The sequence below is a fragment of the Mytilus edulis genome, chromosome 11 (assembly GCF_963676685.1).
Source record: "Mytilus edulis chromosome 11, xbMytEdul2.2, whole genome shotgun sequence".
NCBI lineage: Eukaryota > Metazoa > Mollusca > Bivalvia > Mytilida > Mytilidae > Mytilus > Mytilus edulis.
The window spans coordinates 26,781,248-26,853,336 of record NC_092354.1 but is presented as its reverse complement, the minus strand read 5'-3'; the positions used below and the strand labels follow the sequence as shown (position 1 = coordinate 26,853,336).

At 32.3% G+C, this 72,089-nt stretch overlaps 2 protein-coding genes and 2 long non-coding RNA genes across 4 annotated transcripts; all 4 read right to left on the bottom strand.

Moving 5' to 3' along the window:
• Window positions 1-9,886: 9,886 nt before the first annotated feature.
• On the bottom strand, window positions 9,887-11,687 carry LOC139494789 (uncharacterized). Its single transcript, XR_011657150.1, has 3 exons — window positions 11,577-11,687; window positions 10,709-10,738; window positions 9,887-10,124 (listed from the first exon to the last, which is right to left on the bottom strand). It is a non-coding gene; the product is annotated as an uncharacterized lncRNA (long non-coding RNA).
• A 16,576-nt stretch (window positions 11,688-28,263) lies between these two features.
• Window positions 28,264-45,087, bottom strand: LOC139495431 (uncharacterized). Its single transcript, XM_071283719.1, has 9 exons — window positions 43,237-45,087; window positions 42,543-42,616; window positions 39,871-41,316; window positions 37,897-38,020; window positions 37,318-37,441; window positions 35,937-36,055; window positions 31,237-31,432; window positions 29,085-29,249; window positions 28,264-28,562 (listed from the first exon to the last, which is right to left on the bottom strand). The coding sequence occupies exons 1-9, from the start codon at window positions 43,471-43,473 to the stop codon at window positions 28,318-28,320; spliced, it is 2,730 nt and encodes a 909-aa protein (XP_071139820.1). The 5' UTR covers window positions 43,474-45,087; the 3' UTR covers window positions 28,264-28,317.
• LOC139494121 (repetin-like) lies at window positions 43,517-46,008 on the bottom strand. Its single transcript, XM_071282296.1, has 3 exons — window positions 45,286-46,008; window positions 43,630-45,192; window positions 43,517-43,552 (listed from the first exon to the last, which is right to left on the bottom strand). Exons 1-3 carry the CDS (start codon window positions 46,006-46,008, stop codon window positions 43,517-43,519), a joined length of 2,322 nt encoding a protein of 773 aa, XP_071138397.1.
• A 1,100-nt stretch (window positions 46,009-47,108) lies between these two features.
• LOC139495432 (uncharacterized) lies at window positions 47,109-64,529 on the bottom strand. The gene is made up of 3 exons (XR_011657339.1): window positions 64,131-64,529; window positions 50,643-50,812; window positions 47,109-49,083 (listed from the first exon to the last, which is right to left on the bottom strand). It is a non-coding gene; the product is annotated as an uncharacterized lncRNA (long non-coding RNA).
• Window positions 64,530-72,089: the final 7,560 nt, after the last annotated feature.

Below are 72,089 nucleotides of genomic sequence, written 5' to 3'. Positions count from 1 at the left end.
TTGGACCAAGAAATACCAAGTGCTCTTTTTCATCGTCCGCCACTTCTGTATCTTCTATATCAAGTACAACTGCTTGCAACATAGACCTTTCCAATGACAGCTTTGAACCACCTTTATAAAATACGAAAATGTATATATATTCATTTGAATTTTTTCTGCAAAAATTCAGAAGATTACTATGTAAACTATACACATTAATTATGTAAATATAATTCCTGTAATATTATGCTAAATTTATGAACAAAGCTGAAAAGATCAATCATGGTTTTGTTTTATAAATCAGGCATGTCCTACCATTGGGTTTCTTCATGTTTTTAATTGTTTAACATTCGTCATTTAATAAGTGACTATGATGCACGAGGTTTGCTAATTGATGATGGCCATACGACAGGGTTGACAAAAACCTTAGTTTTCTGAGTATTGGCAAGCCCTGAGTGGGATTTACTGGAAACACCTGGGTTGTATCTGTTCATATGAAATACTGACCTGATTGATTGATTGTTGGTTGCTTCCAGTGGGAAATATTTCGTGCATATTCAGGACGAGAACAAGTTCACATGGTAGACGATAGGCAGGTCTTAAAAAAAATAGAGGCCATCTGGGATGATGGTCGGGGAAATTTGGACTGCCACTGGAAAGAGGGTATATTGAATTTTATGGTGAACATATCTCTATTGACTTTTCAATTACCTCAGTGGTCTTGTATCCATTGTTGATCCTTAAATGTACTTGAAAAGTAGAAAGGTAAAATTTAAATGCATCAAATATAATTCATTCATCTGTAAATTCAGTTTTGCCAAATGGATAAATTGAAAATGTGGTCAAGGGTCGTTTGGAGAAAGTTAGATCCAGTTGAACATTAGGAGGAATTCGTTATTCCATCTATATGGATAAACAGAGAAGTTAGAAATGTGACATGGCCTAGGGGAACAAATGCTATCAGAGCCATGAATGGACTCCGAAGACCGGAGGAAAAATGGAACCCATTTGAACTAGTGAAAGTGAAGGTTACGTCTGGTAGGTATATTTGTATACTAAACATAAAAAATTTCTCAAGATCATTTATTTGTATGCCCCATTTATGGCATAATGTTTTCTGGTCTGTGTGTCCGTCGTCCGTCCAATCGTCCAGTTTCTGGTCATTTCAGTAACACTTTTGTTTCATTTTCAGAAATCAACACCTGGAAATGTGATTTTGACCGGGTGTCCTCCGTCATCAGACGAGGAGCAGCCACCCCTCAACCACCAGCACCAACACCATTCCCATTTGCACTACCCAATAACATATTCTCGGACGACCACCGGATATACCGATTGTTTGACGTGATGATTTCCGGCCAATCCAGACTATTTACCATGAAAGCAAACTTTGAGAAACGTCTAAAAGCCATGGAAACCGAACAACACACACTGCACGCCAAGCAGAATAGTTTAGAACGGTATTTAACAACACAGAGGCAGGCAACACCAGGATTTCTGACGATGACACAGATGAAGAAAACACTATCCCGGAATAAATAATTATTTCAGGTGATAGACTTACCATTTTGAAAGACAGAACCCATTCCACCCATAACTGTGCGTCTATATTATTGAAAGAACTAATGCCACACCTTTTCGGGCAAGAAAATTAAGATATTGAAACGAGGGCGGGATAAATGCAAACTGGGAAATGTGCCCACGGGCTGAGTTAGACGTAAGGAAATATGTTAACCACTGTTACCCAGAGTACCGAAAAGAAGAGATATTCAGAAACGTTGTGGTTCACAGAGTGAACGAGGCTTTGAGGCGGCCAAGTGTGAAGGCTTGTCGCCGTTGTCTTTTGGACACTCCAAATGCAAACTAATTAATGTGGTGATGAGAATAGTGTTACCAGTTGACGTATCTGTCAGTCTCATGCAACCGTATGTGTGTATATATGATCTGTAGTCATTTGTTTTGTTTGTTTATATATATATGTAGTCGTCAATTAGGTAATGTTTTAATTTAAATGTACAAAATAATGTGAAATTCGGTAACATTTGGATAATTATGTTTTATGTCTGTATATAATATTTTATCTGTATTCAATTTTCAAAAGCCTCGTCTTGATCAATAAACTATCAGTTATATATATTTTTTTCTGTCTTGAATGGTCCAGAATAAATATGTTGGGAAACAGTTTTTAAGTACATAGAAATAGGAAGATGTGGTGCGAGTGCCAATGAGACATCTCTCCATCCAAATTACAAACAGGCTTTTCTTAAGGTTTATGTACCCTTCTGTAGCCATTTTTGTACAAATTTTTCAAACCTCAATTGTATCAAAACAATAGATATAATGAATAATAGAGATAGGCCATTTTGTACATATTCCAAGGGGAAACTTGATGCAAAGCATTATTTTTTACTGTTCCATTGCATTTAATAGAAAAAGAGGCCTTTGTGGCAATTAAATCAAGATTTTTATAGAAAATCCACAGCCTTAAACCTTGTACTCTCATATTTGGCAATTTGATGACTGATAGATATAGGATTAGTGCATGCAGTGCTAGCATTGATTTCCTTAAAACAAGTTTATAAGTGTAGTTATTGGTTAAATCAAATATAAATATGGTCAAAATCAAGTACACCTTTTAGGGTGCGCTCGACTTTAGTGACTCAGCACGAGGTGTTTTGGAATTTACAGGTTACTTAGAACTTTTTGTAAAAAATAAACACTAGCACATCATAGAAAATCTCGATTTAATTGCCACAAAGTCCTCTTTTTCTATCAAATGCAATGAAACAGTAAAAAATAATGCTTTGCATCAAGTTTCCCCTTGGAACATGTACTAAATGGCCTATCTCTATTATTTATTAAATCTTTAGTTTTGATACAATTGAGGTTTGAAAAATTCGTACAAAAATGGCTACAGAAGGGTACATAAACCTTAATATAAAGAGATGATATCCACTACCATACCTTTTTTTTCACAAAGTCAAAGAACCGGTTTTAGAAATTTTAATCTTGAAAACTATACATTTTATATTAGACACACCTTTATTTTCTGTTCTAACGTTTCATACATATAAACGTCTTGTCTAGAAGATCCTGAAAGTTTACAAGCATACAACAGTTAAATATTTTTGCAAAAGTCATCTATCCAATTGATACCAACTTTTATTGGGATTAAGAATAATGTACCCTTGTGTTGATTAAGGATAAACTTGTGGAAATTTTATCGAAATCTACAACCTTTATCCTTGTGATATCATATTTGGCAAATTGCTGAATGATAGATAAAGAACTATTGCATAAAGTGCTAGCATTAATTTTCCTAAACAAATGTTTATTAATGTAGTTATTGGTTAAAATTAATACAAATATGGACCATATAAAGTACACCTTTTAGGGTGTGCTCGTCTTTAGTGACTCGGCACGTTTATACTCGTAATAGAGGCTGTGGATTTTCTATAAAAAAATCTTGGTTTGTTTGCCACAAAGTCCTCTATTCTATCAAATGCAATGAGACAGTAAATAATAATGCTTTACATAAAGTTTCCCCTTGGTATATGTACATAATGGTCTATCTCTATTATTCATTACATCTGTAGTTTTGATACAATTGAAGTTTGAAAAGTTCGTACAATAATGGCTACAGAAGCACAGGCACTTGTTTCTATCCATTGGAAGACCCACTATAAACGTATATTTACGAGAAGGTACCCAACTACTTGTTTCACCTCTCCGCTTAAAACCCTTATTTCTCTGTCAATTCAGTCTCAATTTTTTTGTTTCATACACCATTCGATTCATGAAAAGTTTATCTTTCAGATGATATGCATTGTATTTACTCTGACAGTACCCCTTACCCCCAGTACACCAGATTCGTCAATGAATTTTCATGTGATCGTTTTTAGTCCTACAAAATACAACTACTTCCGTTTTAGATAATTTGCATAAAACAGTGAAGGATAAGTCTAGAGAGTTACAAATGATTAATGTAAAATCTAGAGAGTGAATGACCCTATGAACTATGAACCGACCAATCACAAGCGGTTTTGAATTTTTCTGCTTTAAACCGGTTGTTGTTGTATTTTGTAGGAGGACTAAAATGATAACATGAAAATTTATTGACAAATATTGTGGACTGGGGGTAAGGGGTATTCTAAGGGTAAATACATTGCATGTCATCTGAAAGATAAACTTTTCATGAATCGAATGGTGTATGGAACAAAAAATTGAGACTGAATTGACAGAAATAAGGGTTTTAAGCGGAGAGGTGAAAAAAGTAGTTGGGTACCTTCTCGTAAATACACGTTGATAGTGGGTCTTCCAATGGATAGAAACAAGTGCCTGTGTACACAGAAGGGGTCATGAACCTTAATTATTTCTGAAAGCTTGTCTTTACCATCATATACATGGAACAACAAGCCAGTGAGAAATACTAAATTCGCATTTGATATCTCAATTTGTTGTTTTAAATTGCTGAAAAGCTTGTCAAAATATTGAGCTGCTGATTTAATTTCGAATTTTGCTAAAATGTAGTTTCACGATTCTTTCATTTTACGGCTTTGTTCACTCTTCCACATGGCCCTCTTCCAATAATGTTTATACATCTGAAATGTCCTTTGTACTGAATGGAGGTAAAGACATTTCTACCAAAGATTCTGTCACAAGCAATATAATTGGTCTATTCCCAACAAAGTAGTAGAACTATAAGAAAAAATCATAGGTTATATGTTTCAGGGATGGATGACTGTTTAATAGAAAGTGGCAAGACAAACGCAAAATGAGGAAAAAAACATATATGACACACAAACTTGCAACAATGTACAAATTCTATGCATTGAAAGGAATGAGACAAAGCACTCAGCGTATCCTGTAAGAATTGTTGACTTCACATAAGCACTTAGGAACTGCTCTGCGATACTTTTAATATGCGTTAGTTAAATATAAAAACAAGAATGTGTCCAAAGTACACGGATGCCCCACTTGCACTCTCCTTTTCCATGTTCCATGGACTGTAAAAATTGGGTAATAATCTAATTTGGCATTAAAATTAGAAAGATTATACTATAGGGAACATCTGTACTAAGTTTCAAGTTGATTGGACTTCAGCTTCATCATAAACTACCTTGACCAAAAACTTTAACCTGAAACTCCCCCTTTCATTTTCTATGTTAAGTGGACCGTGAAATTGGGGTCAAAAGTCTAATTTGGCTTTAAAATTAGAAAGATCATATAATAAGCAACAAGTGTACTAAGTTTCAAGTTGATTGGACTTCAGCTTCATCAAAAACTACCTTGACCAAAAACTTTAACCTGAAACTCCCCTTTCATTTTCTATGTTCAGTGGACCGTGAAATTGGGGTCAAAAGTCTAAGTTGGCTTTAAAATTAGAAAGATCATATCATAAGCAACAAGTGTACTAAGTTTCAAGTTGATTGGACTTCAGCTTCATCAAAAACTACCTTGACCAAAACTTTTAACCTGAACGGACGCACAGACCAGAAAACATAATGCCCCTCTACTATCGTAGGTGGGGCATAAAAAAGAAGAACAATATGAGATTAAAATCTTTTTCCAGCGTTCTTAATTATTCGCAAGTTCATGATTATAAACCAGAGAATAGAGTGAGTGGTGTACTGAAATTTGGAAGTCTCTAAACTGTTAATTCCAATGGGTTTTAGCGCTCTGAGTTGGAGAATCCAATAATCATCTCTTTTACTCCTAAGGACGTCTGACGTGTGGTCATAAGGATCGTTCCAGAGGACTTCGATGATTTCGAAAGACATATGGTGGATATGGTTTGCGTCAATATCATTTACTTATGACGTTACAATCCTTCAAAAGTCACCAACGCCAGAATGTCAACTAACGACGTCCTTAACTACCATACAGTTTCTGTTCCAGGAACACGATGTCCAACAGCTCATATATTTGTGATGTGTGTCAAGCAAACTACACAAGCAAGAGCAGTTTAAAAAGGCATTTAAACCTTCACAATCAACAAACATATGATTGCGATAAATGTAACGCAAAATTCACAAGATCAGATAGCCTGCTCAATCATGACAGGCGGATTCATCTTAAAAAGAAAAGGAAGTCGGAGCAACCTAACAATTTCGGTGGCAAGTATGTACAAGACGGACAAATCCCATCGGGTTCTGGACAATACACCACTCCAAACCTTTCAAAAGAGGAAATCAACATAACTCCTAGTAGTACTGATTCTTCTCTGGACTTCATATTAGATGTAAATGTTGATTCCAGTACGTTCAAAATAGCCGATCTAGATGACATTAATTTATTGACCAGTTCCTCGAGACATAGAAAGAAACTATAACAATTGTGCCGGGAAATCGGAATTGGTCATTAACTATGGCGACAATGGAATGCCCAACTTACCTAAAGAGGTTAGTTGGAAAGGACACACACCACCGTGTGAACCTTACACACATAAGAGAAAGGAGGATACAATGGGCCATATAACGGCATCAATCTACGTATGTAGATAATACATCAGCAAGCAACAGCATTGCTCTGAACCTGTGTATTCATAACTCTTACATTTCACTTTTTATATTTTGTATTTTTGCTATGTTATTTATATAATAATAAAATTTATTATTATTATTTGTATCTGTGATTTTGGTTGTTACTAATACACACACTCACGTTTAGTACAGTGCAGGCTTACAACGTCATCCACGTCTGATGTGTGAAACGTTATTTGTTCAAAAATTAGAGTTGGCTAGACACGCGAAGAGCTGTGAGCATTTTATATAGAATTGTAACTTGTTAAGCAATGAATATTTCCCCAAACTTTTCTAGTGTAGTTATAATACTTTTATAATTGAAATTATCTTTCCAATGACTCACTTAAGTTGTAAGTTGCAAATTGTGGTCTAACATTATTTTGAAGAGTCAATAATCACAGAACTCTATAACATCCAACATTGTCACCAAACATGTGATTTTTTTTTAAATCAGGTACTTAAGTCTTCAGGTCCTCTGTATGACATCAGTCAGCTTTACGAGGGAGACTGAAACATGCCAATTGATCCCTCGTTTAGTAAACCAGTCGAATTGATCTTCCCGAGTATGTTAATTTTACAATAACTGTTTTGGCTAAATTCTTTTCCACAAATTTTACATTTGGAAGATGTGTTTCAATTTTGTCTGCTATGTTCTTTCTTGCCAGTTCTTAATTTTTGCCAATTCAATTGATAGATCATACCAATCTTTTCTTTTTTTAAAGTACACAAGAAACAACATAGAAAACTAAAGACTGAGCAACACAAACCCCACCAAAAACTGGGGGTGACCTCAAGTACTCCGGAATGGTTAGTAGATTCTGCTCCACATGGTACCTGTCACCCTTTGAAATCACAAGAAGGTACTGAAATAGCTGAAAATATAGCTTTATATAGAAAAAATATGTAGATATGGATGTCTTGCATCTTTTGTTTCGTACCGTGGCAGAAACTTTCTTTCGAATGTTGTAGCAGAACAATGTAAACGTATGGACATCAAACATTATAACACAAGTTCAAATCATCCAAAAGGTACAATCGAACTTTAGCTCAGTCGTTGTGTACTTACATTGATGAGACACAAGAAAATTGGAGTAGCATGTTACCTGGCATACTTATGGCATACAGGAAAACAGATTACATCAAGTCAACAGGATCTTGTGTGGATAAAATGCACTTCTGACGTATTAAAATTTTCAACTTGTTGCCTTTTGTTGGCTGTTGTTCGTGTGTTTCTTTGTCAATTGTATTCTCCAATTATTTATATTGTAGTCCTGTGGTGTTGAGTTGTCCTTTTAATGTTATATTTCACATGGCTATAAAAGGGAAGGTTTGGCATGCCACAAAACCAGGTTCAACCCGCCATTTTGTTCTTTAAAAATGTCCTGTACCAAGTCAGGAATATGGCCATTGTTATATTATAGTTCGTTTCTGTATGTGTTACATTTTAACGTTGCGTCGTTTGTTTATTCTTAATTTTGAGTGTAAATTCACATTGCGATAAGACGTGTCACGGTACTTGTCTATCCCAAATTCATGTATTTGGTTTTGATGTTATATTTGTTTTTCTCGTGGGATTGTGTGTGTGTTACATTGTAGTGTTGTGTCGTTGTTCTCTTACATTTAATGCGTTTCCCTCAGTTTTAGTTTGTTACCCCGATTGTGTTTTTTGTCCATGGATTTATGAACCTTTATTTTCCAGCTTTTCAGATGTTGTTTGAACAAAACATGCGTTCTACTTTCAATGTGACTTTAGATGTTGACCCTATTTCCAAGAGACATAGTCCGAGTGCAAAGGCATACATTCAGAAACTTAAGACACGCATTGCACTGACTTTGCTAATAGCAAAATATTGTGTAGAGACAGCACAGGGCAAATATAAAATGCAACATGAAAAAGAAGTAAAGACCCTGATTTTCGTTTAGGTCCACGTGTGTAGGTTTATAATCATTCATAATTAGTTTAAAATTATCCAATAGTATATATTTAGAATAAATTATATAAAAGCAACTAAAATTACCTGTATCTTTTTTTTGTCATCATTAAATTATAATTAAATTATGTGATAAGTTAGTTGAGGGTTAAACAGAGTTGTCAGCATGTCATGTCATTGATGTTATGTCAAGTTCACATACAATGGTGGATCCAGAAGCATCACCATATTAACAATACATGTATATTAAAATTATTCAAAATGATTAAATTGTGAAGAAAAATTTTACATGTTCAAATTGTAACACTTGTAGTGAGTTAATTTTCAGCATCCAGTAGGAAATAAGTAGTTTGCAGTAGCTTAAAGTGTCTTTATTACTATTTGTACTAAATGATTCTTACTGTTGACGTAAGAGGTATTTTGTCATCTGCATGGTTTCTTATTTTAGGAATAGTTCTAAAATGCTTGCACATTTATTTCAGCTGGTCAGAAGATGGCAACTATTGAGGATGGATACAAATTGATTGAGTCTCTTCAGGAATTTTGTCAGGTCTATGATTAGAACTTTCTTGTTGAATCAAAAGCAGTTGACGGTCAACACATATGAAGAACTTCAAACGCCTTCAAAGCATTAATTATTTCCAAAGTGGAAACGTAGGTGTTACAACACATTATATCAAAGAAAAAATCTTTAAATAAAAAAAAAATGACCAGCTAGAGTAGATCTGCAAAAAATATTTGCATGACCAAAACCATCAGTCAACTTATTAAAAGAGTGATTGCTCTTAAACGATGATTTTTTACCATATTTTTGTCAATTATCTTCAAAATTATATAAAATAAATAACGACTTATAAAGCAAACATGACTCTTTATGAAGATATTGCCCTTTAATAATTATTTAAACCCAAATGGCCATTGTTGAAGATATGCAGGAGAGCGACATAGGCTCTTTAAAGCTTCCCGTTATTTTTTTATATAAATTCCAGAATAGTTATCTCATTTGTAAACTCACCAAATATGTCTAGACTGTTTTGAGACAAATTGCTAAAGAATAACTTTTTAAGGCAAGCAATGCATTGATAACAGAAGGTGCTTACCATTCAACGCACCGGTTATTGCTCGCTTGGAGTAATCTGGACTGTTTTATACTAAATGAATTTAAGAAATTTAAACATCATGTAAATACCAGTGGCTTTGGAAACCCTTTTTTGTTTACCCACCCTTTACAACTCAGTAGTCAATACATCGGTACCGACATGAATAGTACCATTTGTTTGCACTTTTATTTGTTTCATTTCTAGATTTCAGCAAAAAAAATGCTATTGCCATAGATGCGCACCGTACATAAAATAAAATAGAAATTGGTATCCTTATTTATTGACGATAAATCAAGGTTAAAATTAACATGACAGTCAAGAAATAATATACAATTCCACAATATAGATTTTTTTTAAACAATTGTACTTAACAATATTGATACATGAAACATAAGAGATAGTTTTTAAAAGTTGATGATACATAAACAAAAATATAAAATCCCTCTTAATATATATGAGTAACTAAAGTTAGAAAAACTATGTCCTTGCTTTTGCCCACAGTTGCATGAGAACAAATCCACGTTAGTTGTTGTATTTCAGCTGTCTACGTTGGTATCTACTCCTTTTTCTTCCTTTTGCTTTCTTCCTTCCTATACGTTAAAAAAGATGAAAAAGGTAAATAATATAATTTACAATCATTTTACGTTATTTTCATTTTTCATTTCATTTTTGTTTTACTTTGATACATTTGTAAAGTAGTGATTTAGTTCTACAGTATGATGTCGTAATAGATTATAATCTTCATTTGTTCTCGTCCTAAACATGCCTGAAATATTTGTCACTGCACGTTAAGCCAACAACAGTCATGTTCATGTTTCATATCGATTTTTTTTTACGAAATGTATTATAGTAGGAAAAAATTATAGTTATTTAAATATAACAAGAATTATGTAAAATAAAACAAATTTATAATATTACTCAGTCATTCGTGGTTTTGTGTAAAAGGATTACGTAACTATAAAACAAGGTTTAATACATCATTTTCTACATGTGGAAATGTCTGTTCCAACCAGGAATATGACAGTTTTTTCCATTCGTTTGATGTGATCGAGCTTTTTATTTTGACATTTCATGAAAGAAATGAGTTTGGTATTTTATTCTATTTTACTTTTTCTCTTATATTCATATAGGTTCGTTTTCAAGGTAATACTAACAATGATTGCAATATGCTTACCTGATTTGTTATCCGATTCTTTGCATTGTTCTGTAAATATAATAGGCATTGAATTAAGTAATAAACTAAACAATTATTCATTTGATAGTTAAAAAAAACTTTTACGTTTTTATTACTCTAGTGATCAGAATATAATATTCATATCCTTCAAAAATAACTAGTTTCTCTTTTGTTTTCTTTGTCAAAATAATTATTTTAAGGGTAAGTTGTTTCGGTTAGGTTTTTTGTCGTACATTTGCTATAGATGTAACATGTCTATGACAGATTAAAAATTAAGGATGTTCGCTCCTCTTTTGTTTTTGAATTTTTTCCAGATATTCGGAATCCTCTGGTTTTATCCATGTTGTGCCATTAGAAATTTTTGCCCACTAACCCCTACTTTTCATTTTATAATTTGATAACATATAGTTTGAACATCTTATAAAACCCTTGTTATTTTTTCATCGATTTTGAAAGAAAAAAAGTGACAATGTTAAATCTATGAAAAGTCTAGACAAATTATTTTCACGCCAAATTTTCAATGGCTTATATCTCGGAAACAAGCACAAGGACCCTTCATTTTTTCTGCTTTTTTAGTGTTTTTTTTATATGCTATCAATTTATAAGTGTTTTAAAAATCTTGTTATTTTGAAACAGGGTAGCAAACAAGTTGTTGTGTATGTATTCCTTTTTGATTTTAAATTTTAGTTTATTAAAAGTTAAGATAAGTATAAACCATATAATATGAACTCTTATTAACCCAATAAAATACAGTAAATGCAGTAAAATACTTTTTGGATATATATAATTCGATATAAAAACAACTAAATGTCCAAATAATAAAGTGACCAACATTTTAGGATTAACATATACTAGTAACAATACTAACCTATTTCACACGTATCTCCCGTATAACCATCATGACATGAACAGGTAAACCCATTAACCATGTCTGTGCAAGTTCCTCCGTTCTTGCAAGGTGAATTCGCACATTCATTAATGTCTGAAATTGTTTTGAGAAACTGATTAATATCCTGGAATTTTTATGGCAATGTTTTTGAAGACATCGTGTAACCTGTTTCAATACTTTGTGTCACGTTTACTTATACTTCACACAAAACATTACTAACCATTTTCATATACATTTTGTCACCTGTGGAACATTTAACATAAGCCTAAAGGTAACACATTTAGAACAAAAATAGAATATGCTGAAATATAAATATATTGTTATATGTTTTTTATCACTTAGTCTTAGTGTCTGATTTTGAAAGTTGCATGTTCCTCCGTTCTTGCAAGGAGAATTCTCACATTCACCAATGTCTGAAATTTATTTGAGAACCTGATTATTATTATTGAATTGTTTGGGATTATTTGTTCTTAAGTTTATTAAAAGCATTGTTTTACCTGTTTCAGTACTTTGTGTCACGTTTACTTAACCTTTACCCAAAACTGTATTTACCGGATTCATAGTCATTGTGTCACCCGTGGAACACTTAACATAAACTAACACATAATACATTTATAAGACATTGCAATATATTCTAAAATATAAATATATTGTTTCAGTTTAAAAGATTTTTAATATTTAACTTTATCACTTAGTCTTAGTGTTGAATTTTATTTGTAAATAAGTAATTTTGCCATACACCTATGTTTAATATATTACAGGACTTTTTGTTTGATTTTAAAAACTACCCTTGTTAAAATATTTGAACTAGCTCTTGCTGTGATATAGCCTTTTTGTTCTGAGGTGGCGTAAAACAAGCATCTATCATTCCATATTTGCAATATATTCTAAAATATAAATATATTGTTTCAGTTTAAAAGATTTTTAATATTTAACTTTATCACTTAGTCTTAGTGTTGAATTTTATTTGTAAATAAGTAATTTTGCAATACACCTATGTTTAATATATTACAGGACTTTTTGTTTGATTTTAAAAACTACCCTTGTTAAAATATTTGAACTAGCTCTTGCTGTGATATAGCCTTTTTGTTCTGAGGTGGCGTAAAACAAGCATCTATCATTCCATATTTCGTATGCATTGTATCATCCATTTAACACAACACTGATTGACACCTAATCAAATTACTGTACTAACCTGTTCCACACAGATTTCCTGTATATCCAACCTGACAAGAACATTGGAACCCACCAAATGTGTTTGAACATATTCCTTCGTTCATGCAAGGCATATTTGTTGTACATTCATCTATATCTGAAATTGGCATTTATAACGGTAACAGATTAATATTTTTTTTTCAATCAAGATTGCATGTTCCGAAAAGAATAATTCTTGAAATGATGTTTTATTCTCATCTAGTTATTTGTTTGTTTTAACTGCATTGTACTTTGATATTCTTCTCTGTTCGTAGGATACCAATCCAACCTTCGTGGATCTTGTTAGTGAAAGTTAACCACGAATTCAAAAGTTCGACAAAGTATAAATTTTCTATGAAATTGCAAAATATCTCCAACCCACGAAAATAAACGAATTTCACAATAAACTAAAAGTGAATCAGAAGAAATATAACCATATTCTGACTGTCATCGACATAACATAAATATAAACCACCCTTATCCATCTCACGTTCGGTTGCACGATGGCTGTTTTTAACTTAGAGGCAACTTTTACAACTATTGGTCGATGTTTAATGTAGTCCCTTTTGTATTGTTATGCTCTCAAACTGTTGATATAATTTGACTATGAACGCATTTGGCCTCTCGCCGCGATATAGCCTGTGTGTTCTGAGGCGGCGTAAAACAAGCATCAATCAATCCATATTTCGAATGCATTGTATCATCTATTGAACACAACACTGATTGACACCTAATCAAATTACTGTACTAACCTGTTCCACACAGATTTACTGTATATCCATCCTGACAAGAACATTGGAACCCACCAAATGTGTTTGAGCATATTCCTTCGTTCATGCAAGGCATATTTGTTGTACATTCATCTATATCTGAAATTGTCATTTATAACGGTAAGATTTATATAGAAATTTATTGGGACCGATATTTTTTTTCAATCAAGATTGCATATTCAGAAAAGAATAATTCTTGAAATGATGTTTTTTTTCTCATTTAGTTATTTGTTTGTTTTAACTGCCTTGTACTTCGGTATACTTCTTTATTCGAAGAATATCAATCCAATCTTCGTGGATCTTGTTAATAAAAGTTAACCACGAATTCAAAAGTTTGACAGAGTACAAATTTTCTACGAAATTGCAGATTATCATCAACCCACGAAATTTCACAATAAACTAAAAGTCAGAAAAAAGTATTACCATATTCTGACTAAATATAAACCACCCTTAACCATCTCGCGTTCGGTTGCACGATGGCTGTTTTTAACTTTAAGAGTAAACTTTTACAACTATTGGTCGATGTTTAATGGAGTCCCTTTTGCATTGTTATGCTTTCAAACTTATGTTATAATTCGACTATGAAAGTATAGACCATTTTCATAATACCGACTTTTGACTCCGGAAGTTATATTTGTCGACGGGTAACCTATTCTGTGTTAAGACATCCTGGTACTCGGTCAAGTACGAGCAACGTAAAGAAGTAAAATCAAACTTTCAATCGTAACAATTTTGGAGGGAAATTAACTGATTTATGTTTTCTATACACGACAAAATCATCCGAAAACAGTAAATAGTAAACTTTCCCCCCAAATTTTACCGATTATATATTTAATTTTACTTCTTTTGGTCGCTCTTACTTGACTAAGTACTAGTATGTCCAACCGCAGAGTAGGTAACCTGTCGAAAAATTATATAATCCGGAGTCGGTAATATGAAAAAATTCTATACGTACCGGTTTTATATACATAACTTGCTGGACGTTCAACATAAACTAGCATACGATACATTTCTGAACTTACCTATGTCACACAACTTTCCCGTATAACCATCATAACATGCACAAGTAAACCCATTAACCATGTCTGTGCATGTTCCTCCGTTCTGGCAAGGGGAATTCATACATTCACTAATTTCTGAAGTTGCTTGAGCTTGAAAGAGGCTTACGAATAAAATTACTATTAATATATATAACATGATTTCAGGCGTCTTTTGTTCTTCCCGTGCTGTAGAAATATATAATAAAACTGTATTATATGAAATGTTCGAACTATAAGAATTTGTATGAGATATAGAAGCAGATATTATGTGTCATTTTCAATTAATATCAACCCTATAACCATTCAATGTTAATTATAAGTCATAACATGAACGAGATATCAGAAATTTAACATTTAATTCAAACCAATATTACACACACTCACATATATATAGTATTTGCATATGGTAGTTGCGTTGAAAAAAATAACAATACATAGGAAAGTCCTGTAATAGGGGCCGATTATGAACGTTTGCAATTGATTAACTGATTCGATTGCCTCAACAACCCGATTTGCGGTAATAATGAATTTTCGGAACATCCGTTAAAATTGATTGTAAGTTAACAATATAATGATCTTGTAAATTATAAAACAATCAAATAAGAATATGACAACACTATTTGATTGACTGTGTAATTCTAAAAAAAACACATTACAACTGGATTCCATGCATAGCTTGGTAAATACTATTGATTGATTGATTATTGTTTGTCTTTCGTCCAGTGGAAAAAATTACACTTCCCCTCGAAAATTAGGATATATTAAACAGGTACAGACATTTTGTCTTGTAACTGACCACTTGCGAACCCCTCAAAGAGTTGTTGCAATGATTCTTATATCCAAAGAGCTTTACACGAGGCATCGGATAAAACGCCATGATTCTGACCGGACGCCCAAATTTGGCAGTTGTTTTACTGCGGTCGATAGAAGACTAAGATTGTATATGATTACCTTGCAGACTTGATACACAATTGACTCATAATCAAACTTAAATTTTATAACAAATCGGTCTAAATTCAATATAAAAATATCACGGTCAGCACCCAAATCCTACTTTTCAGATTTCTAACACCCAAATCCCACTTTTAATATGTCTAGTGCTTTACGACATATAGTCTTCAGATTTTTAATATAATATTAAATTGCTTTATTTTTCAGTATTATGAATAAATCTTCTTATTAGTGGAGTGACAAATCGGGAAAAGTCGCTTATTTAAAGAGTTTAATGGACCGGAATACCTCACGGCTGAAAATTCACATGAAGATAGATTAAACTTCATACTTTCATTTTAGCCCTGTCGTAGAGTTTTCCCACGGTGCAGTTGTTTGTGAAATCACGTTAAAGTGTGATTTTCGGATTTTTTTCTTTTTCATTTTCAAATACGGGAACGCTTATAATAAATTCACGAATGAAGATATCATCCAAAAATTAGCATCAGATGAAATAGTCATGTATCAGCTTTTATTTGACATCAAACTTTAATATCATATGAACATATAAATTGAGTAAATTGGACGATTTCCAAATGTATGTAAAAAAAAATTCAATCTTACCGTCTGTCAAAGTATATCACATTTCTTATATATATCACCAATAGTAAATGCTCAGAAACAATAAGTGGAACAACCAATTCTTAAGGAGTTTTGATTGATAAAATTTTCATAGAACATACAAATCAACTTTTATGAGTATTTTCACAAAACTCATCACATAGCAGTATTACTACTCAATTTTCACCTCAATAAGTCATGTAACGTTCCCTTTCTTATTTTCCCCTGTCAAATGAAATGCAATGAATTTAATATGCATTTTCTTAAATTTTATAAAAAAAAGAATATATATTTGTATTAATAGTTGTGTCTGTGTGGTTGAATAAGTAAAGATGCTAAGGTTTAATAATTTTTGAGGTGCTTTTATTCTTGTTTTTCGAAAATACTAATTTTAACCCACATTGAAACACATCCGAAAAATTACGGAAAATTATTGTCAGTGCTAATTCCATTAAATAGGAAAGTAGCTTAGATCGTGTTATTATTAAGCCTTCACATGCCCAGAAGAAAACATTTTCAAGCATTTGAATTAGTGAAAAAAACATGCGTTTAACGATGAACCAACTTTCTTTAAAACAAGCTTCATAACATTAACATGACTGGTAAAAATGTCTATTCTGAAGACAAAAGTCATACAACAAGCTAAGCAATTAAGACATGTCGAGTCATTTGAGCGTGCCGATATTGTTTTAAATGACGCAAATTATCAGGCAGGCCATCCTGCGGTGGTTTTCTTTCCATAAATAACTTCGTTGTCGTATAGTTAGCCAGTTACATTTGTTAACAGATATTGCAATTTGCGAGAAAAAAAATGTGAAAAGCTCTTTACGATCGTTCGAAATTTCAAATTATTTTTATCTTTACAATGTATTCCAATCTCTCTGATAAAAGAGGGACGAAAGATACCAAAGGGACAGTCAAACTCATAAATCTAAAACAAACTGACAACGCCATGGCTAAAAATGAAAAAGACAAACAGAAAAACAATAGTACACATGACACAACATAGAAAACTAAAGAATAAACAACACGAACCCCACCAAAAACTAGGGGTGATCTCAGGTGCTCCGGAAGGGTAAGCAGATCCTGCTCCACATGCGGCACCCGTCGTGTTGTAAGGATAATTGTTTTTGCCTGGTTAGAAGATGACAATTATTTTCAAATAGATAATGATTACAATGCACTCTCATTTGATAGTCAATGAAACTGTATACTTTAGCTGAGTGTGTGATATTCCTTTATGAAAAACCAGTATACCCCTGATCAGATAGATGGTATTGGTATTGACCAAAGTCTTTATGTAAAACCATTATCCAAAAAATATGTGGTATGATTGACAATTAGACAAATCTCCACAAAAAGACCACAAATAACTCATACATTTACAACAATAAGCAAAGCCCTTACCGCATATTCAGCAATAAAGGGCCCGAATTGACAACTGAAAACAATTCAAACGAGAAAAACAACGGCATAATTAATGTAAAAAATAATAAAGGAACAACAAAAATATTTTCTTCCTCATTACCTAATACAACTGTGTTAGTCGGAGACTATCTTAGCCTTGTATGCAATGCTACAGGTGATCCAGATCCAGCAATTTCCCGGTTCTTTAACGAAAACTTCTCCAAAATGACACGAATCCAGAGCTTAGATATGACAAAGCATCTGCAGTGCTGAGTGGACTTTTCAAGTGCACAACTGGAAACTTGGTCATGAATACAACAAAAATGTAACAGCAACAAATGAAAACCACTGAATAACAGGCTCCTGACTGAGGTCAGCCACATACAGAATGTGGCGGGGTTAAACATGTCAGCGGGCGCCTAACCTTCCCTTACATCGAACATTGGTGTATATAAAAAGAAGAGGTGGTATGATTGCCAATGGAACAACTCTTTGAAAGAGACCAAATGACACAGATATTTACAACTATCGGTTACCACACGACCTTTAACAATGAGCAAATCCTATACCACATAGTCAGCTACAATGATCTTGATTTGCAAGAACATGACGAAATATTTCTAGCGGTATCTTTCAAAATCTATTGACTGTGAAGCAATTTTGTGTAATATCTGTAAGTGACTGAAGAGGCAGATACAAGAACTATTCTGCCGCCTCTTTTTGCCAATGAACAGATATTGAAAAGTCATTCCAGAGGGTTCATCATATCAAAATCATGACAGTTATGTTTTATTTATAATAAGGTTTCTCCTCAGATGTCAAACATGATGAATTGTGATTTTAGACTTGAGGCGTTTCTTCAACCTTAGCCACAAGACAGTTTTTACCTATTCACGACATAAGCAACTTTTTAATAGTTAATGGACCCCTGATGTCTAGCACACCACCAGCAGCTCGCGCTCTTACAGGATGCGACACGTCTTTTCTAATCAAAATTGGCAAAGGAAGACAATTACAAGGGGTCGGGACATACATGCATGTATCAAAACTTGTCATTCTAGCTGGTTCTTATATTGACACATATGTTGCAGTGAAAATCAATTCACCGCAGATCAAAATGACCCCAGAAACATTGGTCAATCAGTACAAGGTGATCTAAATGAACTCATGAGTATTGTCCTAGCCATACAATGACATCCACTTTTTTCTAGTATTCCGTTGCTTTTTCAAATTGATGTGCATATTGATGTCTAGTGTTAGTGTATTATAATTAGACAGCACATTTTGAAGCCAAATATGACCAGTGTACAGTAAAACCATCGCAACGGTCTTATCTATATAAATCTAGAAACGAGAAACATTTATTAACAAATCAACAAGCGACAAGAGCCATATTTCTTGCACGAAAAAGGGGGACACATCTTCTCAATGTGATATTGGTCTAGACCTGATTTATTTATTAACAAACAAAAAACTCATATACTATAGTTTAACATCCTTTTGAGTTTAAATAATCAGCCAAGAATTTAATCATTGTTTTTTTTCATAACATCATTGACCGTGTGTTAACTTTACAGTTCCTATTTCTCCTCTATTCTTTATGGCATTTTAACAAAACTTTCCCAAAAATATCTTTATATGTGGCCATATATTATTGTAAAGCTAAATCTTAATTTTTAATATTTTTTGTCGATAATTTCCATAGATAAAGATATTTGTTTCATTTTCTTACATGTTGCAAGCGAGGGTATGTATCACCAATATCTGGTAAACAAACATAACTATGACTAGCTGTATTTGTTGAGCATTCCTAGCGCAGGCTTCCATCAAAAAAAAATTCTTAGTTAACACGAGAGACTACCGAGAAATTGTCCAAAATGTCTAAAATTTGAGATTTTTAAAATCCCCCCTTTTGACCTTTGACCGCAGTTTTCAAAAATCTGTACCACTTTTGCACTCTACGACATGCCTTAATCAGAGGATATTATATTTATCTACAAAATAAGACCAAATTTAGCCGTGAGGTATTTCGGTCCATTAAATTTTCAAATTTACCTTATTTGTCACCGTACTATATCTTGTACATTTTCTTTATCTTGACAAACGAATTAAACTGTATACAATATCAACAGTGATTTTAAAAAGAATCTGTGCTTCAGACATTGTCGTTGGTTCATGTCTGTCATTTTTCTTTTCCGTAAATTGTTTTGTTATAAATTAGGCCATTAGTTTTTTTTCCAATTAAATTGTTTTATATTGTTTATGTCGGGGCCTTTCATAGCCGACTATACGGTATGGGTTTTTCTCATTATTGAAGGCCGTACGGTCGCCTATAATTGCTTACATCCACATTTGAACTCTGGTTAATACTTTTCTCATTAGCAATCATACCACATTTTATATAAATGATTTTTTCCGTAATTTCAGTATTTAAAACATGTGTCGCGTATTTCCCTTTTGTAACTACGAGGTTACCTACCAATTCCTCTGATCAACATGCAGCTGAATAAGTAAGTCCATATACGATTAAAATAAAACAAACCTCTGTCAATTAAGGATGTTCGCTGATCTAGTTGTTGATTTTTAATTAGCTATTCAGAATCCTCTAGTTTATTAATAATTTTGCCCGCTAACCCCTTCTTTTCATATTATAATGCAGTTTAAAAATCCATTTTTGAAAATCTTAAAATTCCTTGTAAATTTTTCAGTTTTGGAAATAAAAAGGAGCCAATGATAGATGTTTGAAAAATCAATAGAGAATCATTTCTCGCCGAATTTTCAATGGCCTTTATCTCATTGAGAAGCACACGGACCTTTCATGATTTCTGCTTTTTAGTTTCGTTATTTATATATTATCAATTTATAACAATCTTTAAACAAGAATGTGTCCATAGTACACAGATGCCCCACTCCCGTTATCATTTTCTATGTTCAGTGGACCGTGAAATTGGGATAAAAAATATAATTAGAAAGATCATAACCTAAGGAACATGTGTACAAAGTTTCAAGTTGATTGGACTTCAACTAAATCAAAAACTACCTTGACCAAAAACTTTAACCTGAAACTTGCAGTATCATTTTCTTTGTTCAGTGGACCGTGAAATTGGGGTCAAAAGTATAATTTGGCAATTAAATTAGAAAGATCATATCATAGGGAACATGTGTACTAAGTTTGAAGTTGATTGGACTTCAACTAAATCAAAAACTACCTTGACCAAAAACTTTAACCTGAAACTTGCACTATCAAACTTGCACTATCATTTTCTATGTTCAGTGGACCGTGAAATTGGGGTCAAAAGTCTAATTTGGCAATTAAATTAGAAAGATCATATCATAGTGAACATGTGTACTAAGTTTGAAGTTGATTGGACTTCTTCAACTTCATCATAAACTACCTTGACCAAAAACTTTAACCTGAACGAACGAACGGACGTACAGAGGACAGCTACAGTGTGCAAAAAAATAAGTTGTGGGGTTATGGAATGAAAAATCAGACATACTGGGGTTTGCATATTTTTTCTTATGAAAGGTCATTATGGGGTTGTTGCCATACCATATGGGGTTGTTGCCAGGCAACCATATGGGGTTGTTGCCATGCAACCATATGGGGTTGTTGCCATACCATATGGGGTTTGGTGTTGACTGATAATGGCAAAGCTTTTAATGTGTAAACCGTTCTAAATCAATGGACAATAACCGATTTTTACCTTTATTTTATTAACACTTAACTATATTAACAAGGTAAATAATTTTTAAAATAAACGCATATACTTTTAATGCTGTGACCCTGCAAATAAGATAGATATCCAATGGAAGAAGATTGGCCAAATAACTATCATGAAAGATATTGATGTTATGCTAACACAACTGCATACCAAATATTTGGTTACTAAAGTGGTTCTCCCTCAATTGATCTAATCGAGAACTAATTAAGTTTCAATAAACAAAGTACAGACAGAACCAACTTAGCTCCATAGAAAAGAATCATGTCTATACAACTGCAAGCCAAATAACGTTGACTTACTTCTATTTTGAGTATCAGAGGGCATCCGGAAAGATTTCTATTGTACAAAATGATTCTACCCTCTTTAAATACAGTATTTTATATATTATTATTATAGTCGTCAGATAAGTGGTTCCACTTAAGCTGGTGTAATCGAAAACTTTGACATGTCAAGTACTATAAGAGCAAACATTATAGCAATGGTTTTATTTTTGTGACTCGCATGTTAAAATTTCAATTCACCATTTCCTGAAATCATAATTTAATTTGATAATAAAGAAGAGGTATGATTGCCAATGAAACAAATATCCATCAGTTGAAATGAGATGCATATTAGAAATTAGTGGTCACTGTACGACCTTCAACAATGAGAAAAACCAATACCATATAGTAAGCTATAAAAGGCCTCAACATGAGCAATGCAAGACGATTCAAACAAAAAACAAGAGTGGACACACTGAAATGTCTCGTCTGTTCTAGTGTTGATAATATAATTTATGTTGAAAGTATAAAAAGCATTGTATACCACAAGCATTACATTAAATTAACTGTACTTGAAATGAAGGTGAGATAAACCCTTTCAGACATAAATGTAGTTCATACACTCATTCAATACAACAAATCTAGTTTATCTATTGCTAAAAGTATCTCTGAATAAACCTCATAAAAAAATAACCTTGACCATTAATGAACCATGAAAATTAGGTAAAGATCAACTAACATCAACTAAACAGACATACACATCTTACAATTATTCCCTACACCAAATATAGTTCTACTATCCCTATAGTATCTGAAAAAAGACCAAATCATTGATGATTTAACATTGACCAATGAACCATGAAAATGAGGTCAAGGTCAGATGATTATTGCAAGACAGACTTGTACACCTTACAAACATTCTATACACAAAATATAATTGACTATATGCTTATAGTATCTGAGAAATAGGCCAAATCCCAAAATTTAACTTTGACTAATGAACCATAAAAATGAGGTCAAGGTCAAGGTCAGATGATTATTGCCAGACAGACATGTACACCTTACAAACATTCCATACACCAAATATAATTAACTGGATGCAATAGTATCTGAGAAATAGACCAAAACACAAAAATTTAACTTTGACCACTGAACCATGAAAATGAGGTCAAGGTCAGATGACACTTGTCAGTTGGACATGTACACTTTACAATCATTCCATACACCAAATATAATTGACTGAATGCTAATAGTATCTGCAAAATAGACCAAAACACAAAAATTTAACTTTGACCACTGAACCATGAAAATGAGGTCAAGGTCAGATGACACCTGCCAGTTGGACATGTACACCTTACAATCATTCCACCCACCAAATATAGAAGACCTATTGCTTATAGCTTCTGAGATATGGACTTAACCCTGTAAACTTGACCTTGTTTACTGATCCATGAAATGAGGTCGAGGTCAAGTGAAAACTGACTGACAGACATGAGGACCTTACAAGGTACGCACATACCAAATATAGTTATCCTATTACTTATAATAAGTGAGAAATTAACATTGCAAAAAATTTGAACTTTTTTTTCAAGTAGTCACTGAACCATGAAAATGAGGTCAAGGCCAATGGTCATATGACAGACGGACAGTTCGTAACATAAGGCATCTATATACAAAGTATGAAGTATCCAGGTCTTCTACCTTCTGAAATATTAAGCTTTTAAGTCAAGAGCTAACGTCGCCGCCCCCGGATCACTATCCCTAAGTCTCTCTTTTTGCAACAAAAGTCGCAGGCGAGACAAAAATCATGCAATAGACCATAAATGAGGGGTAGGGCCCAGTCAACTCCATGGAAATGATATACATGCCTATGCTAATACAACTAAATATCATTGACTAAAACTAGTGATTCTCCTTTGACTGACATAAACAGCTTTCCCGAAGTCTCCCTTCCACAATTTTGTTCCATGCAAGACAAAATAGCTGTCTCACTATGTAATGGCAAAATTTATAAAAAAAATCCAAGAAAGATTAATAATAAATTCATGTTACTAATATCTGCAAAACTGAAAAAAAATCAAAAAAAAAATCAATTCAAGACCTTCAAAACTATTGCTATGGCATCTGCCCATCTAATATCATTTACTATTTTATTGTTCCATAAAAATTAACCTAATCAGGAACAAAGATGCAAAATGATCTGTGGGATAATTCAATCTCCATAGGAATAAAACAAACTGGTGTTAATGCGATTATATACCACATATCAATGAACCACGACTGAGTGGAAGGAGCTACAATGTAAATGACACCCATGTAATTGTAATGCAACTGCATACCAAATATCTATGACTTATCATACATACATGGTTCCTGTTAAATTGAGCTTAGCAGAAAAATTGTTGATTACGAAAGAAAAGAAACACTATGTTTCTACTAGGAAAATAAGAACCCTTTAGGTCTGAAATTGGCTGAAAATATCAAATTAAAATGTTCACTGAAATTTGTCTGGCTCTAAAGCTTTTTATTCCATCAAATTTGTGAATAGGACACCTTTATTAACCGAAAATCTGTCTTGTCAGGTCACCCTCATTTTAATCATTTATTGTTATACCTAATGTAATGTATTTTGAACCTAATTCAAAGGTCTTCTTTCTGATATGGTCAGGTTTCTTTGTTCCCCTATTGGGCCAGTACAGGGACAGTATTTAGACATGTATATATACCCATTAAGTATGCATATAAGAAAAAATTGCAGAAATTACTTAATAAATCATGCATAAACTTTCTCAACTTTATTAACAACAGACATTATCACATGATACACATTATACAATACACAAACAAGAGTCTCCTAGGAGCCCGAAATTGCTCACCCTGCCTTCATCACTAATTTATCAAAAATTACCATTTCAAATCATTTTCCTTAAGAGCTTCTATGTAAACTTGCAACCATTTTGAATTTCTGATGGAAACAAAATCTAAATACTTATACCAATGAAGACAATAGGGGAACCTAACTTGTAACCTTATAAGATTAGATGTAATAACCTTGGAATTTAAGAACAAGAGCCTCTCAAGAGCCTGAATCGCTCACCTTAAATTTTTCACTTAAATCTTTCATCAACGATTATTTGGCGTTAAAATTTAAATAAATGTTCTTGGAATCTGTCATATCTTCTTTAACAAAAAAAATGCATTTTCCCCTATGCTCTATTTTAGCCATAGGGGCCATGTTTCTTGACATACAAGGAAATAAAATATAAAATGTATGCTAGATACATGTACTCTGAAACTCATTATGCCTAAGTTTGGCTGAAATGGATTAAGCAGTTTCAAAGGAGAAGATTTTTGAAGTAAGCCACCATGATTAATAAATTGTGAAAAATGTCTTTAAAGGGCAATAACTCCTTCAGGGGTCAATTGACAATTTTGTTCAATTGGACTTATTTGTAGATCTTACTTAGCTGAACATTTTTGCTGTCTACAGTTTATCGTTATCTATAAAAATATTCAAGATAATAACTAAAAACTGCAAAATTTCATTAAAATCATCAAATCAGGGGCAATAACTGAAAAACCGGTTAACCCATTCGGCTGAAAATTTCAGGGCATGTAGACCTTGACCTAATTATAACTTTAACTTCTTGTCTGATTTGCTCTAAATGCTGGAGTTTTTGAGATATAAGCCAAAAACTGCATTTTACCCTGTGTTCTATTTTTAGCCATGACAGCCATGTTTTTTTTACCAAATAGAAAATAAAACACAAACTTTATTCTAGACACCTTAATGATCATTAAGTGTAAGTTTGATTGAATTTGGTTCAGTAGTTTCAGAGATGAAGATTTTTTAAAGTTAGCAAATATGATGAACAAATTGTGTAAATTTGTCATTAAAGGACAATAACTCCTTAAGGGGTCAATTGACAATTTTGATTTGTAGATCTTACTTTGATGATCATTTTTGCTGTTTACAGTTTATCTTTATCTATAATCATATTCAAGATACTGACCAAAAACTGCAAAATTTCCTTAAAATTACCAATTAAGTGGCAGCAACCCAACAATGGGTTGTTCGATTTATCTGAAAATTTTGAGGCTGATAGATCTTGACCTAATGAACAATTTTACCCCTTGTCAGATTTGCTCTAAATGCTTTAGTTTTTGAGATATAAGCCAAAAACTGCATTTTACCCCTATGTTCTATTTTTAGCCATGGCGGCCATGTTTTTTGACGAAATGGAAAATAAAACACAAACTTTAATCTAGATACCCTAAGGATCATTCAGCTAGAGTTTGGTTGGAATTGGTTCAGTAGTTTCAGAGGAGAAGATCTTTGAAATAGTTTACGACGACGACGGACGCCAAGTGATGGCAAAAGCTCACATTTCCTTTTAGGAAAATTAAATACGGTCTTGTACACAGAACAAGACTGAAAATGTGTACACAATTTCTTTAAACAATTATTGACAGTCATTCTATAATTTGGTGTTGCAATGAAAACAAATTACACAGAAATAATTAGTGCAAATTTTAAAGAACTGGTCCCTACTTGCTATAGAAATCATTAGATCATTTTTGATTTTGAGAGAAGATATTATGTGGATTGTTACTGTGATGAAAATTGGCAATGTCACAGTGAATAAACATATTACAGGCAAACATATTTATTATTTGCATACCAAAATACTCAGATATTATAGTTTGAGACAAGTAAACTGGGAAATAAAAATAATCCCATACAGTATTTTAGACATTTAACACCATTAGGACAACAGGAGTAACTTATTTGTAACATTATAAGCTTGAACAAGTCACCTTAGAATTTCTAATAACCTCAATTATTTCAGTCAAATTTTCAAAGATTTTTTTTAGTTGTGGTATAAATCTAATTTTGACAAGTTTACCAAAAACAATAACTGTACCTCCTGTCTATTTGATCTATGGATCTGAAAATTAATTGTGGTAACTTCTCACACTGGGCCCAGTTGTTCAAAGGGAACCATTATTTTTCATAATTGAATACTTTCTTGTTTACAGGGTAATATTGAAAATGAGTACACATATCCATTCTATAGTTTTGTTTTTCAATTAAAAAAAATCAAAAATATGTCGGTACCATGAATGTCCAAATTGCAAATATTAGTTTCTCAAATTAGTAACAGTAGTTTCCATAAAGTTACTTTGGCATAAGGTCCTTGATAAAAGATGCAGTAATTTTACATCATGTGGCATCTGTCCCAAATGGATGAATAAATTTCACACATAAACAAGTTTGAAAAACATTTCTACTACCATAACTGTACACACTAATGCCCTGTCTTCAGCAATTACGTGTAGCAGATATTATAAAACAAAATATACATATAATGTCAATCTCAGTAGACAAGACAAAAAAAATACATGTATAATAAATCTTCACTTTATGACAAATTCTTTTGAGTTTTTTCTCAGAGTAGTAAAATAAACAATAATTTTAACTGTTGCCAAGTCTCACAAAAAAAAATGCCTGTACAAATTTAATCCCATAAAGCCCATCATCAAATAAAAATAAATCTATACATAAACACAAAAATAACTAAGAGTGCACATGCTGAAATGTTTGGTCTGCTAAACTGATTTAAGGATGATCGGAATTAGCTCCTATGTATCAAAATAACAAGATTTTATTAAAAGACTATAAACTGATAGAATATAAATAACGGATCTTGAAAAGCATAAAAAATGAAATGTCTTTGTCCTTGTTTAGAGAAATAACCAATAGGACATTTGTAGGGAAATTTAAGATTTTTCATGCATTTAACATTGTGAACCTTTTCTTAAAAACAAATTAAAAAATAACAAGGATTGTATAAGATTTTCAAAAATGGCTTTTAAAACCAAATGTAATAAAATAAATCAAGAAGTGGCACTATATGGATAAAACTAGAGGATTCAAATATCAGACAAAAAGTCAAAACAAGTGTAGCGAAGATCTTTAACTGAATTATATATAAAAAGTTTTGCTTCAAGTAAAATAGAAAATTTAATATTATCAATTATCCATGAAAATAAGGTTAATGTCAAGATCAACCCTGTCAGATAAGAGATGTATTCTTAACAATCATTCTATACACCTACTACAGTTGATCTATTGCTTAAAATACATGAGAAATGGATCTAGCAGGGATAAAACTTGGGAAATTCAAGTTGGTAGCACAGACAAAATTGTTCCTAATTGCGTTTGTATTTTGAACCAAATTTTATCAAAATTTAAGTAGCCCAGCACAAAATCTAGGGCCATAGTCATATTAACTCACTTAATCACTGATTCCTGAAATGTGGTAAAGGTCAAGTTAACCTAGTCTGACAGACACATATATTAAGCAATTAATTTATTACCAAATAGCTGTCCTATTACCAATTTTAACTCAGAATTTTTAAATTGTCATTAAACCATGAAAATGAGGTCAAGTTCACATGTACCAAATATGGATTATCCAGCTCGAAAAACCTTCTAAAATATGAAGCTTTATTCAAAGAGATTTTCTTGTTGCTTCCAGGTTTACAATATTGTTTAAATAAACAGTAAATGTATTCATAATTATATCTTAGGAATTTTATTTCCTTCTCAGACAAAATTACAAAATTTCATATTAAAATATGCAACCAACAAATAATAAAAAAACAGTCTAACCTACCCTATGTCAGCGATAAAAAAGACAAGTTTATTAACCTCAGGTGAGCCAATATTTATTTTTATTTATATTTGTCCTGTAAAATAATTTTCAATATTAACCATTATCAACGGTTTTGAGTTTTTGAATCATATTGCTGACTTTCTTCTTGATGTTATCACGCTTTCTTTTGTGGATAAGACCACCATTTTTTTTACTAATTGAAATTTTTTTTTCAATTTCAGCTTGTTTTGGACATTTCAGTTTTTTAAGATTAACTGAAAACAGGTCTTCTAGTTCCTGGACATCATCCTCTGACCATTTTTGGCGTTGAACTTTGTCTTTTCTAGATTTCTTTTTATCTGAAAGTATGAATATGAATTCCATAAAAGTATTACTTTAACATTCAATTGACTATCACCCGATTTGTTTTCTATGTAGAGCATGAAACAGTTAAGAGAACCAAATACGTTCACAAGTTATATAAGCATCTATAAAAACTGGGCTACAAAATTTTCCTTATATTTGAAAAGACAAACAAAAATCAATAGGCTTTTTAAGTTAATAGGAAATTTTAATTTGGAGATATATTATATAATTTAACTTTTGGTTTAAACATATTGTGAGCTTTTGATTGCTTAATTTTCTAACCCCCCAAAAAGGCCATTTGTTTTTCAATATTGATACATTCAAGGGAAATAAGATCTTCTCAATTCACCTTTCTAAAACAGTTACACAAAATTAAACTATAGGTTTAACCATAAAGCGTATAATACAGAATTTTCTGACAAACACAATGAATAACATCCTTTGAAATCGGATAACAAATAAGGGTTTTACATAAAATTATCAATCAGTTCATATGAAAACTTTTACATTCATACCAGGTCTATGTTCTTGAATTGGAATGCTGAAATCAGCATCAACTTCATCGTCATGCAATTCTGGAATAAAGTCCTCTGCTATATTATCAATTCCTGTGTTTGGTGTATCTATATCTGCATCATCTTCACTTACTGCTGATATGTCTTTTTTTTGCGGTACAATATCTGCAGAAAAAAAAGTTTCATTATTATCATTTCCATTGGTACAGCATTGATATGACATTACAGCTTTTCAAAATTGATGGCCAAAATATTGGGTGTAATGAACACATACTTGCTCACATTTTGACAGAATTGATGTACTGACCATTTTACATAAATGTCACAAATTTTTTGAGATTGGCACTTTTCAATCTTAAAAGATCAGATAATATACATATAGATTCTACCACTGATTCGATATTTATCCATTCATGACATTTAAATTTTCTGTCGAGAGTGGATAAATATTATATTACACAAGATTTGGTGGTGGAATCTGTTTCTCTAATGATTTTTGCAGACAATCTTAATTCTTCTTTTCGAACGACTTGCAAAAAGATGTTTTCTTTCTACGTGAAGTCATGAGGCATGGTCACCTTTTTTCATAACGTCACAATAAGAATTTTAGAGAAAAGCAAGAAAATTTGACGTCATAAACAAATTTAACCAATGAAGAACTGAGATCATAAATGTCATAAGTTTTTTTAGATTGGCACTTTTCAATCTTAAAAGATCAGACCATATACATATAGATTCTACCACTGATTTGATATTTATCCATTCAAGACATTTAAATTTTCTGTCGAGAGTGGATAAATATTATATTACACGAGATTTGGTGGTGGAATCTGTTTCTCTAATGATTTTTGCAGACAATCTTAATTCTTCTTTTCGAACGACTTGCAAAAAGATGTTTTCTTTCTACGTGAAGTCATGAGGCATGGTCACCTTTTTTCATAACGTCACAATAGGAATTTCAGAGAAAAGCAAGAAAATTCATAAGACGTCATAAACAAATTTAACCAATGAAGAACTGAGATCAAACTAACCACACGTTGATTAATTAAATATAATCAACAGGCCAGGATCGATATAAATCAAGTAAGAATTAGAGATGATATATTAAACAAAATTTCAGCAACAAAACATTATTACTTTTTCAAACATAGTTTTTAGAATATACTTCTAAATATCACTTCAAGCCACTGCAAAATTTGAAACCTTTGTAATAACCGTACATGTACTTTTTTTCGTGTGTACTTATTATCACAAACTTGGTATTGCTGATTACTTTATTTCATGGAATTTCCAAAAGTGATTTATATGGTAACTGTATAAATTGTGTACTTATTATCACAAAACTTGGTAACTGTATAAATTCATGTTCGCATGTATCTATTTTCGGGAAAATATACCTACCGCAAAATCTGTGAAAATAAATTCACCGCGAAAATAAGTACAAATACAGTAAATGAGAGGTGAACAATCAAAATAATATTATTTTAATTTTCTTTAACACTAACTCTTGTTTAGAATATCAAAATAGACGGCTAAATTTAGAAACTTATTTTACAGGAGCACCCAAGATTAACGGATAACCCGTTTCTGGGTGAGATTTCTGTTCCTCAATCTTTATTTTTTTATCAGTGTTTTGTGGAACTTTTGGCCTTTTCGTTGTTTTACATTTTTTGCAATTGCTAGGTCAGTTTTTAATCAACTTGTGAGTTTTGAATGACCCATTGGTGTCTTTTGCCCTCTATTTTACAAAATGAATAAAGTTGGTTCACTCTCATTCTTAAAATGAATAAAAGTTATCAATTTCAACGTCACACTATTTGCTGCATTACTGAAATCTTGCCCATATACATATAACGTCCATCTTTAATCTTAAAGACCAGACAAAACCAAGTGTCTACATATACAATCTTAATTTCTAGCACTTGTATCTAATTATAGTAAGAATCAGGAGATGGGTTTCTTTGATGCATTAAAAAGGCCTTGTGTCAGACTTTTCATTATTTTATTTCAAATGATTTACAGCGATACATGAATGTTGATATTCTTATGGAAATTTACTAAATACAGATATATTGACAGTCATTTTGACAGTAGTGAGGGAACTTACTCCCTTTGGTCTACTAAAATTGCATAGAGTTTATCTGAAAATTACCTTGTAGTTGAATATCCTCCAATTTTTTGCCAACAAAATCTTTCACCTTGCCAAAGTCTTGGATTAACAAAAGTTTTGATACATGAACCCTTTCTATTAAATCACTTGTTTGCCTATAATGGACCCTATGGACATCCATAGTATGCCCTAGGTGATCTAGGATCCATTGACGTTGGTTTTCTGTTATGTCCAATGACTGAAACAAAACAGAAATATATTTTAACACACACCTTTACATTTCTCTACAATCATGACAATGCTGACATCAGAATTTGGCCGAAATTTGCCAGTGGCCCTCAACTTAATATTGTCTATTTTAAGGTAGATTCATGGTATACCGTCATCTTAGATTGAACAATCACAGTAAAAAATCGGTCTAGTTATTTGGATTAATCTGCAAATTTGAAGACGGATTTGCAATTTAATGGTTAGACTGTTTAAAAATATAAAGAAAACTTGGCAATTTATTGTATAATCCAAAATATTTAAACAAATATAATTTTTCTTGCTTTTAGAATCATTTTTTTCAAACAAGCCATTTAAGGGAAGATAACTCTTTTAGTAAAAAATTTATATTGGACAGATAGGGAATTTTTTTCTTTTTACTTGTAGCAAGAAAACAAGTTCGGTGACACCATTTTTTCTTTTTATTTTCTTAAAACATATTACAAAACCTATCTTTTCACAATTTTTTTCAAAATTCTATCTCGTAGATTTTTTTTTATGCACACAAATGTGTTTTCCCATGAACAATCTAACCAAATTTCGGTAATTTACAACGACTTATAGCTTGAAAAATAGCACGGTGACCCCTCCTTTTTATTATATATTTGAAAAGAGCATATAAAAATCTTCATTCTGGCTAAGTATAAGAAAATTCTGTCTCAAAAAATATTTACTTATGATCTACCTTAAACTAATATTGTTTGCATTATTAGTGTCCAAGCACAATTTTTCCACTTAGCAAGTTTTCTTTATACATTTAAGATCTTGTGGCAGTATTTTTGCCACATTTACATTTTGTTTTTGATGAGGTATTGATGGAGAGAAGAATTGAAACTTAAATTTTAATCTTTCAAAGAATTGGCCAAATATAGTATAAAAGGTATCTAAAATATTATCATAAATAAGCTAAGATTACAACTTAAATTAAAATAGGATTCAAACATTTTAAAGAAAATTATTAAAATAAGATTTGGTTCTGTTTTCATGGTTTTGTCAATATAAGCTTAAAATGTATTATTAGTTGGCAAGTCGCTAATTCAACTCATTTAAATCATATTTGTGCAACCTTAAAATTAACCCCTGTTTACACATGTGCTAAACGTGTTCAGTTATTAAAAAGAAAAGAATTGTCAACATTTAAAAAGTGAAACAAGGGTGCTGCCATTAAAAACCATTTCATCAACTGATTTGACCCATAAAAATGTATTAGTATACATGTAAAACATTGATTTACAACTTTTAATCTATCACACCTAGAAAATCGGTATTACACATTAGTATGTGCTTGTCTGTTTATTTGTATTTACATTTATATCAGGTGGTAAGATTGTCGGCAGTCATGCATTGCTATTTTTTGTTTTTGGACTTTACATAATTTGGATATATTTCTAGCATGTTATAAATCAAATATGAGAATTTTAGTCAAATTGGTGATCATTGTTAAAATTTTTATGATGTGTGCAAATTTTATGAAACTAGGCAAGTAACCATGATATACTACTTGTCCGAAACTTAAAACCACATGTCAAAAATTTGTTCTTGCTTAAGAAAGGAGCATGGTCGAAAAGGTCACACTATGACCCCTATTTCTGAAGTTTCCATCCAATTCCAAGAAAAACATGCAAATTTTAAAATTTGTTATTTTCAAATCAGTAAGAAAAAGCGGGGGAAAAAATCAAACTAGTTCAGTTTTGCATCGATATATCCATCAAAATGAAAAACTTTCCATTTTAGAATAATAAACTTTTTATTTAGGGCCAAAGAGGGCCATTAAACATACAATCATTCAAATACAATTCCAAATATAATGAAATGTAGCTGATTTCTGAAAGTGTTGCTCCATGGACTGTGCTCTTTTATTTTTTTACCCAAAAAAACTTAAAAAAACATGGAAAAGGATGATAAATAAATATATTAGGTTTAAAGTTTATTTATACAGTTACAGTATGTGGCCAAAAGTTTCGTCACTTGTTATTTTGCACTATATATTCATACAAAACTACAATTTTTCAAAAAAATATTGTTGGGTCATTTGCGGTCGGATTTTAATAAACTTGGCACCAAAAGAAGCGGAACTGCACATGCATATTTGTTTATTTAGTTATAATTTTGTTAACAAACTTGCTATATATTACCTAAATAAAATTATTAAAAAATATAACACATGTTCATATCAAGAGAAAAGAAATGCAATTAACAGCAATATCATTACCAAATAACTTTTTGTGCCAAGTTCATTAAAATCTAACAATGAATGCCTTCAAAATATTTTTTTGAAAAAATGCGTTTTTATATATATAGATAAGATAAGATAAGATATTTTTATTTCCAATTATGGGCCCCAAAGGGCATAAACATTACAACATCAATAATTTTTTCATAATACAATACAAACAATGAGATAAAAAAAAAAAAAGTTAAACGAGAACTATTTAAGTTCTTAAAGAATACGTAGATAAAGAATCTATAGTATGTTGGTTTTTTTTAATACTAATGCATTTTATTACAAGTGTGGTTGATATAGATAACAAACAAGCAGCCCAAAAAGAAAAAAAAAAGATATGAAATATATAGCAAAAAAGAAAAGTGACGAATACTTTTGGCCACATACTGTATTTTTTATTTTCCCTAATTTCATTTTTGTTCAATGTTTTAAAATTGATGAGATTAAGGTAAACTAAAATATATATTGTGTCCTGGATAGTTTTCTTACAACAGCTACTAAGGTCTTATCCGACTGATTCAACTGAATAAATAATCTGATTGGCAAATATTTTTTAAATGTCTATAGTTAGAAAGGGAAAATACTTAAAGTGTGTAAATTTGTTAATAATGTCAGGGCTGATTGACATGATTTATTTATAAAAAGAGAATTTACTGAAATCAGATCTTTATATTTTAACTTTTATTTTTACATGCCCATCAGACAAGTACACTGAAGCTTTTACTCGCCAGATGATGATATTTGCTAGTCCCGAGCAATTGGACAGCCCTTAATGTCAAACCCTGCATTCATCCAGGGTTTTAATTGGCTGTCCCAATTTGGAAAAAAGCTTAATTGTGTGGATGGAAACATATGAGTTTGACTACTACCATCTTGTTTATTATTTTTTTTAAAGTTTCCTTTGTCCCTGATCAGACAGCTCAGATTTTATCTTGATCTAGTCACATGTTATGATTCTGACATAAAATCAATAATTAGCTGATAGCATTATTTGGGCGTATTGCTTTTGCGCCAATTCTTAAGAGTCGTAGTATTTCATTTGCGCCACAATGTTGTATTTCATTTGCGCCAAAATATAAATATTTCTTTTGCGCCAATTTACAGGGAAATTATTTGAAAAAGTTAAAATTACAGGCATGACAGGTAAATTATAAAATGAAAATTGAAATATAAATTGAATTTTGAATGTGAGGCTCATATCTTTTTTTTTTTAAATAATATCCCCTGGTTAATTATTATGTGAGTGTATTTTCATTCTTATACAAAACTAAGTCAGTTTGTTAAATATTTGTGGGATGTTCATATGTTTTATTTGAAAAATGGATATCATACAGTCGAAAAGGAAGAGGAAAAAAATAGTTACTATTATATTTGATGACCACACACAGCTGTCGTTTGGAGATTGGAGAAAGAAATAAAATGCTATCTTTTAGAAAAATATGGAATGTACCTTGGATGCGAATTTTCCCCGTCTAGATTATATAAGGACAGTTGCAAGCCTATTAATTTTGAGCTAGATCAGACCTGTTATTTTTACTTTAAAAAATTGAGTTTTTATTGTGGTTTTAAGCTTTAAAGGAACTGACCATTTTTTATAGTGCTTTGATTAATATGAATAATATTTAACATTTTGCAAACTCCTTTTATCATAATTTAAACCAGTGTTTATTGCCTTGCTTTTTATGAAGATGTTTTAATATTTTGCAAATACGTTTAAAAATATTAATGAAACTGAATTGTGATGAATTAATGCAATACAAATCTTATTCGATTCTACTTAGTCTATGTTTCATATATTTAATATATTACTATTTACCTGTAAAATTGGTGCAAATGAGAGATTTTATTTTGGCGCAAATGAAATGTCAATTGGCGCAAAAGCAAAACACCTCATTATTTAGCTATCAGCAACAATTGACTAATTAATAAGCTGTTGTATTCTATAATGAAATTGTGTGGTAAAATGGTGTCACTTGTCACCTTAGAATATAGCAAAGCACACTCGCCTAATGAAATGGTAGGATTTGATTTGAGTTGTGAAGCATGAATGTTATTCGTGTTCTAAGAAAGGGATTGTCCTATTGTTTAGGTCTATACTAAATTCAAAATAAAAAAAATCTATAAATGGGTTACAACTGCCCGAAGCACATTTGTCAGATTGATAGGATTAAATTTTATGATTGAAATTACTTAAAAATTGAATTGTTAAAAAAACTAAATAATCAATTTTTTTATAATCATGTTTTAATACCTGCATCATTGTTGCCATATACTTCCTCATGTTAGACGTTTTAACAAGGTTTGGCAACTTTAATCCTGCTTCCTTTTTTACAGCACCAATGGCATCATAGCCCCTAAAAACACCTGCATCTGCAAAAAAGCTGTATTCAATAGCAAATAATTCCAATATTAATGGTAACAATTTTTGTTTCATTATTCAATATCAACCAAAATGGTTTTAAATTATCATCCATGGAGATCCCTGAATTGCTTCAAGCTATTCAGTTTAGGAGTTGTCCAAATTTTGCTGGAAGAGTCTGAAAAACAGGACAAAATACCAAAAACTTTTTTTATTAAAAAAAATCTCAAGATATTATATTGTGGGTGGAATAGACAACAATTTTTCAATTTCGTTAATCTATACATATTTTGAAAGGATGGTTTTGATATTGATAATGCAATAAAATATTATTTTTTCAATAATGTAAATATTTCTTACAACTGTGAAATTCTTTTTTTAATGGTTTACTGTGACCTCAACTTGACATTTTCAGGTATTTAATAGCTACATACATGTATATTTATACATGTACATGATCTGTTTGTGTACATGTATTCATTTGGGCAGTATAATGTCCAATTGTTGGTACATTGTATAACAAGGTTTAATGGCTTGATAATTGTTAACTTTAACACCTCTGTGTACCCACTCAGAATTTTATGAATTATGTTGATATTTATAAAATCTGTCAGTTGAACTATTTTCATTATAAATAATTAGTTACTAGTAACATTGATGATTTTATGGATGAAAAATGATTTTCAATTATGTTAACATCACAATTATGACCGAATCACATGCTCATTGGCTTCTAGGATGACTTTTGTGTATTTGATAGTACATGATAAATGATAGACTGTCCCTTATCAATCAGACTTTGCCCAAATTTGAGTAGCAATAACAACAGGAGTAATACAGATGCACATTGTGGATTATCCCTGGTAGTGTTTGTAACTAGGCAATAATTTCCTTTATCGATTTAATTTAAAGACTTTTCATAATGGATTTAAATTTAACCATTCAGTTAATCCTTTCTACTTTCCAGACGCAAATGTTGAAAAACGGTAAAGAAAAAAAATATCTTACAAGACATAAAAAATAAATATATATTTCGGCTTACTAAAAATATTTCCATAATGTTTAATATAAGTCCCAAACATTATTGCTCAGTTGTTATGTGCCATCCTCGGGATTGTCCATTTCTTTACACTACTTTGCGTAAATTTGCTTGACAGGACTGTACATAATTATGTATATACACAAATTAGAAACAAACAATTATTAAGCAGGTATTGTTTATTATGAAATAAACAAAATATGCTACTTGGTGCATGATAAATAGTATACTTACTGGAATTAGCAAACAAATATTTCGAAGGAGGTATTCCAACTTTGAGTCTAATAGAGTCATTTGACAGGTATTCCAACACATTTACAGCATCCTTTGGGATAATAACCGGAACCGCCTTGCCACCCTTTATAATAAGAAGACAAGACTTCACCACAAAATAATAAAAAAATTTCCTATTTAATCAAATGGTATTGATCTGATGAGTTAAGCCCTTTTCAACTGATTTTAATAGTTTGTTCTGATATCTTACTGTTACACCACTGTCCCAAGTTGGGAGTCTGTAACTCAGTGGTTGTTATTTGTTGCTGTATATCATATTTGTTTTTCGTTTATTGTTTTGTACATAAATCAAGTTGTTAGTAAAATATTAGTTTTTTTTAATTATTTTACGTTTGTGATTTTGTTCATAGCTTACTTTGCTGTATAGGTTTTCGTTTATTTTTGAAGGCTGTGCAGTGATTGCTTTTTAGTGTTCAACTTCAACGTCATTTGGTCTCTGGTGGAGAGTTGTCTCATTAGCAATCATACCAATGTATCTTCTTATTTTTATATATGATTAATTTTGTTTTAACAGCATACCTTCCCTCGAATCATTACCACCTCCTGCGTGTTAAGAAGCTCCTTTTCAAACTCTGTGAGCTCATGGCTCATTTGCAAAGCCACTTCATCTGGGGTACTTTTTCTCCTCCTGTAATCCGATAAACTGAAATTTAAGAACAATTTCTATTAGCTGGATATTCAGTTGTATAAAGTTACCAACTAGGCATTTGTAAGTTTTAAGACCTATTAGGCTATAACATTGTACATGTTGTAAGCAGGAAATATTTGGAAGAAAGTTATATATTTCATAGATAGTCCAGGCTATGAAAACCTTAAAATATTTATATTAGTTTCTACCTATCTACCAAAAATTAAGGGGACAAGCCCAAACATCAGGGATTGAAACATTTAAACTCCAGCTATTTTTTCTACTCTGAATGGTAGTGACAGAAATTTGATAATGAAATCATAAAATAATTTTACTAAATGAAGTCCCAGTAGACAATGGTAGAGTATTAAGAAAATCCATACATTTACAATAGAACAGGAATGCACAGGCTAAAATGTCTCGCCTTTTTTACTTATCATTGAATTTATATTGAAAGTCTGTAACATGAAGGTTTTACAACAAGTATCACATAAACATAACATTATCATTAACTAAATATAGTTGACCTTTAACTTATAGTACTTGAAAAAACTGAACGAAACACAAAAACTTAACATTGACCATGTTGACCAATGTACAATGAAAATGAGGTCAAGGTCAGATAATACCTGCCAGACAGACATGTATACATGTACCTTACAATCATTCCATATACCAAATATAGTTGACCTACTGCTGAAAAACAGATCAAAATACAAAAACTTAACATTGACCAATGAACCATAAAAATGAGGTCAAGGTCTGATGGAACCTGCCAGACAGACATGTTATTAGATTACAGTCATTCCAAACACCGCATATAGAATAAGTTATCCTACTGTTTATAGTATTTGAGAAATGGACCTAATTATGTAACTTTAACCTTGATCACTGATCCATGAAATTAGGTGGAGGTCAGAAGAATCATGTGTGAAGGAAATGTAGACGTTGCAAAGAACTCATACACCAAATATTACTCATAAAAAGTGAGAAATTCCCATTACAAAATTTTTTTTTGTTCAAGCAGTTGCTGAACCATGAAAATGAGGTCAAGGACTTTGCAAATATTACAGGCCAAAACTTTGTAACATAAGGTATCTGCAGACAAGATATGAAGCATCCAGGTCTTCTACCTTCTGTAATATGCTTTATATAAATACATGTAGTTTACGCCACCACTTGATAGTTATACCTGTCTTGCATACTGTGTCGGGGGCAAGGCAAAAATGATGAATTATTTCTATTTAGATTGTCTAATCAAAAAATTTATGCCTACCTTCTAGGAGCACCCTAGGTTTTGTTGTATTTTTTCTGATGTTTAAAGTGCTTGTCATACATGTGTCATAGGTTACTGTCTGTTGAATTGTTTTACTTTAATAACTTTTTTTATAAAATAAATCAGGCCATTTTCTTTTTAGAATTGATCAACATTTTGTGTTCATATGGATTTTTGGCAGACTACAAGGTACATGTGCATAGGTTAGTTTAACTCATTGTTGAAGGTCATATGGTTATAAATATAATCTGTTGTTGTTTTCATCCATATGCCATTTGGTCTTTATTGGATAGTCGTCTCACATTGGCAATAAACCACAGCTCCTTATCTTATTTATTTCTATGGTTACAGCTGTTCAAGAAATAGATTTTACGGAGAGGAGGGAGCTAGATGGCACTTTTTATTATTTAACCCTGTAATGCATTTAATTTTTATTTCATTATTTCCTATAACTGTCCTATTCCTATTTTACCAGGCTATCTTTCTAAAATAATTGGACTGATCAAATTTTATAAGAAAAGCCTTTGAACAGACCCCTTCCCATTTTACAACCAATTTTGGAATAGTCTGAACTATATTATATACTCACTTTAAAGCTTGAACTTCATGACATCTTCTTCTATTATACAATGTAATCCTAGCTAAAGCAAGAACAGCAGCCTTTCTAAATATCTTGTATGCAACATCCTGCAAGTCCAATTTATTAAGCTCTTCCACCATAAAAGAAACCATTTTTTGAATGTCTTCAGGTAGAGGAAGTTGCTTAATAATATTAAAATTTCTTTCTGCTAGAACCATTCTTGCTAGTTTTGTCACTTTCAAGCTCCAACTCATATTCACTAGTGTTAAAAAGTTTTCTGCTTGGGATTTCTTTAGATCATCACCTTCCACTAAAGCTTCACCAAGTTTTGCAGAAGCCATACGTTTTATGTCATATCCAAGTTTTATTGCATTGCTTGGGCTATTCAAATCTTCTTCATCATTTACAACTTGTTTACTACAAATCAATGCAGCTTTGGCAAAATATTCATAATATTTTGCTTCTATGAACTGCTCCATTGAATGTTCCTTCAAACCTGTGATGCTTCTTAAAGAAGTCAGAAGCTTGGCTGCCAATCTCATCACAGAAGATGTATAGTATTTCCTCATTATACGATTGCCCATGTTAGACAGCATCCATTGATTTCCTAATGATATAATTAGTTTGTCATTTTTTGCAACCTTTGAGACTTCATCTATGGTCATTATACTAAAGACCTCTCTGACTAAAGCAGGACTAGCCTCATCTGAAATTCTTCTAGATATTATCTGAGACTGGGTTACCAAACTAGCCTTACTTTGTTTCGTTCTAGTAGAATTACCAAGACAATTTGATTGATGCCTTTGAAAATTTGAAATCAAAAACCACCCAAGACATGATGGACACGCTCCATACTTTTCAATGTCAAAAGATTCGGACGTTAAAATTCTACGGGCCAATATGATTTCTCCGGTTTTACTTTGATTGACTTTCATGTTATGTTGATGACATCCTTTTAATCTCAACAGATCAATCATTCTTTTTCTATCTTTCATAATTTTCTTTTTTTCCTCAGAACTACTGTTTGAAATATCTAGTTTTATAATTTCTTTAACTTCTTGTTCTTCCATATGTTTAGTAGACAATATATGGTGGGAAAAATTAGTCTGCATTATGCCACAAAATGGACAGGGGTGGTGGGAATTATATACCCTGTCTGTTTTCTTCATTTTACCCATTTTAGTAAATTCATTTTTTTTCACACCAGTGATATAAAGTTCCTTGTGTTTAACATCTCTTATGATATCTTCATCTATTAAGTCGTCTTCAGAATCCTCTGAACTCATTTCAATTTTGCCAACTGAGCACTGCAGCTTTGGGAGCACAGGATATTGTTCACTTGTCTCACTGTTGTTATCACTGTTGTTATCAATCTCACATGTCTCATTACTGACTTTCGTTCTTTTGATATCTTCAGCTGGAGGATCATCAACTTCCATATCAGAATCTGTGTACCTTCAAAACAAATTAAGTGTTATAAAAAAAAAATGTGAATATAAATTTCGTACAATACTGGACTTTTAAAATTTTGTCACTCAAAATACAGACTGGAATATACTATTTCGCAAGAATTTTTCATATGACTGGTTGAATGGCCTTTTAATAATAATTTACTCAAATCAAACATGTTTAAATCCCTTATCTATCCTGTGTGCCATCATGGTCATATATATATATGTGAAATTTCCAGGCTTATGGTGTAAAATGTCGTAATCAGAAAAATATCAATGTTAAGTTTCGTCGCGTGATCTGGCACCAGTTAATGAATGTACAATTCTTTCATGCGGTAAATGCTTTTTTTTAAACTTTAATAGTAAATTTGATTATATTGAGATATATACAAATATTATCAAGTCAGGGATTTCGTTTATACCATAAATTACTAAAACTTTTACTAAATTCTTTCATAGATACAAAAATTTGATTAGTAAATTTGGTTGTACCTGTAGAAAACTAACTAAAAACTTTTTAATTTAAGTATTTAGTATTGCGATAAATTTTCACTTCCGCCATCTTACTCTGAACAACAAAATCATTATATGACTTCCACAGATATATAGACAATACATTTTCACCTCTAAATCTGTACTCCCAACAACAAAATTATTATATTTTAATTTAAGCTTGTTGGAGGTGGTTCATACATGTTTTTTCATTTCTCTTTTTTTATATAGATGAGACCATTGGTTTTCCTGTTTGAATTGTTTTACACTGGTCATTTTGGGGCCCTTCATAGCTTGCTCTTCGGTGCGAGCCAAGGATCCATGTTGAAGGTTGTACTTTGACCTATAATTGTTAACTTAAAATACACTGTTACTTGGATGGAAAGTTGTCTCATTGGCACTCATACCACATCTTCTTATTTATATGAAAAAAGTAGATTTTTTGCGTAAAAATTAATAATTTATGATAAAATAAAGTTTAGAATCAAATTCTTATTTACACCATTTATCTTTTAGATTTCTTTGCATTGATCTGAATTAGAAATAATTCACAAAAAGGCCTAAAAACATTGTGGTAATTTTTCCATGCCTTGGTTTCCAGATCGCTAAAGGGGTTAACTGATCCGAAAAATAAAGATAATTTAAAGTGTTTCACTGCCTTGTTGTTTAGATCCACAAAAAAAATCGTTTGACATTTAAATTCGTTCACACATGTGTATATATTTATGCATAATGTACCTAATTCTCTTCCATCTTCTCTTTTTACATTTTTTCCCATCTTCTACATCCATGACATCATGTCCAATGATTTCCTACAAAGCAGAGTCTGTAAATAAGATGTCCAAAAAAAATGGTCATCAAACTGATATGTACTGGTAGTAATGCAACTTGATAGAAAACATCATTGATCTATCACAAAAAGTTCATATTAAACCGACTTGAAATTTTAATCAAAGACATTACAGATTAAAACTTGTGCTTTCCTGCAAGTTCTAGGAAATATCAAAATTTGAAAGAATGACAAAGTTTCTATGTCTGGATGAATGAGAAAAGTCCACAAACAAGTCAATCACGTCAATACACGATGGTAATAGAAGGGAGCACCATTACAATATGTGTATAATTTTGTATAAATTTTAAGGGATTTAAGTTGAAAAAACTTAGTTTACACAAAATCTTGAATGTCTATGTTTACAGTCTTGAAAAAAGGAGGGGAGGGATCCTGTTATAGTTCCAAAAGCATGATAATGACAGGTGCACAATTCCAATATATGTACAATATTTTTGAAATATAAGGATAAAGGTGGAAAATTAATGATGGGAAGTTTACTGTATGGCTTATAACTCAAGTTTGTTTAATTTCATACTTGTAGTCATTAAGTTTCATTAGAGGAACCATAACTGCATAAACATTTTTGATCTTATATTTTACCTGTATCTCATCCTTTGCAAAAGTTTCTGTTTCTATCACAGCTTCTGCCTCATAAACCACTTCATGATTATCATCTGTTGGTCCTTTCGTTTCACCTTTAAACATTGATATTGGTTTGATTTCTGTAAACTTAAAAATACCATGTTCTTGTTCCTCAATAAAAACAACAGTAGAAGAAGGAGTATCAGATTCTTCATCTTCTGTCTGCTTTGTCAACTGCTGGACTAAATTTTGCATTTCTCCAAGAGAAAAGGTATATACATTTCCCCCTTTAGGAAGCTCAGTGTTGTGTACAGATCTCTGTTCTTGAATATCCCTAACATGTGTATCTTCTCCAACTGTTATAGGAACCTCAGTGTTGTGTTCAGATCTCTGTTCTTGAATATCCCTAACATGTGTATCTTCTACAACTGTTATAGGAACCTCAGTGTTGTGTACAGATCTCTGTTCTTGAATATCCCTAACATGTGTATCTTCTCCAACTGTTATAGGAAGCTCAGTGTTGTGTTCAGATCTCTGTTCTTGAATATCCCTAACATGTGTATCTTCTACAACTGTTATAGGAACCTCAGTGTTGTGTACAGATCTCTGTTCTTGAATATCCCTAACATGTGTATCTTCTCCAACTGTTATAGGAACCTCAGTGTTGTGTTCAGATCTCTGTTCTTGAATATCCCTAACATGTGTATCTTCTACAACTGTTATAGGAACCTCAGTGTTGTGTACAGATCTCTGTTCTTGAATATCCCTAACATGTGTATCTTCTCCAACTGTTATAGGAACCTCAGTGTTGTGTTCAGATCTCTGTTCTTGAATATCCCTAACATGTGTATCTTCTCCAACTGTTATAGGAACCTCAGTGTTGTGTTCAGATCTCTGTTCTTGAATATCCCTAACATGTGTATCTTCTCCAACTGTTATAGGAACCTCAGTGTTGTGTACAGATCTCTGTTCTTGAATATCCCTAACATGTGTATCTTCTCCAACTGTTATAGGAACCTCAGTGCTGTGTACAGATCTCTGTTCTTGAATATCCCTAACATGTGTATCTTCTCCAACTGTTATAGGAAGCTCAGTGCTGTGTACAGATCTCTGTTCTTGAATATCCCTAACATGTGTATCTTCTCCACTTGTTATAGGAACCTCAGTGTTGTGTTCAGATCTCTGTTCTTGAATATCCCTAACATGTGTATCTTCTCCAACTGTTATAGGAACCTCAGTGTTGTGTTCAGATCTCTGTTCTTGAATATCCCTAACATGTGTATCTTCTCCAACTGTTATAGGAACCTCAGTGTTGTGTACAGATCTCTGTTCTTGAATATCCCTAACATGTGTATCTTCTCCAACTGTTATAGGAACCTCAGTGTTGTGTACAGATCTCTGTTCTTGAATATCCCTAACATGTGTATCTTCTCCACTTGTTATAGGAAGCTCAGTGTTGTGTACAGATCTCTGTTCTTGAATATCCCTAACATGTGTATCTTCTCCAACTGTTATAGGAACCTCAGTGTTGTGTTCAGATCTCTGTTCTTGAATATCCCTAACATGTGTATCTTCTCCACTTGTTATAGGAACCTCAGTGTTGTGTTCAGATCTCTGTTCTTGAATATCCCTAACATGTGTATCTTCTCCAACTGTTATAGGAACCTCAGTGTTGTGTACAGATCTCTGTTCTTGAATATCCCTAACATGTGTATCTTCTCCACTTGTTATAGGAAGCTCAGTGTTGTGTACAGATCTCTGTTCTTGAATATCCCTAACATGTGTATCTTCTCCAACTGTTATAGGAACCTCAGTGTTGTGTTCAGATCTCTGTTCTTGAATATCCCTAACATGTGTATCTTCTCCAACTGTTATAGGAACCTCAGTGTTGTGTTCAGATCTCTGTTCTTGAATATCCCCAACATGTGTATCTTCTCCAACTGTTATAGGAACCTCAGTGTTGTGTTCAGATCTCTGTTCTTAAATATCCCTAACATGTGTATCTTCTCCACTTGTTATAGGAACCTCAGTGTTGTGTTCAGATCTCTGTTCTTGAATATCCCTAACATGTGTATCTTCTCCAACTGTTATAGGAAGCTCAGTGCTGTGTACAGATCTCTGTTCTTGAATATCCCTAACATGTGTATCTTCTCCAACTGTTATAGGAAGCTCAGTGTTGTGTACAGATCTCTGTTCTTGAATATCCCTAACATGTGTATCTTCTCCAACTGTTATAGGAAGCTCAGTGCTGTGTACAGATCTCTGTTCTTGAATATCCCTAACATGTGTATCTTCTCCAACTGTTATAGGAAGCTCAGTGCTGTGTACAGATCTCTGTTCTTGAATATCCCTAACATGTGTATCTTCTCCAACTGTTATAGGAACCTCAGTGTTGTGTACAGATCTCTGTTCTTGAATATCCCTAACATGTGTATCTTCTCCAACTGTTATAGGAAGCTCAGTGCTGTGTACAGATCTCTGTTCTTGAATATCCCTAACATGTGTATCTTCTCCAACTGTTATAGGAAGCTCAGTGCTGTGTACAGATCTCTGTTCTTGAATATCCCTAACATGTGTATCTTCTCCAACTGTTATAGGAACCTCAGTGTTGTGTACAGATCTCTGTTCTTGAATATCCCTAACATGTGTATCTTCTCCAACTGTTATAGGAAGCTCAGTGCTAATTTCATGTTTTTTATTGCAGGCCCAATTTATATCTGTGATAAAATCAAAAGTGCTTTTTGGTCTTTTTTTCAATGCACCTGCAAAAGAAAGCAATGTATATGACATGTTTATAAATACGAAGATGTTGTATGAGTGCCAATGAGAAAACTCTATGTATGAAAAGTTAACAATTATAGGTTAAAGTACAGCCTTCAATACGGAGTCTAGGCTCAAACCAAACAGCCCCTAAATGACTAGTTTAAACAATTCAAACATGAAAAACATTGAAAATATCTACTCTTCCCATGAAATTTTTTCACAATAATAAGTATTATAGTATTGAAACTATTTTGTATACTCTCTTTTACAAGAGTGGAGACATTGAAATGTGTCGCCTGTTCTTGTGTTCATAATAGAATAGAATAATAGAATAAAACAGCTTGGACTAGGCCATATCTTGGCACTCCCATTTCATCAATTGACTTGGTCAGATTAGGTGAGCGGTTGTCTGTAACGCCCACTTATCACGTTGTAGACTTTTAACTGGGGGTCGCCAAAGGTTTTAACGCCTAAATCAAATAGTTGATTATAATTCGAAAACTAGTACAGGAATAAACCTTGTTGTTTGATTTATATTTGGTACTATAGTCCCAGTTTATATTGAATAATTAAACATTCTCTAATTGGGGCTTTAGTTATATTTCGAAAAACATTTTTCGCCCGTTTGATCCTTGTAAGCAAAGTATGGAAACAGTTTCTGTATTATAATCATTTTTACAGGGGTTAAGAAATTTTGTTATAGCTCACTAGCCCAGGGCTAATTGGTTTCAAGATTTTATTAGCCCTGTTGGAAGAACTACTAGCCCAAGAAAACTGACTTGCTAGCCCTAGTATGCCTTACAAATTCAGAGTTTGCTGCAATAACAAAGAATTCTATAAGCTTAACATTTTTTATCCATTTACGGCATTGTACAGTAGATTTTTGCAAATTGGATATTTAAAACTTATATCAGCAAAGAATCCATTAGCATATAAATTCAATTAATCGATAATTGAATATTCACTGAAAATTCTGATATACTGAGTTGACCAAATCCAGGGATGATACAAGTCTTGACCACTGCTATACGTGGTTATGTAAAAGGATTGGAGGGGTTTTATCAGATACAGTTTGTGTAAAAGAATTATCAGCACATATTTCAAATTTATATCTGACAAAAGTCAGGTTTCTGCTGTCAAAAGGGATTCACATTTATATTGCAATAGATTAATCAGAAGGAGGTAAATCAGGTTGCATAAGCAAAGTACAATACCACCCCCTGTACTGACACATCGATATTAAAAGTACAAGATCCACCCAGAGTTATTTGTTCTATTTTAAAACTTGTACAAAATCAATTCAAATTCTGGGAATCCTGGATGACGTAGTTGAATCTGATTGGATAAGAAGAAAAGTGATGAGGAGATTTTCCCCTTTCAATTTTTGAAACGCCAAGAATTTTTTGTTACTAGTCCGTCGGGCATTTTGAGTTACAAGTTTTGGTTGCCCGAGGTCTAAATGTTGTAGTCCCGGGCGTCGGGCTAGTGGATTTTTTAACCCCTGTTTTTAACAAATAAAATGCTCAGCTGGACACAGCTTGATACAACACTGGGATGTTGAACCCTTAGGTAGCAATAAACAGTTAGCACTTGATGATAAAATTGAGCCTCTAAGTGATGAACCATGTACATGTATTTTGAAATGGATATATGCAATCTTACATCAATGCCCCAACATGTATATATATTCAGAATGCTATTTCCCAACAGATTTCAAATCATGCAATAAAAGGTTAAAAATAAATTATATAAGTTCAGTACCCATGGAAACATTTGGTGTTTGTTTTGGTTTTTTTTTCTTCAAAATTTGCTGTCGCGACAACTCGTTTGGGCGTAAAAAAATATATATACTAGAATTTCAATGAACCTCAGACATACATGTTTTCAAGCAAAAAGTTTAGACCTTTCAGAAAATGAAATAAAAATGGGGGGTCAATCACCTCTTTTTCCCGCAATTGAACTTTCAAAAGTTCGTGTCAAATTCTCACCACTCAAAAACTGTCAACAAATGCGGATATAATTTCAGTCATTGCTGGACTAGACATGTGTGTACATGAATATGAACCCGAAATTTACACTTCTACTGAACAAAATATGGCTCAATCTCTTCCCTGGAACCATACCTTTCCATTAAAACCACTTTCATAGCAATAAATAACAGCCTTCTTAATTTTTAAGTTCTTTTACCCCAGTATTTTATTTTATAAAAAAAATCCACCGTGGCCATAATGCGAAACTAACTGTGCTAACTGTTTATTGCTACCTTATTAGTTGAGGTAAGTGTGAAAACTACTTTTAAACTTGATACAGCTCTGAATTTGGATTGTGATAAAATATTTGACACAGAATCGGTTTCTGACACAGAATGAATATTGTCAAAGAACTGAAAATTTTGAAATATGACTTTTACCTATTACGGTCTAAAGTAATATCCAAAATTTAATTTCTAAATACTTGGTGAGTGGTGAGATTTAGTATTTCCAAGTATATCAAGAATTGAATTATTTTTTTTAATTTATTGATGGACAAAAATTTTAAAAGGGTTCGCTTAATAATAATTTTTTCTTATAAAGAAGTCTTAATTGAAAACATAAATATAATTTTCATTGAACATTTGAGGTTAAGGACAACAGAAAAATGTGCCATGCAAGATGGAAACCAGCATCTGTATCAAAATATCTAATATCCACTACTAAGTCTTCTTCCTTCTAAAATATAATGCATAATACAAAAAGTTAACACTGTACAACTGGATAAGATTCTTATGTTTTGTAAAGTAAGACAAAAATTATCACACAAGGACAGAAATAAGCACTTATAAGCACTGAGGCTATGGAGGCCATTGACAAATATTTGAATTTTTTTCCTGGAATTCTTTTGAATGTTTAAATTATTATGATATTGTTTTGGAAATGTTTTCCACAATTTTGATTTCGTGTTTTTACAATAATTGCAAGTCTTATTTCTATCCCTGTAACATGCAAATTCAATAGAAACAAAATATCAACTTCTTTTGAACAATAATAATTACTAATTCCTGTGTTTTTCCACTGACTCATGTCCCCAGGGAATGGACAGACATCCTCTAAGTTTACTATAAAACTGTAAATATGAATATATTCTGTCAAATTTGTATATAAATTTAAAATCTCTCACTATATATATATAATTCCATTCGATGTATGTTTTATTATAATACGTTATTCTGATTGGCAAACTGCAATCTCGCGTTATTTCTTAATCACCTTCATTACACAATAAAATTCATCATTCATGATAACATGAGGTCCCACAATTAAGTGCATAGGTAAATTAAATAAAAATTGTCCCTCTTAATCATTACCTCCAGCTCCAAAAACCAGCAAAATAGAACCGAGGTCCTATTCCATTATTCCATGCAATCATGTTTTCATGATCCTAACTTCATTGGGGTGTAAAAGCTTTGATCGTGCACACATTTTTAGAATGAAGTGCTTTCACGCTTCATACAAAATGTACTTTGGTCAACGCTTTTATACCCCAATGAACTTACAAAAAGAGGAGTTTTATGAATATTCCTCTCAATCAAGGTTGGGCCCTCAATACTCCATGACTGGTCAATTGAACATTTCAAGATGAATTTCACTATAATGATTGTATTAATATTAATGAAATGAAAGAACAGAGTTCCAATATTCCCAGCATATAAAAGTGCAAAGACTAGAAACTTAATTTCATTTTGGGTTCTTTTTGTTTTAAACTTCTTATAAATATCTTAGTCTTACATGAAATATAGGCAAGAGATCACTAATTAGTATCCTGTATATTTTCTTTTTCCAAGGAGCACAACTTATGGTGAGAAAACTAAAATAGTCTATATATATATTGCTAGTCAAATGTTCGGACTCTTTGTTTTTTACCCCTACGATACAGTGTAAAATATTTTGCTCTGTAACATATCATTTCCAATATTTAAGCAGAATCTAGATTTCTTTTCTTATGATTTGAGACCTAAATAATACCAATGCAAATATAAGGTAAAAGTCTGAGACAGCCTGTTCTGTTTTTTTTTTTTAAATCAAATACTTCATAAAAGACTTCCATAACCTATCAATATTTTAACTTGTTTTGTTCCTTTATAAATGCTCTTTTTACTTATATCAATTTAGAATTATAGATTTTTTTTTTAATTTCATGCTAGTACATCCTTTAGACAAAAAAATCTGCTTAAATTTTTATAACTGATGATTACATTGGATCAACATATTTTTTAAAAAGATTTAAATATTAAAATGAAATCCATGAGGGTCTGCCATTGATAACAACAACACCATGCCTTTTACATCCTGATCATCTATCATGTCTATTCATGCTATTGTTGTCATTTAAAATACCTCATTTCACCAGTGACTGTACCATTGATCAACAAGATTTTTGTTTTAGCAGGTGACTAACTTGAATAACACACCTAGCAGTCTGCACAGTTAGCCACTAGTCCAATGCCCCCGACTAGTAAAATTTTATTCTGACTAGTAAGTTTTTGCAAAACTTTGTTAGGACCAATAAGAAAAATGTCAGAATATTGGTCTTCAGACTAGTAGTTGAAAAAGTTTTTGGTGCAGACTGGCATAGTGGATGTTTTAACAAAGATGTTGTACCATATTCATGATATTGGTGCTTACCATGAATTGTCTGAGTGACAAAAAACCTCCACTTTCCCGTCGCTAGATCTAATAATCTCCCCAGGCCACTTCATTTTCTTAGGTATTCCTGCCAATGATGTCCAGACAAGGCAACCAGGCATGAAGATGTCCTTCTTATTCTTTTTCTTTCTTCCCATTTTGGTTTTAATCTGTTAATACATAAGAAATAAAGGAGAGTCAGACATTTTTTTTGTTGTTGAAACAAATAATCCACACCATATTTAAAGATATAGCATATATATATATATATGTACATGTAGCTAAGTATTATTGTGGCCTTCTTTGCACCTTTTGCATTCAGTTGATTCAGATAGGAAGACTTCTGACAACAGTTTTCAAAGACAGACAATGTTCCAAGTTTTGACAGTTTTTAGGTGTAATACCAACAAATCATAGTACATGTCATCACATCTGGTTGCATACGAAAATAGGTAAAAAAAAAATATTCCCTTGAACGTGATACCAATATACGACCAAAAAAATTAAATTTTTGCGGTCGTATAAAAAACAATTTATAATTCTGGGGTTACTTGTCTGTGATTGTGAGGTTTATATCTAATTCATCATATTAAATAATAACCTATATTTCTGGGGTTACTTGTCTGTGATTGTGAGGTTTATATCTTATTCATCATACATGTATTAAAAAACAATTTATAATTCTGGGGTTACTTGTCTGTGATTGTGAGGTTTATATCTAATTCATCATATTAAACAACAATCTATATTTCTGGGGTTACTTGTCTGTGATTGTGAGGTTTATATCTTATTCATCATACATGTATTAAAAAACAATTTATAATTCTGGGGTTACTTGTCTGTGATTGTGAGGTTTATATCTAATTCATCATATTAAACAACAATCTATATTTCTGGGGTTACTTGTCTGTGATTGTGAGGTTTATATCTTATTCATCATACATGTATTAAAAAACAATTTATAATTCTGGGGTTACTTGTCTGTGATTGTGAGGTTTATATCTAATTCATCATATTAAACAACAATCTATATCTATATTTCTGGGGTTACTTGTCTGTGATTGTGAGGTTTATATCTAATTCATCATATTAAATAATAATCTATATTTCTGGGGTTACTTGTCTGTGATTGTGAGGTTTATATCTAATTCATCATATTAAATAATAATCTATATTTCTTGGGACACTTGTCTAAGATTGTGAGGTTAATACATGTATCTAATTTCAAAATCTTATCCTGGAGACTTTTTATCATAAAAAAATTGTAATGGGTTCTGTGAGAAATCAAATGGCATATTTTAACTGTTAGAGAAAATGTGCTTCACAGAGCGCAGCATGATATGACCGCAGAGGTCCAATCCTGAACAGTTTGGGCAAAATAGACACAACATTCAAGCTTGATACAGGTCTGAATTTGGATTTTAATTAAATATTTGACACATTATAGGTTTCTGTCACAGAATAAATGTAGTCAAAGAATGTGAAATTGGTTAAATAATTTGAATTTATTTTCAATTGCAGATTTCGTTCTGTTGTGCAATACACTGTGCTGTTGTGCAATACTTAGTGAATCTATTTGTAGACTATATACAAAGAAATAGCAAAATAAATTGTGAGAAAAATCTAAAAATAATAAAATGCGGTTTTATGTGCAAAAACAATTGGAATGGACATCGTTCAGTGTAAGGAATTTGTACAACTTTGTTAAAATTTACAAACTTTTGCCATTTTGGGTTTAAATATTATGATGTCAGATGGGTCAAAAGTTTCAGGGATCTGGGCTGAAAACTTTAAGAGGAGTTGATTACACAAACTATGTACCCATTTTTGCCACCAGCCCGCTCAATTATTAAGTGTTTTTTACTGAAGCATTTTATAAAAAAAGTGCTTCTATGAAGAAGAGAAATTTAAAAGCAAACAATATGGTGTTTCCCTCCCCTACACTAACATTCACCATACATTTTGTCTCTGCCCATGACAATGACAACAAATGAGCTATTAAAAAAATTAACAAAACAAGCATCTGGAATATGCATTACGAACAAGTATGTATACCTAGATAGAACTGATAGTCATTTAATTACCTACCTTTCTTAAATGTTACTTAAGGTTAGATGATAGTAGTAGGCAAGAATGCCCAAATCTGAACAAATCCTTCTAGCAGCATAAAGTTGCATTTCACTTCCAAAAATCATGAAATATTTGCCTTGACAGTACATGTTATAAAAGTCAAATCCACATGAGACACAATAATTGTACAATTTGAAAAATTCATCATCAAAAATTAAAACTAAAATTCCAGAAGGAAATTCCCAGCAAAGCTGTGCCATTTTCATCTGATTAAGAATCCTTTCTCCATTTTGACTGTTGAATTATGGGACACTGGATAAAATACATGTGGTCTTTGTCCAAACTTTATGGGGCATAAATTTTTACTAGGTTCTGGCTTATGTAAAAATTCTTTTCCTTCCACTGCAACAACTCTACCTTAAATTCTTCTGAGGCATTCAAATTGTAATCCATATAAGCGACAAAAGAATAAACAAACTCTCAACTCTTCACTTGTGTAGAAAATTAATATAGGAAACCCCAAAAAATTATACATCTCATGGACATCAATGTCAAAATCAGAGCAAAAACTTATTGCTTGAGAATATTCATAGTCATCAAAAAAAATTATAATTCCAAATGGCAAATTTTCTTCATGAATAAAGCTGTCCATTTCAGAAGCAAAATTAAAAGGAAAGCACTGTATTCCACATGTATGTTAACTCCAAAAAGAGGCTACATGGTCGTCATGGCAAAGTAACCCCACAAATTTCGGTCAAAAACCTTTAAAGATCTGAATTTAAGCTTTAAAAAAATACTTTCTTGACCTCCTCTGACCCAAATTTTCCAAAGTAGCTATCCTGGAATAAATAAATAAAGATGTCTTAAGTATGAACATGAAAGCTCACAATTGATGGACACCCAACCCCATAAAACATGGATACTCTAATCAGCTACATTTCTGTGCAAAACTTTTTACAGCTAAAAGCCTAAATATTGACAATCACAAGTGTCTCAAATTATTGCTAAAATTTCACACCTCTTGACGAAAAAATATTTCTAGACTCTAGAGAATATTGAGTTCTCACTAGATGATTGGTCGAGATTTATTGGGATTTTGGAAAGAGTAAACCAACAATATTTGATTTAGACTCCGTTATAAAACAAGACAGAGCCTCCATTGCAGAGAAACATTTCAATAGGCTCAATTTCAAAATTGAATTAATAAGAATTGATTTAGCACACTATAACATGTCTCCCCTTCCATCTCTATGGAAGCACCTTGATTCTCAAAGAGGTGTATGCTTTAATAATGAAGGACACATGGTTGTTACTAATTTCAACAACCATCGGTTACTTGTTATACACCCTGACTTTCAAACAGCAAGATTCCTAAGAAAAATGCATAAAAAAATCTGTCATTTGACATTTTAGAATGTCAATTCGGTGAGGAATTAATACTCGAGAACTCGTTGGTTTTACCAAGGAGGTTCCTTGGTTTTACCAAGTCATACTCCAGTACTCGCTCGGTTAAATATAGATCTATAAAATTATACATGTACACATTTTACGCTTAGGCGGTTGTGTGTAATGGCCGTTAGATCCCATAATTGGTTATGTATGACCAGCATTGCAGCAATTAAAAGCTAATTAAATTACTATATATATAGTAATTAAGTAAACAATAATTATCTTATCAAAAATTTAATAAATAAAAATTGAACATCAATGATTACAAAATTAGACTGGATTATCAAGAATAACAATAACATTCCTTAATCTAAATAAAACACAATTTACAAAGGTAGACGATTAGGAGTCTTTGGTGCTTTTTCATTCACTGAGGGTAAATACAGGGCATAATGAATTTATTATCAATTAGAAATATAACTTGTCTATTTTTTATGGAGGGGACGATGTCCTATAGGACCGATTAGTCAAGTGTTATTTTGGTACTTGATACTCTGTACTACCGAGCGATAATTGAGTACTCGAGTACTCGTTGACATCCCTAATTATTATTCAATATGATGAATTAGATATTTACCTCACAATCATAGACAAGTAATTTATATTTCTGGGGTTACTTGTCTATGATTGTGAGGTTTATATTCAATTCGTCATACAGAGTTCTCCTCAAGGCCTTAAAGCACCATGGCCGCGCGGTGCTATATTTATGGACAGCGGTGCTATAATTTTTTACCACGGTGCTATATTTTTCTGGACATTGTATTCGATATAACGTAAATCAGTAGGATTTTATCCGCGGTCTAAAATTCCGGCCGTTATTTGAGCTGCACCTTGATGTTTACCTGTTTGATCGATGAAACTTGTTGATTGGAATTAATCACTTGATTATCACTTGTAACAGAATTCCTTTATGTTTTAATTGATTTTGGATTAATTTATGACTGGAGATTATAATGTTATGGCTTCACTCACCACCCAAGCGTTGACTAGTGACACAGGCAAATTTACCTTTGTACACAAACAGTGCTCCTGTTGTACACACCACGGAGAAGTGATATCATTTCATAACGTTGTTGGATTGAGATTAATTATTGTTGGATTAAGAATAATTTTAAGGTTCATACACAGGCCTCTACAATAACTTTTTTTTCAACTTGTTCATACCAAAACTTACTTGTCCGAATGAAATTGTAACTTGTCCAAAAAAAATCTTAATACTAACCTTTTTTTGCATTTTAAGTCAATGCAAGGAACAAAATAAATTAAAACAATAGAACTGAACTTGATTCCACAGTGTTTGATTCATACATAGTTTATCTTTTGAAATACTTTTCAAAAATATGAGTCTGAGATGGAACAACTGAATCTAGTCTGATAGGCCTGTGAATGTTTTTTTAAGTTGAAAAATTTTATTCAAATGCAATCAATACAAAAATGAAGAGGAGGTATGATTGCCAAAGAGACAACTCAACAACTATAGGTCACCGTATTGCAAGTATTGTTTCTTTTTTCTACATAGGATTAAATATGATCTAGTGAATTTTATGGTTAATAAATTCTTCATTTTTGTAAAAAAAAAGTATTTTTGTTAAAAAAAATTACCAGTATGATTTATTATAAAGCAACAGAATAAGGTAGGAAACCATGGATGTGTTGCTAAACTGTCTATGAATCATGTCTATGAAATATGTCTCATACGGTGCCAAACTGTCTATAAACTTGGAGCCAAATCATTTCCGAGTTGGTGACAAACTGTCTTGTGAAGTTACCTTATCTGCAAAGCGCATCACTGATTCAGATCAGTAAGACTGGTTTACAGCAATAGTATGCCTTTTACCTCTTAAATAGTACCTGACAAAGAACCAGTTTTGAATATTCGATTGCAAGTAAACATGTCAATTAAAATTTTATCTTCTCTTCTCTTCTTGTTTTTTGTTTATAATTACTTTGTTCATCAAATTAATTTTCTGCAGAATTAATTTTACTTGTCCCGTCGGACAAGCTTGACAAAGCTTTTACTTGTCCGACCTTTTTTTACTCTGGTACCGAACAATCGGACAAGCGTTATTGTCGAGGCCTGATACATATTTTGATTCTTTATGGAGCATGTGGTCCAAGCTTCACTTGACATAAATCTGATACGATACGGAAAATTGGGGAATCAAAACTCACAATGTGGGAGCCAAGTTTTTAAAGTCGGAAAAAACACTAGATCATTGTAAAATAAAGGGTGAGATAAGCCCCACACCAACATCCCTTGTTATTTAAAATTGTTATCAACTTTGTATAGACAGTGATTTACAGAAGACCAATCCCTGGTTAATTATTACCCAAGATAAGGCCACGGTTTTTTAATTTGTTGGTTTACGGATTTTCTCCATGAAAAAGTCGGGTCAGGGAAAAAAATAAAATAATATCTTTCAAGACAGAAGACTGATATGCAAAATAAATATATATTTCACCTTTCTAATAATATGTTTATTATCCTATTTTGTCATCATTTCTTAAATTTTAGTTTAATGAAATATTATTGCTCAGTTGTAATAAAAATTACATGACATTGCCTAATAATTTCCCGTAAAAAGGGGGTGCACGGACAAAGACGTAATTAAATTTCATAAAGGAAGACAAATTCACATAGCTCTTAATCAATTCCAGAAAACTTGGTGAATAATGATCTTCAAGAACGAAAACTGATAAAGAAATAAATGTAAAAGCGTGGTAAGAAAATAATTTTCAACACACGCGTCAAAAACGTAATAGACTTGTCCACTGGAAAAAACGAGAATATCGGGTTAATCTGTTGTCACGCATTCCCGTTTTTATCCAAATGGACGAAAAAATTTTATTATCTATGAAACAAGAAAATTTTAAATGATCTGTTAATATTCAGTACTTTAACTTGATGTCCTGAACTTCCACCTGTCCACATTTGGACAAGTCTATTTCTATGAGAAGATGCATCTTACGGACTGTTGACAAATAAGAGAAACGAACTTATTGTGTAATTGGTTTTAAACACGGGTTTTGTTCCACAAAAATATTTGTCCAAACAACATGTCAAGGTCATTAATAATTGATTTATCTATTTTTAGAAACGTAAACTGGAAGTTTCATTTTTTCACAACAGAAAGTGTTATCAATTCTGTTAGTGATTAATGCATTTCATTTTATAAAAAAAGGATTATTTATTTATTTTTCAGGGATAATGCATTTGTTAGGGTCGGCGGGAATGAAAAAGCATGAAAAGTCAATTTTATTTTTATTCTGGAAATAGACAAAATCAGGTCGGCGGATCCGTAAACCAACAAATTAAAAAATCCTGGCCTAAGAAAGGTATCCATCCCTTCCTTCTTAGTTTTAATATAAATTTTTCAAGTATTTTTTAAATTATTACACAAGATAAAAAAGGTATCCTTTCCTTCCTTTCTTAGTTTTAATATAAACCTTTCCAGTATTTTTTTTATTGAAATAAAATAAGAATAAAACTTCTTGTGAAATGAAATAATTTTATTTACTGGTTATTTATTTGCTGTAAATTGACTTTATTTAACTTTAGTTCTTATGCCTAAATGTTTTATATGAAAGTAAAGAATAATTAGCCTTTAATCAGTGAGCACTTGCAAATTTGAAAACAATAGTAACTTTCCTGAGGGCTTGTCATATGTTATGTATTTAATCTTGTTTTATTATTCTTCAACTTGAATAAATAATATTAAATCTCTGTTGCTTTTCATTTATTAAATCAGAAAATGTCAAACTTAGAACAGGGTTAAGAAGAAAACAATAAAAAGGATGCAAAAACAAACCTTTAATATGGGTATAACCATAGTATAAAAAAAACACCATAAAAAACCGACGCAGCGCGTCACAAAAGTCCACACGTTTATCCAACTTGTCACACGCTACCAAGGTGCTATCCAAAAATCCTGGGGAGAACACTGTGTCATATTAAATAACAATTTATATTTCTGGGGTTACTTGTCTGTGATTGTGAGGTTTATATCTTATTCATCATACATGTATTAAATAACAATCTAATTATTTCTGGGGTTACTTGTCTATGATTGTGAGGTTTATATCTAATTCATCATATTAAATAACAATCTATATTTCTGGGGTTACTTGTCTATGATTGTGAAGTTAATATCTAATTCATCATACATGTATTAAATAACAATCTAATTATTTCTGGGGTTACTTGTCTATGATTGTGAGGTTTATATCTAATTCATCATATTAAATAATAATCTATATTTCTGGGGTTTCTTGTCTATGATTGTGAAGTTTATATCTAATTCGTCATATTAAATAACAATCTAATTATTTCTGGGGTTACTTGTCTATGATTGTGAGGTTTATATCTAATTCATCATATTAAATAATAACCTATATTTCTGGGGTTACTTGTCTAAGATTGTGAGGTTAATATCTAATTACAAAATCTTATCCTGGAGACCTAATTCCAAATCTTATCCTGGAAACTTTTTATCATAAAAAATTGTATAGGGTTCTGTGAGAAATCAAACGGCATATCTTAATTGTTAAAGAAAACTAATTTTCTCATTTTAAATGTTTTAATTTGACACTCCCTACACAACTTGCTGCTTGCTACATGACATGTATGTTGGATGGGTTTTGTTCATTGTTGAAGGTAGTACTACAGTGACCTACATGTATAGTTGCTAACCTTCTATGTCCTTTGGTCTTTGGTGGAAGAGTAATTTTCAAAATTGTGATGTGAAGGGCAAATGAAAGGCTTTTGTCCTATTTCCACTATATATACTTGAAGGTATCTATTTACTGATGAAAATAAGTGACGAAAGAGCAAATTTATACAACAGGTATAAATTAGTATCAAAGCAAGGACTATCATCATATTTTAGAAACAAATAAACATCATGTACATTTAATGAAAATAGCCATCCCATCTTGTCATCAAATTGCTGGTCCTTCTTATAAACACAGCTACTATGATACCTATATGCAACAATATAAGTAATATAATACACAAAAGGATACATATCAAAAAGAGAAGTAGATGTAAAACATCCATTTTTTGTCTGCAGGTCAAAGTCGAGGTCTGCCAACTGACCACATGGTTGAGAACCTCTTAGCGAATTAGTCACCTTTTAACCCCATAATATCAGGACTTTAAATTTATACTGTCCACGAACATAAAAATCTTGAGGAGTAACGCTCCTGTACAATGTACAATGTAGTGTACACCACAAGGGCATTAGCCCGAGAAGATGTATCTAATTAGCACCCCAAGATATTATTATCTATAATTCATGAGGATGGTCGTTCAGTGAGTTTAATGTCGGGGTACCCAATCGCACTGTTCTGAGGGTGGTTTCTGACATTTGCTGAGAAACTGTTGCAACAACATAGTTGATTTTTATGTTCTAACAAGAAGACTTCATGTGATTTTGGAGGGGAACCCAAATTTCCTAGTTAGTGAAAAGTCCCAACGAGACATCAGTGCACAAAATTATGTTCACTAAATTATTTGTCCAATACATGCACATGCACTAAACTAAGACATTTGTAACATATTTTAACTTTTTATATTGAACCGGTAACCTGTAATTTACAAACAAAATAATGCGTTCGTTGATTTTATATGGAAACCATCTTTGCTTATTTAAGTCCGAGAAAACCTTCCGATGTTCTCAGACAGGTTAATATTGACAAACAATTGACAAAAGCGTGCTCAAAAATCACGTGCTTTATTAGTGTGACAATTGAGCTGTGTTGATTTATCTACTTTCACTTTCAATTTTACTTGCGCAGCTACGGCTTTCACATTGTTAAGGAGAGAAATCATGCATACGGAAAAGCATTCAGTGAATCTCGAAACAATTACTCACTGGAAGTAAATAATTCAGAAGCTGTACATTTCATGAAGTTTTACATTGAAACATAAGAGTTTTCACAAAAACAAGTATATGAATAAAAGTTTTATACTATAAACTTACAATTTAGTGAAAAAAAACATGTTCAACTTTTTTTTCTACAACTCGTTTCATATGACTTTAAAGCTTCAAAATGATTCTCTCATCTGCACAAGAAAAATTTTTATCAGCATTTACAATGACAAAATAAAATGGGGTGGGCGATCTAGGTACACTGGGCGATTTGGGTACCATGACGTTACCTTATATTGTATGGGAAAGCATGTGCACTTAGGTATCCAATTACATAACAACATTCTGATGTAAATATAAATGAAATATATTTAAAAAAAACTACAATTTCTCAGGAAGTACATTATTTGTAATAGCTTAAAAAAGAATTTTTACTTTCATTTTGTTTTTCATCCTCAGTATTGACCATTTTACTTACAAATACACCAATGAGACACTGTTGATATAAATACAATACTTACATATTCATAAGCAAGCGTAAATGGTCACAGGAATCCCATGAAAATCACAGAACTTGATGATGTCATCAAGCACACAATTATTTTTTACTTCAAACCCAAATTCCTCCATGAAACCTTGTCCTAAATGCAACTTACAAGGTATGTCATTATAAAGAATGTATGACATAGTAAATTTGAAGTCAAATTTAGAATCTTGTGAGGAGAAGATTATAAGATACATTTTAGGTACAAATGTACTTCATATGAAACACTTGAAATTTTTCCATGCCTCCATTTAATGATTGACAAGAGCACATTGCCTGTTTCACAAGGAAAGACAACTAACCTTATAATGAATAGTCTATTTGCCAATTACTGACTTCGATTCCGTTCTTTAAAATTTCCACTTTAAGGGAAGTAATTCAATCAAAAGTTAGATCACGCGGCACCGGACATGATGCCTGATTTACTGAACAAACCTTTATAAAAACGGCATCTTGTAATATGAAATCTAATTATATTTTAAACAAAACAAATTTACAGATAAAATGTCCCTATCATTTCAACAAGTTACACCAAAGATGAAGTTTTGAAACCGTACAGGTCAAGAGAAAATGATTTTTACATTTGGTTAGTTAACGTTAGAAATTGCAGAATTCGTCCAGGGCTAGAGTTGCTCACCTTTGCATGAAGTGTAAAATTCAAAGTCAAAATTGGGAATTCTGTGCTGATTGGCAAGTGGCCTATTGATATTATACAGTCAGACACCCAGTTGAAATCAAACAAAAAAATGAAATCTTGACTGCAGAAAGTAAAAATGGTCACCTAGAAAAAACAGGGTCGGTTGATACCAATTTTTTTTTTTTGAAAATCCAATAAAAAAATTAGAGTATGGGCTAAAAAACAGGGTCGGTCTGGTTACCTGAAACACAGATTTTTGTCTCAGCCTGAGATAAAAGCAGCCAAGCTGTGAAAATACAGTTCCCTTTATTGTTTTACAATCTTACATTCATTGTTTAAACTCAAATCAAGCCGACTTCTTTATTTTATTTTTATTAATAATCCATCATAAGCAATCACTGAGATTTAAGACATTAAAAATATACATAATCAGTATTCCAAAATGCAAACGAACCTAGGGCCAACAGAAGCCATGGGCGAACGAACCCACCGCGAACGGACCTAGGGCCAACATGTTACTAGAGCGAACAAACCCGTTACCACCCAAAATCCCACGTTGAGACCAACCCCCCACCCCCCACACACACTTGTCTTCAGGGGTCCAAGTTGAAGTTCATAAACATAAAAAATTAAATCTCTGCGCTCGCTCATTTTTTTTAAAGACTGGTCGCTTCGAATGCACTCTGTTTGTTTTAAGGTACATCTTTACACTTTGTCAAAAATGGCTGTGTTTTCACCATGAAATTACATCTGAGTACAGACAAAACTGTATAATTTAAAGTTTTAAAGCCTGGCAGCACCTAGATATACAAAAGTTACATTAATTTTTTGTTTTAGAAAAACTGAAACTATTGTGGATTTTGCTAAACATTTTCTTTCCTTACCACAGGTATCCTAAATGATTACAATTTAATGTTAAAACTTTGAGATTGTCTCCTCAGGTAACGATTGTACATTGTAGCATGCTTTTTGCATGAATGATAAAACAATAGAATTCTACTCAACAAAACGGTCCTACTAAAAAGGGCCTGGGAAACAGAAAAAGCGCCCGGGGAAGAAAAAAAAGCGCCCGGGAAAAGAAAATAATATTATTTTATAACAGTAAATGTTTTCCTGAATAATAATAAAAAAAAATATTGCTTATTTTGTCCTTAAAATAAATGGGGATATGTACGATTCTACATCTAAAGTGTGTAGATATGTTGATGCAATTTTACATTTTAGGTTTCAAAATTGTAAATGATTATATATATATATAAGTAAATATAAATAAGAGTATATAGAAGAATCATGAACGATATGGTCCCCGATTAAAACGTATTATTTTCGTTTTTATTAAAAAAAAAAAAAAATGCTGATGCTGATATACGTGTGTGTGTCACTTTTATCGTTCTTAAATCATGTGTAACTCTTTTTATTTTTTTTAAATTAATCATTATCTGTGAAATTAAAGTTGTTTTTGCATTTATTTTTTTTAAATTAATCATTATCTGTGAAATTAAAGTTGTTTTTGCATTTATTTTTTTTAAATTAATCATTATCTGTGAAATTAAAGTTGTTTTTGCATTTTTCATTTTGATATCGTTTTTAAAAAACATATATATGTCTTTTGATGTCGAACATTTTATAAATCTTCAGCATAAACTGTTTTCAATTATTATCTGTCTTTCGAAATAGTATTCATAAATTATTGTAAAAATTAAAACATTCATACTTGTTTTTGTGCTTTATTACAAGTGTCTATTATCTGAATTTGCAAAATACTTGTATAAATTAAAAATAAAGAAATGTGCATAACTTATTTCATTGACACAAAGTTGCCTCATGCCAATACAATATCTATATATATTTCCCTGTGCGCCTTTTCTCTACTGCGGGCGCTATTTTTTCGTCCCCAGGCGCTTATTTTTCTTCCCCTGACGCTTTTTCTTTTCCCCGGGCGCAATTTAGTAGGACCCCAACAAAGTTAGTGGACTGTATCATTTAAATCTCAGGTGATTTTTTATTTTTCCATCTTCTGTGTATCTGTATCTGTATGGGTACGTCGTAGCTACCAATTCTGGCTTTTACACAACGGGAGTGAAGGCGCCGTCGATTTATTGACGTTTCGCGAGAGCAGATTTAAAGCTCTCTACACTAGTTGCGCGTACAATAGTGTCTTCTAGATGGTTCCAATTTACTATTGTGGACACAAAGAATGAATTTGAATGTTGCGGTGTTTTACTAGTAGGAATGTCAAAACACCTGGTATTGTTCCTCACTTGTTTTTCAACAATGTTTGTGGCTTGATAGTTGTCAAACTTTTTAGCTGTGATATTTCGTCTTGGTCTCGCTGATTTGAGGAAGTCATCTGGATCAATAGCAGGTACCAGCCACTCAACCACCTTGTACATAAATATAAGCTTTTGGCTCGTGGCAAGGAAAGAAAATGTTCAGCAAAATTCATAAAAGTTTTAAACATTTTAAATCACAAAATGGATGTAAGAAATATAAATCTAGGTGCTGCCAGGCTTTAAAACTTTTTAAAATGGACAGTTTTCTCTGTACTCAGAGGTAATTTTATGATGTTAACACAGCCATTTTTGACAAAGTGTAAAGATGAACCTTAAGATGATACAATTCGTAACTTGCGATCAACTTGGTACTAATGGTAGTACTTTACGATGCCTTAGTGAAACACACGTAACGGGAACGTAGCGCGCAGTGACCAAGATAAAAGGTTAGCGAGTGCAGGGATTTAATTTAAGTATATTGCATTGTATTGTGTTGTAAATTATCTTCTTGGATGGATACTAAGGAAACCCGGCAAAAAGTGGTAATTCGCAAAAGGCAAAGTCTACAAAATCTCAAGTTGTTATCTAATATATTATCTACAGGCCTAACGAAACATAAACAAAAGAATTTAAAATGGATCTCACCTTTCGTCTTGTCTTTTATCTGTTACCATGCCATGATGATGATGACGACTTCTCTCAGACTCATGTATCCGGCCATTTTATATTTGAACTGGTTCCTTTATATTTCGTCTGAACAGAGCATTGTGAAAAAAAAAGATTTAAAGGAACCAGTTTTACGCGCATGCGTGTAGCTAATTAACTTCGCGCGGTAAAGACAACTCCACTTACTGTGTTTAGTCCATTACAATACTTATACGTGGACGTCTATCATTGGACAACACATTGTGGGGTCAAAATAAAATTTATGGACAATAACCTTAGAAGGATTAAAAAATGAATTTCAGACGATATATTGTGGGGTTAACCTCACTATACAGATAAACCCCACAACTCCATGTTCTACATACAAATAACCCCATAACACCCTTCTCCTAAAAACGGACGGACAGACGGAAGTAAGGAAGGACGGACGGACACACAGACCAGAAAACATAATGCCCCTCTACTATCGTAGGTGGGGCATAACAAAAAACGTATCACTTCGGAACAGAGCAGCGAACATTCTTTATAGGAATGTCAGGATTTACTACGCAATTTCCACTTTACATAAGTACATGTATCTGACCTATCACCCATGGATAGCAAGATATATGCATTGAACTGACAAACCGATAGTATTTGGGGGAAAACTAAAGTCCGGATTTAAGTGTTCTGCCGTTTTCCGGGGAATGAAATTAAATGCTTAATGTATGAGCTAAAAGGTAATCACAGATATTTCAAGCCAACAATTTTTGTGAAAATGTCAAACTAAATATACAAATTTAAAATTCAATTTTAGCTTAAAGTCTTAAGACACACGAATGTTGCCTTTAATTATAAAGTCAGTATTTAAAATGAGATGTTATTAAAAAATATTGTACGGGAAAGAATTTAAAGTCGAGGGCAAAACACAATAACAAAGTATTTAAATTGATATAACGCCGCTGTCTAAATCAGTGATGGTAGGTGTTCTGGTTGATTAATAATGAAAATTTATAAAGCGCCCTATATAAAAAATAAAAATTACTCTAAGGCGCTGTACATACACATGGTAATTAAAACATATCAATGACAATAACATAAAACATAAAAAATACATCGTGTCAGATTCAAATGCTGAAATAAAAAATGCCTACCATGAAATAAAAGGTCAATACGAAATACATGTTAAAACAAAGAATAAAAAAATAACAATATAGAATAAAAGCATGCAGAACAAGCAAAAACTCAATACAAAGAGTAAAAAAAGCCCGTAAAAGAGAAAAGAACTGTTCGGGAGATTGTTCCATAGAGATGCCGCTACCCAATCAAATTGTCTTTCACCGTACGTCTTCGTTCTCACTTTTGGAACGGTGAGTAGTTTTGTGGAACTTGAACGCAAAGATCGGTTTGGCACGTGTAGATTGACTAGTTCCCGGATGTAAGCAGGGCCAATGTCATTCAAAGCGCAGTACACATAAGTCAGTATTTTGTATTGTGGTCTATATTGGACGGGTTACCAATGTAAATCAGCAAGTATCGGTGTTATATGTTCATGTTTTCTTGTCCTGGTGATAAGACGAGCTGCTGTATTTTGTACTTTTTGTAATCTGTTCAATGTAGTCTTGCTGATACCGTTCAGCAGAATATTCCCATAATCAAGTCTGGATGTTACTAGACTGTTCACAAGTGTTTTGCAAGCAGTTGTTGTTATGAAGTTGCGAATGCGTCCAATATTACGGATGTGAAAATGACAGGATGTTACTATGGCAGAAACTTGCCGTTCCATCGTTAGGTGTTGATCAAAATATACACCTAGGTTTTTCACGCAGGATACACTACTTATAACAGTATTGCCGACTTTGAGTTGGAGATTTGGTACACTAGCCTTCAGATGTTTCGGTGTGAATATGATAAGTTCGGTTTTATCTTGATTCAGTTTAAACATATTTGTTGACATCCATGAACTAATGTCGGAAAGACATAGTTCAAGTTTCGAAAAATAGTTTTCCCAGTTGTCCAGTGGCTTGATAACCATGTAAACTTGTGTGTCGTCCGCATAGCAGTGATATGTCATGCCATGGCGACGGCATATTTCACCTATTGGCTTAGAGAAAAGAGTACAATTTCGGGCCAAGCACGGAACCTTGTGGAACACCGAATGTTAGATGACATTTCTTCGATGTAGTTGTTCCAATCACCACACGCTGATGTCTATTCGTTAAATACGATTTAATCCATTCGAGAGCGCAACCAGTTATGCCATATGAAAATGACAGACGTTCTAGAAGAATTCTGTGATCTATAACATCGAATGCAGCGGAAAGGTCCAATAGCACCAATACTACTGATGACTGTTTATCTAAAGCTGCATTGATATCATGATGTACTCTCGCTAATGCAGTTTCAGTTGAATGGCGTGGTCTGTATGCTGACTGAAGTGGATCACACAATGAGTTCGAGTCCAAATGAACATCTAGTCTCTTATCAACTACCTTTTCTAGAGTTTTCGAAATAAAGGGTAAATTGGACACTGGTCTGTAATTTTTGTAAATATCGGAATCAAGTCCAGGTTTTTTCAGAAGAGGTCTCACGGGAGCCTGTTTAAAGTCTGACGGCACGATGTTCTCATCAAATGATGCATTGACGATTTCTGAAATAAGTGGCACGACAACATCGGAACACTGTTTCAAGAGGTTCGACGGAATAGGATCAAGCTCGCAGGACTTATTCGGGGCTTTTTGAATGATAGATCGTATCTCATTATTGGTTGTGTGTTTGAATGACAACAAAGGTGTACCAGTGAATTCAACATCAGCCTGTAGAAATGCAATGTTATCACCATTCACTACGTTTTGGTCTCTTAGTCCATATCTTATTGTTACAACCTTGATTGGTGTTTGCTTTACGCCGCATGAGCTCAAAAAGGCTATATCGCGGCGAGAGCGTATTCAAATATTTTTACAATTTTTTAAAATCAGACAAAAGGTCACAAATAAAATTAAATACTGATATAACGTGATAAAATTAAAATCATTTTACAACATTTTTATATTTTGTAAAATATCCCAACTTCTTTTAAGAATGAAACAATATTTGTAATATTTGTAATTGGAACACTATTAAATAAACTTATCATAGATACCAGGATTGAAATTTTCTATTTACGCCAGATGCGCGTTTCGTCTACAAAAGACTCATCAGTGACGCTCGAATCAAAAAATGTCAAAAGGGCCAAACAAAGTATGAAGTCGAAGAGCACTGAGGACCAAAAATTCCAAAAAGCTTAGCCAAATACAGCCAAGGCAATACAGTCCCGATGCAGAAAAGCCCCAGCATTTCAAAAACATTTAAAAGCATTTAAATAAATCAAACATATTATTGACATTGAAATGCTTCCTACGAACATCAGCAAAGTCAATACAATTAATAAAGGTAGGTGTTCTGAATATAGATAGCTTAGCATTATGAAAGTTTTTTACTTACCTTTCAACGGTTCTCGAAGTAGCTGCTAAAAAAACCTCCCAATATCCAAATACAGATAGAAAAATGATAAGGTAGTGGCTTAATATATATATATATATATATATATTCTCAATGTTACAACTGTTGTATCTATTATTATAAATACCAATATCTCTTTGTGTATGATGAAGTATGACCTTTTAAATAATTTTTTTTTTCCATATTTTTTGTTGTTGTTGAAGAAGGGCACTTCGTACAAACTAACATAACAACTAAAACAATATAAAAATATAAAAAAAAATAAGCAACATATGGCAGATCTTGCCACAGCTTGGTGAATATGTATTTTTTTTTTTATTATCAGTATACAATAGATCATTGATCGTTCACAATTGTTGTCGACAAAGATTGATTCTTTTTGTTACCGAAGGAAGAAACAAGGAAGACTTACTGAATTATACTTAACAAGGAAGTTGTCAAGATGACCATGTGTACTGAATTATACTAAAAGGTAGAAGTTCTCAAACTGACTTGCTGTACTGAATTATACTAAAAAAAGAAGTTGTGAAGATGACCATGTGAACTGAATTATACTAAAGAAGGAAGTTCTCAAGATAACCATGTGTACTGAATTATACTAAAAAAGAAAGTTGTCAAGATGACTATGTGTACTGAATTCTACCAAAGAAAGAAGTTTTCAAAATTACCTTCTGTTCTGAAATATACGAAACAAGAAAGTTGTCAAGATGATCATGTGTACTGAATTATACTACAAAGGGAAGTTCTCGGGATGACCATGTGTGCTGAATTATACTAAAGAAGGAAGTTCTCAAGATGACCATGTGTACTGAATTATACCAAAAGAAAGAGGTTCTCAAACTGACCTGCTGTACTGAATTATACTAACAAAAAAGAAGTTGTCAAGATGAGCATGTGCACTGAATTATACCAAAGAAGGAAGTTTACAAAATGACTTGCTGTACTGAATTATACCAAAGAAGGAAGTTCTCAAACTGACCTGCTGTACTGAATTATGCTTAAGAAGGGATTTCTCAAGATGACCATGTGTACTGAATTGTACTTAAGAAAGAAGTTCTCAAACTGACCTGCTGTACTGAATTATACTAAAAAAAAGGAAGTTGTCAAGATGAGCATGTGCACTGAATTATACTAAAGAACGAAGTTTACAAAATGACTTGCTGTACTGAATTATACCAAAGAAGGAAGTTCTCAAACTGACCTGCTGTACTGAATTATACTTAAGAAGGGAGTTCTCAAGATGACCATGTGTACTGAATTGTACTAGAAAAAACAAGTTTTCTAGACGACCATGTGTACTGAATAATACTTAAAAAGGAAGTTTTTAAAATGACCTGCTGTACTGAATTATACTAAACAAGGAAGTTGTAAAAATGACCATGTGTACTGAATTATACTAAACAAGGAAGTTGTGAAGATGACCATGTGTACTGAATTATACTAAAAAAGGAAGTTGTCAAGATGACCATGTGAACTGAATTATACTAAACAAGGAAGTTGTGAAGATGACCATGTGTACTGAATTATACTAAAAAAGGAAGTTGTCAAGATGACCATGTGAACTGAATTATACCAAAGAAGGAAGTTCTCAAAATGACCTGCTGTACTGAATTATACTAAAAAAAGGAGTTCTCAAGATGACCATGTGTACTGAATTGTACTAAAAAAACAAGTTGTCTAGACGACCATGTGTACTGAATTACCTAAAAAGGAAGTTTTTAAAATGACCTGCTGTACTCAATTATACTAAACACGGAAGTTGTAAAAATGACCATGTGTACTGAATTATACTAAACAAGGAAGTTGTCAAGATGACCATGTGTACTGGATTATACTAAAAAAGGAATGTCAAGATGACCATGTGTACCAAATTATACCAAAAGAGGAAGTTGTAAAAATGACCATGTGTCCTGAATTATACCAAAAAAGGAAGTTCTCAAAATGACCTGCTGTAATGAATTTTACTAGACAAGGAAGTTGTCAAGATGACCATGTGTACTGAATTATACTAAAAAAGGAAGTTGTCAAGATGACCATGTGTACTGAATTATACCAAATGAAAGAAGTTCTCAAACTGACCTGCTGTACTGAATTATACTAAAAAAAAGGAAGTTGTCAAGATGACCACGTGTACTGAATATACTAAAGAAGGAAATTCTCAATATGACCTGCTGAACTGAATTGTATAAAAAAACAGGAAGTTGTCAAGATGACCATGTGTACTGAATTATACCAAAGAAGGAAATTCTCAAAATGACCTGCTGTACTGAATTATACTAAACAAGGAAGTTGTCAAGATGACCATGTGTACTGAATTATATTAAACAAGGAAGTTGTCAAGATGACCATGTGTACTGAATTAAAACTAAACAAGGAAGTTGTGAAGATGACCATGTGTACTGAATTATACTAAAAAAGGAAGTTGTCAAGATGACCATGTGAACTGAATTATACCAAAGAAGGAAGTTCTCAAAATGACCTGCTGTACTGAATTATACTAAAAAAAGGAAGTTGTCAAGATGACCATGTGTACTGATTTATACTAAAAAAGGAAGTTGTCAAGATGACCATGTGTACTGAATTATACCAAAAAAGGAAGTTGTCAAAATGACCATGTGTCCTGCATTATACCAAAGAAGGGGGTTCTCAAAATGACCTGCTGTAATGAATTATACTAGACAAGGAAGTTGTCAAGATGACCATGTGTACTGAATTATACTAAAAAAGGAAGTTGTCAAGATGACCATGTGTACTGAATTATACCAAAAGAAAGAAGTCCTCAAACTGACCTGCTGTACTGAATTATACTAAAAAAAGGAAGTTTTCAAGATGACCACGTGTACTGAATTATACTAAAGAAGGAATTCTCAATATGACCTGCTGAACTGAATTGTATAAAAAAAACCAGGAAGTTGTCAAGATGACCATGTGTACTGAATTATACCAAAGAAGGAAATTCTCAAAATGACCTGCTGTACTGAATTATACTAAACAAGGAAGTTGTCAAGATGACCATGTGTACTGAATTATATTAAACAAGGAAGTTGTGAAGATGACCATGTGTACTGAATTATACTAAAAAAGGAAGTTGTCAAGATGACCATGTGAACTGAATTATACCAAAGAAGGAAGTTCTCAAAATGACCTGCTGTACTGAATTATACTAAAAAAAGGAGTTCTCAAGATGACCATGTGTACTGAATTGTACTAAAAAAAACAAGTTGTCTAGACAACCATGTGTACTGAATAATACCTAAAAAGAAAGTTTTTAAAATGACCTGCTGTACTGAATTATACTAAACAAGGAAGTTGTAAAAATGACCATGTGTACTGAATTATACTAAACAAGGAAGTTGTCAAGATGACCATGTGTACTGAATTATACTAAAACAGAAATGTCAAGATGACCATGTGTACCAAATTATACCAAAAAAGGAAGTTGTCAAAATGACCATTTGTCCTGAATTATACCAAAAAAGGAAGTTCTCAAAATGACCTGTTGTAATGAATTATACTAGACAAGGAAGTTGTCAAGATGACCATATGTACTGAATTATACTAAAAAAGGAAGTTGTCAAGATGACCATGTGTATTGAATTATACCAAAAGAAAGAAGTTCTCAAACTGACCTGCTGTACTGAATTATACTAAAAAAAGGAAGTTGTCAAGATGACCACGTGTACTGAATATACTAAAGAAGGAAATTCTCAATATGACCTGCTGAACTGAATTGTATAAAAAAAACAGGAAGTTGTCAAGATGACCATGTGTACTGAATTATACCAAAGAAGGAAATTCTCAAAATGACCTGCTGTACTGAATTATACTAAACAAGGGAGTTGTCAAGATGAGCATGTGTACTGAATTATATTAAACAAGGAAGTTGTCAAGATGACCATGTGTACTGAATTAAAACTAAACAAGGAAGTTGTGAAGATGACCATGTGTACTGAATTATACTAAAAAAGGAAGTTGTCAAGATGACCATGTGAACTGAATTATACTAAACAAGGAAGTTGTGAAGATGACCATGTGTACTGAATTATACTAAAAAAGGAAGTTGTCAAGATGACCATGTGAACTGAATTATACCAAAGAAGGAAGTTCTCAAAATGACCTGCTGTACTGAATTATACTAAAAAAAGGAAGTTGTCAAGATGACCATGTGTACTGATTTATACTAAAAAAGGAAGTTGTCAAGATGACCATGTGTACTGAATTATACCAAAAAAGGAAGTTGTCAAAATGACCATGTGTCCTGAATTATACCAAAGAAGGGAGTTCTCAAAATGACCTGCTGTAATGAATTATACTAGACAAGGAAGTTGTCAAGATGACCATGTGTACTGAATTATACTAAAAAAGGAAGTTGTCAAGATGATCATGTGTACTGAATTATACCAAAAGAAAGAAGTCCTCAAACTGACCTGCTGTACTGAATTATACTAAAAAAAGGAA

What these genes read in the sequence shown, in the direction of transcription:
- LOC139495431 (XM_071283719.1), bottom strand. Translation starts at nt 43,473, where the DNA reads ATGCAAAATTTAGTCCAGCAGTTGACAAAGCAGACAGAAGATGAAGAA. An exon ending in CATGAAGTTCAAGCTTTAAA is followed by an intron (nt 38,021 to 39,870) that starts GTGAGTATATAA and finishes CTTAAATTTCAG; the next exon opens with TTTATCGGATTACAGGAGGA. An exon ending in AATTCAAGAACATAGACCTG is followed by an intron (nt 28,563 to 29,084) that starts GTATGAATGTAA and finishes TCATACTTTCAG; the next exon opens with ATAAAAAGAAATCTAGAAAA.
- LOC139494121 (XM_071282296.1), bottom strand. Translation starts at nt 46,008, where the DNA reads ATGTCATATACATTGCTTTCTTTTGCAGGTGCATTGAAAAAAAGACCA. An exon ending in CAGTTGGAGAAGATACACAT is followed by an intron (nt 45,193 to 45,285) that starts GTTAGGGATATT and finishes ATTTAAGAACAG; the next exon opens with AGATCTGAACACAACACTGA. An exon ending in CAGTTGTAGAAGATACACAT is followed by an intron (nt 43,553 to 43,629) that starts GTTAGGGATATT and finishes TACACATGTTAG; the next exon opens with GGATATTCAAGAACAGAGAT.